Source organism: Spinacia oleracea, chromosome 5 (genome assembly GCF_020520425.1).
Source record: "Spinacia oleracea cultivar Varoflay chromosome 5, BTI_SOV_V1, whole genome shotgun sequence".
Lineage (NCBI taxonomy): Eukaryota > Viridiplantae > Streptophyta > Magnoliopsida > Caryophyllales > Amaranthaceae > Spinacia > Spinacia oleracea.
This window is the reverse complement of record NC_079491.1, coordinates 118,443,497-118,515,112: the sequence shown is the minus strand read 5'-3', so window position 1 is coordinate 118,515,112 and position 71,616 is coordinate 118,443,497. Positions and strand designations below refer to the sequence as shown.

General features: G+C 39.1%; 1 long non-coding RNA gene across 1 annotated transcript; it reads left to right on the top strand.

Annotated features, from left to right (window-relative positions):
• The first annotated feature begins 29,446 nt into the window (after positions 1 to 29,446).
• LOC130461007 (uncharacterized) lies at positions 29,447 to 47,991 on the top strand. Its single transcript, XR_008921294.1, has 2 exons — positions 29,447 to 29,812; positions 47,406 to 47,991. It is a non-coding gene; the product is annotated as an uncharacterized lncRNA (long non-coding RNA).
• The last annotated feature ends 23,625 nt before the right edge of the window (positions 47,992 to 71,616 follow it).

Genomic DNA, 71,616 nt, shown 5'->3' with positions numbered 1-71,616 from the left:
CCCTCCTATAAAAAACATCTCTGATGATGAATGCCGAGAAATCGTGAGCGCCGACTGCTACTTGGACCCCATGGCAGAAAAGAGTGTTCAAGTCATGACTAGGTCTGGTCGAATTCAAGAGCCAGCCAACAGAACGGCACCGGCAACTAATGTTCCTCTACCCACCGAGGAGAACCCTCTAATCAAGCAATTGAAGCGCACTAAGGCAGAGGTTAATATTTGGAAACTCATGGCTTCCTCTGTGGAGCACCGCACTGCTCTTATCAATGCTCTGGTCAAACTGAATGTCACCCCAGAAGTCACTCTTGACGAATTGATCGGGTTGGTTACAAATCTGGAAGAAGGAATCACCTTTACTAATGAAGACCTCCCACCCGAGGGGGCAGGCCATCACAAGGCTCTCTATCTGACTGCCGAATACAAAGACAAGATCATCCCCATGACTCTAGTGGACAATGGATCGGCCATCAATGTGTGTCCTCTCCGCACTGCTGAAAATCCGGGTTTCACCCCTAGTGACTTTTCTAGTTCCTCCCAAGGAGTTCATGCCTATGACAACACTCGCCGGGAAGCAATGGGAACTCTCACTCTACTACTCCGCACAGGGCCGATCTAGCGAAAAGCGAGCTTTCAAGTGCTTAACATCAATGCAAGTTTCAATCTCCTATTGGGAAGACCTTGGATCCATGACCTCAAGGCAGTGCCATCCTCACTCCACCAGAAAGTTCGAATGGAGGTCCAAAGAAACATCATTACCCTGCATGCGTCCCATCCAAGGACCAAGGTAGCCGACAAGGCTCTGATATTAATCGAGCATGATGACACCGACGAAGACCTTTGGGGATTCAGGGCTGAAGTTAGAGCCATCGAATCCAGAATGAATCCCATGACAAAGCGCATGATGATCAAGCGTGGGCGCTTCTTGGGCACTACTCTGCCACCGCCCACCGAATCTCCTTTCAAGGCCCAAGGGCAGACTAACTGTTGCGGACTGGGATACAAGCCGACTAAGTTCGATGACAAGCAGCAAAAGGCTAAGCTAAAGGCCCGTCGAGCTAGCAATGATCAATTCAAAATACCTCCTCATCAACTCACACTCAATGGGAAATTCGTGAAAGAAGGAGAGGATGACTTATACTTTGACTTCCCAGAACCTTTCTATGACTCTTCAAAAGGGATCATTTACCCTGGATTCGAGATCTTTCAAGACTGTCACTTTCTAGAGGATGCTCCTCCAATACAAGAAAAGGCTTCCCCTGAGTGCCTTGACTCATCAGCTTTTGGTCTGCTATTTGGCCAGGAAATAACCCCAATCATTTCCGAAGACGCCACGGTTCAAATGATCACTCAAATCGAAGATTTCGACCCATCTAAGCTAATTACTCCAAGCGAGAAGATGGTCAGTGGCTGGAGAAAGTCTCTCAAGATAACTGCTCCAAATGGCAAAATGTTCAAGATTACTGTGGGTGAAGGATCTATGATGAGCGAGTCCGAGTCTGAGGATGAGTCTGGATCTGAGTCTAGAAATGAGTCTAAGAACTAGAGTCTTGCATCAATCAAGAGCCTCTAAAGGCCGAGCTTCAAGTCAAAACAATCGATGTAATGATTGCTGATTTCAATAACACTTCAATTTCTACTTACTCTTCGAGTCCTAATTCAAAACACAATCCTAATCCAAACAACTTTGCTTTACAAGAAACTGACTTTGAATTTCTAAAAGCTATCGAAAATCATGAAAAAAGGACACCCATAATTGAGGAAACATAAAAAATCAACCTTTCTAACAACGGTGACTCAAAACTAGTTCAGATTGGTTTAACTCTTTCTCAAGCAGAGCGGGGCGATCTTATCAAGCTACTTTCAGAGTACGTAGACGTCTTCGCATGGTCCTATCGTGATATGCCAAGGGGTGATCCAAGCATCGGTCAGCATACAATTCCCCTTATTCCAGGTTCAAAACCCATCAAGCAGAAATTCCGTCGCATGAAACCTGATGTTTCCCTCAAAATTCAAGAAGAGGTCTCCAAGCAGCTAGAGGCCGGGTTTATTCGAGAAGCAAAATATCCAGAATGGATCGCAAATGTTGTCCCAGTTCCAAAGAAAGATGGCAAAGTACGAATGTGTGTGGACTACAGGGATCTTAACAGGGCCATCCCTAAAGACGGTTTTCCATTGCCTCACATCGACATCTTGGTCGAGAACACCGCAAATCACACCTTACTCTCTTTTATGGACGGGTACGCAGGCTACAATCAGATTCCCATGGCAGAGGAAGACATGGAGAAGACAACCTTCATCACTCAGTGGGGTACATATTGCTATACAGTTATGCCGTTCGGATTAAAGAACGCAGGAGCAACTTATCAAAGAACAGCCACAGCCATCATGAGCGATATGATTCACAGGGAAATTGAGGTATATGTCGACGACATGATTGTCAAATCCAAAGAACGGCACGAGCATACCTCGGTACTTCGAAAGTTTTTCAACAGGCTCAGACAATACAACATGAGGCTCAATCCTCAAAAGTGCGCATTCGGGGTAACGTCAGGCAAGTTACTCGGATATGTTATCAGCTCTCGAGGCATAGAGGCTGACCTTTCAAAAATCAAAGCAATTCTCGAGATGCAACCACCAACGAATGAAAAGGATATTCGGGGTTTTCTCGGCAGACTACAATATATCAGCAGGTTCATTTCAAGACTCACAATGATCTGTGAACCAGTATTTCGAAAGCTCTGAAAAAGCGAGCCCAAGGTGTGGGATGACGACTGTCAGCATGCATTCGAAACAATCAAGAGCTACCTTTCCAACCCACCAGTACTAAAGCCAGCCATGCCAGGGATTCCCCTCAGGCTCTACCTCACAACAACCGATTCAGCAGTGGGGGCTATGCTTGCCCAGGAAATTGAAGGCAAGGAGAACGCCGTATACTACATAAGCAAAAAGCTGATAGAGTACGAGACCAAATACACTCAGCTCGAGAAACTCAGCATCGCCTTGGTTTGGGCCACAAAGAAACTACGGCACTACATGCTATCCCATACAATACATGTGATCAGCAAAGCGGATCCTCTCAAGTATCTATTCGAAAAACCAGCACTCAACAGGCGGTTGTCCAGATGGTTGGTCATGCTAGCAGAATTCGACCTCAAATACATTCCACAGAAGTCTATCAAGGGTTCAGCAGTCTCAGATTTCCTAGCCGACTGTCCTGTCGAGGCAAAAGAGGAAGATTACGACATACCCGACGAGCAAATCCTAATGACCAGTGTTGACAGTTGGCCAATGCATTTTGACGGTGCTTCCAACCAGAACGGATGTGGTGTTGGAGTAATCCTAGTAGCTCTAGACGGCACGCACATTCCGATATCAGCAAAACTACAATTCAACGTCACAAACAATGTGGCAGAATATGAAGCATGCATCATGGGCCTGGAAGCCGCCTTAGCACTGAGCGTCCAGAAACTTCGAGTGTACGGGGATTCCTCCCTAATCATCAATCAAATTTCCGGCAAATGGAAAGTAAGAAGCGAGAGCATAGCTCCATACCAGTCCTATCTCGAACAGCTGTCTGAACAAATAGAAGAGCTTCGCTATACATACCTCCCGAGAGAGGAGAATCAATTCGCCGATGCACTGGCAAAACTGGCTTCAATGATCAACATTCCAAGCAGCATGGCTGAAATGCCACTTACAATTGAAACACTTCAAGAAGAAGCATATTTCCATGCTATTGACAACGTCGAGCAAGACGAAGATGAGCCTTGGTTTATAGAAATTCAAAGGTATCTACAAAATTCAGAGTATCCCCCACACTTTTCAAGCAAGAATCAAAGGGCTCTATGATTACAATCAGCCAATTTCGTCATGGAAAACGGCATTCTATACAAAAGGTCCCCTGGCGCTCCTAACCTCCGATGTGTTGACAAGCACGAAGCTCAAAGGGTCATGGACGACATACATGCTGGAGTCTATGGCACCCACATGAATGGGAAAATGCTAGCCCTCAAGATCGTTAGGGCACTATACTACTGGACTACCCTCGAACGGGACTGCTACTTCTTTGTCAAGAAATGTCTTACATGTGTGCGAATCTGAAGCACATTCCTCCGTCACTACTATACTCTCAATAATCACCGTGGCCATTCTCAACCTGGGGTATCGACGTCATCGGCAAAGTCACTCCAACAGGCACCGGGGGTCATGAGTTCATACTGATCGCCATCGACTATTTCACCAAATGGGTCGAGGACAGGTCATTCAAAGTATTGGGTTCCAAGCAAGTGGCCCAATTCATACAAGAAAATATCATATGCAGATACGATGTTCCTCACGAGTTCATCAGTGACAAAGGAACCCATTTTCAAGGAGAGTGTGAAGACCTATTCACCGAGTACAAAATTCAATATCAACGCTCTTCACCTTATCGCCCACAAACCAATGGGGCAGTCGAAGCAGCCAACAAGAATGTCAAGACCATCATCATGAAAATGACTACCAATTACAAGGACTGGCCCCAAAAGCTGCATTTTGCATTGTGGGGATATCGACCTTCGATTCGCACTTCAACTGGTGCAACTCCGTTCTCATTGGTCTTTGGAATGGAAGCAGTACAACCTATCGAGCTAGAGATACCCTCTCTAAGGATAGTCCTCGAAAGCGAAATCCCAGAAGCTGCATGGGTACAAGCCAGATATGACGAACTAGTCATGCTCGATGAGCGTCGGCTTCAAGCCGCTCACCATGTACAAGTCTATCAGCGCCGAGTGGCCAGACATTTCAACAAAAGGGTCAGAACCCGAAACATCAAGGAAGGCGAGCTTGCCCTGAAAGCTCTTCGCAAAAGCACCATGGACCCAAGGGGAAAATTCAAACCCAACTGGGAAGGCCCATACATTGTCAAGAAAATCCTCTCCGGGGGAGCAGTCGAACTAACAGACATCGACGGAACAGAATTTAGATCTCTGACCAACCTCGATCAACTCAAGAAGTTCTATGTCTAAGTTCCATGTTCAAAATCCAAGAATCCAAATTCAAGTCCTGTAAGGTAGTCAGAACTACGTCCGGCCTGATTCCCTAACGGGACACATAGGCAACCTCATTTCGAGGCCCGACCACTTTAATACAAAAAAAATTCAAATTTCCTCAATGAAGGGCATCCTAAAAATAAAATCAAATCAAAATTCAAAATTCAAATGTGCCATTTCAAAGCAAAGCATGTTCCAGCGGAATTTAACACAATAACTCTTTATTTGGCCCTAAGGCCTTCAAAGCTAATTCAAATACAAAGTCAGGATCAAGTGAAGCAAAGTTCAAAAGCCTTTTCACTTCCTAAACACATCTTCCAAACACATTCCAAACACAATTCATTCCAAACACATTTAGCCTACAAAGATCTAGGGTCGGGCGACTATGCTCTCGAGTCTTGGCACCTTGAGTACTATCCCCTGGCTCCTCCCGCAATCAATCATCAATCTTCCCTTTGCCCAAGCGGCGGGTGAAGGGACTTGCGAGCCTTTCAAGACGGGAGGACGACGAACCTCCTTTGGATTCCGAACGGTCAAGCACCAGATGGGCCACACTCCCGTCACCTTCCTCATAGTCAGTTGATGCAGGACGTCTAGCTCTAGAACCTCGGACTCTAGCTGGTCCGGAGAAAGAAATGTCCCTCTGGCTTAGGCCTCTCATCCATACAATATACCCCGCAGACAGAGTAACTGACTCAGGTGGGAACTGGATACTCAAGAACGGTTTGGCAACCCAATACCGCCTCCAAACTTCAAGTCGATTCGCATTCAGCACAACAGGTTTCGGGTTCTCTTCAGTACAGTCTGGGATCTCCTGTTTCAAGCCATATTGTCTCATCACTCGAGCAGGCGAGTAGAAGACCAGCATTGTGAGGCTTGGCACCCTCAAAGCAGTAGAACCAGGGGCATGTCTCATAGCAGCAATTCCCCACCAAGGAACTACCCACCTTATACAAGATTCAATCCCAGAGAGTGCGCACCGCCACTCATCCAATGAAAGACGGCCATACAACGTGGGTCGCACAGTGAATCCCTTTCTATTATAGCTCGCCATGTTCTCCGGTGGTGCCACCAACATGAGCCTCTCTATAAGCCAAACCTTGGGGAGTATACAAGAAGCACATTTCAAAATTCAACATTCAAAATTCAAATACAAGTACAAATTCAACATACAAGAAAGCTCCAGATCCTTACTTGGAGTAACACCGGACTTCCCGATGGCAAAGAAGAGGGGTCCGACTTCAGCATATCAAGACCCGTCAATGTTTCCCTAATCACAAGAGGCATTGGGTCCCGACCATTAGCAAACTGCTCTACAATTTCTATTAGGGAGGCATCACCATTGCCAAGCCCCTGTTTCGAAAAGAGAAAGCGAGCGAATATACAAAAACTCATGGCTCTCAGGCGGAATACTTTGGGAACATCAAGCCCAACAAAGTAGGTGACAAAGAGGGACAAATCCACCCCTCTGCCATATAGAACAACACTCAAAAGTGGGGGCTTCAAGCCCAAATACCTTTCAAAACTCAAGAAAAAGTGTTCTTCAACACTGGGTATGCATGGCTCCAGCATGATGGGCCACCCCAATATAGCACTAAATTCCTCAGGGAGGGGACATACCTCATTATTTCCAAAACGGAAGACATGATGATTTGGATCCCAAGCCTCCAGAGCAGCAAGAATGAAGTGAAAATCCAATTTTACAAACCCGAAAGAGACGAGCACCCCAAGATGCATGCCATCAAGCTCCCTTTTCTCCAGTTTGCCTAGCGAACCAAGCCACGAGTTCAAGGCACTCTCAAAGGACACAGCCATATTTTCTTTTCTTTTCGAGAGGAAGCAGTATGCAATGATAGAAGGGAAGGATTGATGCAAGAAATGATCCAACAAGCTCTCTATTTATACAAGAGTCGGCTTGCACGACAGCCCACGAGCGCCAGGCGCCAAGCCTGCGCCAGGCACAGGGGCCTGCATCTAAGGACGAGGCCACCGTCCTCTCTTATGACTCCGAGTACACACTCTTTAGTGTTTCGGACAGCAGAGTACAACCTCTATTATTCAAGATTCCAAAGCCGCAAACCGCGCAACTTCAAGCAATCCGGATCAACGCTTCGGGCAGATTTCGGGTCATTTCAAAATTCAAGCATTCTAGTCCTAGATCGGCGTCCTAAGTCGAGTCTGCATATGCATAGCAAGAGTTAAATATACTTTGACTTGCGCTTTTCCTAACCAAAAAACCTCAGTCAAAGTGGGGGGGCTTATAGTGGGTATATACACCCGAAAAAAAATAGGGCAAATTTTTTCAAAACTTTTTGGCAAATTTCTCATGCATGCATCTAGCCACAAATTTCAAGGCACACACAACGCATACAGTTCCAAACATTCAAGCATACAAAAAACCAATCTTCAAATTTTGCAAACCAATTCAAAGTTCAAAAACCATACAACCATACAAAAATTCAAGTTTCAATCCATACAAATACAATACAGCCTATACAAAATCAACCCAGGCAAGCTGGAACTAGCTACCATGAAGGGTCAGTCCGAGTCGTCACCAGCAGTGATATCAACCACAGGTGCCTTGTCCCTGTTTCGCCTCCTGAGGCACTCCAGCTCCTCATCCAGCTCCGTCCCAGGGGTACTAGGATCCTGCTCCGAGATACGAAGTGTGCCACTGGAGGGATGAAGTCCCTGCTGAGGAGAGGAATACTAATACGGCGGCGACATCGGCATATACTGGTACGACCCAAACATCTGAGCCTGGCGCATCCTCTCCATCTCTGCATAGTAAGCCCAGGAATCTGCACCCCAAGGCTGAGGACCACTTCCTCCGAAATAGTAACAAGGGGAAGAAACAAAGAGCCGTGAACTGCCTGCACCTCCAAACGAATGCCTGGTGGGATCAACATGTACAAAAGGGGAAGCTTCCCGCTCAGCATCAGAATGCCTCTGATGAGCACCATCACCGGACCCCTTTCCCATATCCAAGCTCGGCCCCTCCTGCTTCAAGGACGTCTCCGCCTGGGGTTCTCTGTCAACGGATCCTCTACGGTCTCGATGACGCTCCTATACAAAATACAATTTCAAGAATCAACATCCAAGTTCAAATTTCCAGAATACAAATTTCAAGATCAAGAAAGGCACCTCTCTGTCCCGGCCAGAAAGCTTTCGGGTTAGCTTGGCTCAATGCCTCTTCCAAGAATCAAGCAAGAGCATCCAGCGATGCACTCTCGCCCGAGACGCCTGCATACAAAATCCAAGATCAATTTCCCAGTACAAGATTACAAACAATTTCAAAAAATGCAACAGTACTTACAGCGGCATAATGCTCAGGTACAGCATCATATGATTTCCGGTGCGGAGGAGAAGCAAAAGGGATGGTCTCCACCACCTCTTCCCCGTCCGAGTTCTCATAGCGGAGGATCCTATCAGCATGGGGAATGTCCTCAGGATCAACCTCCTCCTCCTATATACAATCATACAAGCATCCAATCAATACAAGAATACAAGAATACAAGAATACAAGGTTCAAAGCTCACCGGGAGTACAAAGCGTACTGGTGGAGCCAGCCTCCTCAGGAAGTCGTCATAGCTCCCATTCCTGTGTACAAAATCCCTCCAAGAGCGGCAAACAACATCACCCCTAGCCTCCCCATAGAGCCGGGCCAGCTCTTCATCCAACGCCAGCATGGACCCCGGTGGGTCCTTGGGGATAAGTCTCTCCCCCGAATTGTGCTGAGGGGACACTCTCTCCCCTAGGTACCACATATGGCGGTACACCCCTGGAAGAAAAACCCGACGCCCAGACAGGAAATGGGCACGAGCAGCCGAGGCATGTATAAGCGCGTTGGCAAAAGGACGCCATACCACCTACAAAAATAGACAACTCAGGCAACAACAAAAATACGAATACAAGGAGGGCACAATAGTATAAGAATATTACCTCGTCAGCAGGAAGGACTCTCCAAGCTTTGCGAGAGGCCGCCAGAGGCACACTCGTGCGCACCGCTCCTATCCAAGAGGCAGCATACGGGTAAGCCGCATCTCTAGTACGATCCGGCGCCAAAGTCGGAAAGTGCTCATATATCCAAATCTTTCAAGAAGCAAGCAAAACATCAGTCAAGTTCAAATACAAGCATGCAAGTACAAAGTACAAGGTACAAGGAGTCTTAAATACCTCCAGCACACTCCACAGAGCAGCCATGCTCGAGTCACTCCCCACCGTAGTCCAGGAAACCCGCTTCATCTCCTACAAAACGTGGCTATATGCCAAACCACCCCAGTTATAGCTCGAAACAACTCTCAAGTCCCTCAGAACGGACAGGAACCGGATGTGCACCCGACTGTTTCTACTCGGGACCATCACTCTGCTCACCAAGGCTAGGAGGAAGAGCCTAACCCTCTGCTCCGCGGATACACCCACACCGCAGATAGTCTCCACGATCACCGTCACAGAAGCACGGGCATCGTCATCTGACAAGTCAACAACAGGGCCAAGCAAGTCCCTGGCAGCGGAAGAGCGCCACGTCTGCTCCGGATCAAAGGTCACGTTCCTCTCAGAAAAAGGAAGACCCGTGATCATAGCAAACTCAAAGGGGGTAATGGTGATCTCCCCCCATGCCATGTGGAAAGTGTTGGTGGTATCCCACCACCGCTCCAACAAAGCCCACAGTCGGGGCTTGATCCCCGTTCTCCTCGAAGTGCCTCCCATGGTACGCCAGAAGTCGGCCAGGCCCGTCTGCGACCAAATCTCCGTGGCCTCCTCATCAGCACGAAGAGGTTTAAAAGCCCTCTGAACCTCCACCAAGGACCAGAAAGTACGAAACGGCTTTTCATCGGCCTACAGGTAAACGAGTTAACTCCAAACCTATACGAATTCCAAAACACAGTACAAGACTCACCATGCCAGCGCGAGGCCGCTGAGACAAGTGCCACTCTGGCCGAAACACCAGGTCAGAAGGGCTCCAACCAGTACCACTTAAAGTAGGCGCATCCCGGGGAACCATACCCCCGTTGGGCGCGTTTATTGCAGCCGCTTCATCATCCGAAGCGTCCTCCTCAGCAGCTCGAACTACCGACGATTCGGAGAGCTTCTTCCGAGTGTGACGAGGCATACTAAATCAAGTGGAGTACAAGGTGTCAAAATTCTAAACTGGGGGCTATCCTATACTAGCCTAAACAAAGTCAAAAAAATTCAAGACAAATCCCAAGTGGACCTCTAGTTCAAGATACAAGTTCAACACCAACGCCTAGGCTACCCATGCCAAAGCAGGTATACAAGTTCAACACCAACGCCTAGGCTACCCACGCCAAAGCAGGTATACAAGTTCAAACACCAACGCCTAGGCTATCCATGCCAAATCAGGTATACAAGTTCCACATCAACGCCTAGGCTATCCATGCCGAAGCCGATAAAAAAATATACATTCAAGAAAACTTCCAAAAAATTCAAAACTACAAGTTCCAACAGTTCAAGTTCAAGTGGCTATCAAACAGTCTTCTACGAGATTCAAAAAGCTTAAACATACAAGCCTCATTTCAAAGTACGAGAAAATCAAAACTACATACAATCCTAGAGTTATTTCATAAGCAAAACATGAAATAATTACATGGATAAGGCAAGAACAAGACCAAGGGAAGACAATTCGACCTTTGAGAGAGAAAGAGAGCAAGAAAGCAAGATGTTGCTCCTCAAAATGGCACGGCAAGGGGCACTTATATAGTGCAGCCTCGCGCCATACGCCGCCCCAGCGCCCAGCGCTGCCCCCTGCATGCGCGAATCTTCAGCACGCGCGATCTCCCGTGCTGATTGCACGTCCTTTGCTGCTACGGTGTTCCGCACCAAGCATCAAACATCGCGTCAGGCCATCCATCGAAAATACGGGTATACACCCGTATCTCTAAGTACAAACAGATGCATATTTCAAGAATACAAAGTCCAAAAATACAAGGACTCGGGCGTTCAACACCCAACGGACCCAAGCTCCGGGAAAGTAAGTCAAAATTTTAAAATTTTAAGGGCCAGTAAAAAGCTCTTATCCCCAGCAAAGCACATCCCCAACGGATTAACTCCGGGTATTAAAAAAATTCAAGATTCAAAAAATTCAAGATTCAAAATTTTCGATGCCAAGCTCCGTCCTGAACTGAAGGCGGAAAAATACAAGTACAAACCGGAGTCATCACCAACCACACCGAGGTAGACTCTATCCTTTTATTCTAATGCCTGTTTTATGCAGGTACCGGCGTACAAAGAGTGGTCTCGATTGCAGAACATCTTGATCATTCTTCGTCCCTTTCGAAATACTTTGACTTGCGCTTTCCTAACCGAACGCCCAGTCAAAGCGGGGGCTTCTGTAGACACCTAATTTGTGTCTCCCCTTTGGGATGATGACGATACCATTATCCTTACTAGGTGATTGGAATAACTCCAGGCGGAAATCCCAATTTCTAAGAATACTTCCAAAATTCAAGATCCAAAATCCAACCCCTGAGACCGTTCCCCTTTCGGTTCTCGGTACAAAATACAACTTTCCAAATCCAATTTCAAAATCCAAGTACAATCTCAACTAGTAGACCATCCCATTGGTTTTACTAGGCCTTTTCCACTCAAAATCATATAAGGCAAGTCAAATTCGGGCGCCGACCCACAAAACCTGAAGGAAATAGTGCCCTTGGTCCAAGTATGCATATAATATTAAGTCTAATAAATGCGGTTCAGTATTAATTAACAAGTTAATAATTCAGTGAGATCAAGTGAGCTGAATGCCTAGCTAGAGGCCGCTTCAGTTCAAGTGGAATTAATTATATTAATCCACAACTTCTTGACTGAACCCGTAGGGTCACACAAATAGTACGTAAACGGATCAAGTATTTAATGGCATTAAATACTCCATCTATGGATATTCGGAATCGACGGATCTTGGTTTCAGTGGGAGCTGAGATCGTCACAGGCAAGAAATGAATGCTCCGGAAACGATGATATTGCCGGAAACGGAAATATGGATCGTATCGGAAATATAAATATTATCCAAGTCGTAGATGTTGCCGGAAACGGAAACATGGTACGTATCGGAAAATATTATTGGAAATGGAAATATGCCGGAATCGGAAATATTGCCGGAAACGGAAATATTGTCAGAATCGGAAATATTATCGGAATCGGAAAATAATTCGGAAACGGAAATATTAAATATTTGTTCGAAACGGAAATTAATTCTGGAATCGGAAATATTAAATATTGTTCGTATCGGAAATAATTTCCGGAATCTGGAATTTAATCGGAAGCGTATCGTACGAATTAGCATCGGACGAGGCTCGCTAGACGAAGGCCCAACACGAAACCAGGCCATCACCCAGCAAGCCACACGCATCACCAACACACGCTAAGCCTCGACCAGGCCCATCACAAGGCCAGGCCCAACCAAGGCCTTGGGCGCGCGCGCGGACACTGGCAGCAAGCATGGGCCGAGCTCTGTGCGCTCAGCATGGGCCGCAAGGCCTGCGCGAGTGTGCGGTGCTCGTGCGATGCTCGTGTACGTGCTATACGAATCCTAAAGCTATCAGGATTCGATATATGATTATATTCCTAATCCTAAAAAGATAAATTAATTAAATAAGAGTTCTACTAGGATTCTAATTTAATTAATTCATATCCTAGTAGGATTCCAATTCTCTTTCCATACCCCTATAAATATGTGGCTTGGGTTCGCAATTTAGAACGAGTTTTGAAGAATTCAAAGTGATTTTTGAGAGAAAAAATTCAGTCACATTCTTGCCCATAATTGCCGAAAATTGTAGCACCTTAAGGGCGATTCTAGTTGGTCAATCTTAAGGCGGATCCGGACGTGCTGTGGACTATCTACGGAGGGACGACACTTGGAGTCATAAAGACTTGTTCTTGTTCGGTTCGGGCGCAGCTAGGGAGGGCACGCTACAAAGTGTATGCACCTAAATTATGCTATATGATTATGTGTAAATAATATGTTTCCTGGCTTTATGGTTTTTCCGCATGATTTATGTTTTGTCATATGTATCATAACCTAACAGTGGTATCAGAGCCTCTTATTATTTTCATAATCTAAATTGCATAAACATGGTTAAAAATTACAAATTTGCAAGGAATTAAAAAGGGGTGATTAGTTTTCGTAATTGTTAATTAATTGCAAATTGCGTTTATTTAATTATATGTACGCAGTTTTTTGGCAGTTTCTTCGTTACTCATCCAAATCGAGTGATTTTTGTGTCAATTCTGCATGTAAAAGGCATTCTAAAATGTTGACAAAAAGTTTTTTTTTTTGGCCGAATCCAGAATTCCCAAATTCGAAGCCTAACTATGACTTTTCGGAGGTTTTAGTTTTTCGAACGCAAAAGTTTGTATATTTAAAATGTTAAATTAAGTATTTGCGATTCTTGTTGATAAATCTTGAGTTTTTGATTGACCTACTGTATATGTTAAACAATTATGAATGCCTAGACTTGTTAATTATACAACCTAATTTGTAATTATGATTAATTTGTTGAAATTCGAATAATTTAGAATTGATTTGATTTTCATGATTAATTAATAATTTAATTAGGTATCCATGATTAAAATCCATCATAAAAATTGTTAATTTATGTTAAATTTTAAATTTTTATGAACTAGATTTGAATCCATGTTAATCGAAAATTAATTGATTAATAAATTTTCGCCCTAAAATTATGAAATTAATATGTTTTATTAATTTGTCATTAATTTTGAATTAAAAATTTTAAATTTTTATGAAAACGCTCATTGATGTTGCACGCACAAAGCAATGGAAGCTACGTGTTACCCTTAAGGGGTGTTGTATAGTGCGGGCACGCGACGACGAGCAAGGGAGCTCGTCGTCCGTGCGGTACGAATGCAGCGAGCAACCTAGCGCATGGCGCGCGCACGGGGCAAGGGAGCCTGTGCGTGTGTGCTGTGTGCTGTGGTGTTGGGCGAAGGCGTGGCACGAGGAGAGGCGCGGGCGCGCGCGAGGGCGAGAGCTGGTCGCTTAGCGATCGCTGCTCCGCGCACCAACACGCGTGGCCTCAAGGGCTTGCTTGCGCGAGTGAGCGAGCGCTCCCATCGTAGCTGCTGCGATGCATGCGGGCAAGCAGGCTGCGCGCAAGCGTGGCTTGGCTTGCTGCGTTTGCGTGTGGCTGCTGCTGCGATGAGCCATGGGCCAGCGATAGGTCGTGCACACGACGGGGCTTGGGCGCAAGCCCAAGTGCTCGTCATGTTACGAATATCGAGTTTTAAATTTTAATTCGAGATTTTCAGTTCATATAATTTTAATTAATTTTAAAATTAATAATTTAAATAGTTTTCTTGGATCCTAATTTTGAATATTATAATTATTATAAATTTTAATTTACTCTAATTAATTTACTAAAATTAAAAACCTTGAATTAATTTAAGTTCGACTGAAAATAAATTAAATAAGTGGATTCAATTATAAATTTATATGAGCTTTAAATTTTAATTAAATTTGTATGTTTCCGGTTAGACTAGAAATACATTTTTATGTTTAAAATTAGTAAAGCATATGAATTTATTGGTTTAAGTGGGAGCATTTTAGTCATAAACTCTTGATTAGGTCTACAAATCCTTTAAGGTTAAACTACTTGATTAGAATTAATAAGGACTGAATAATTGGTAGATTATTGGTGCCCTTTATTAATTGCTGCAAATATTTATGTGATGCATAACGTGTTTTACTAACCAGCTCTGTGGGCCATTCATGATAATGAATGGGTGAATGGTATATATTGTATATTTACTGTTTTGCAAGTTATGAAGTGACTAGTATGACCCAAATAGGATAGAAAATATGGTCTGCGTACCATTAATTTGAATGTAATTGGTCTAAAGTACCAAAATTGTTTTTCAATTCAAATATGGTCTGCGTACCATCAAATAGTTGTAAGTAGTTTAATTATAGCTTATCCTATTTGAAGAAAATGGTGCCTCCCACGGAGATTTTCAAGACGGACTTTGAAGTTGAAGCTTCAAGATGAAGTCGGGCCATACTAGATGAAATTTATCTTATGCATGTTTTAAGTTATTTATTGCTTTTAAATATGTCTTAAATATGCATGAGATCAAAGCTTGATTATGTTGCATGATTAAAGATTTTAGTTCACTTAAAATCTAACCAACATAGTAAGAGCCTTAAGTTCCAAACTTAAAAATTGAGTTAAAAGGTGCCATGCCAAAATAACACTTACTTGGATATCCTTTTTTCATCGATCTTAGTAATAGTTTTCCGCCATAGCGAGGTGTTACTTATCGATACTAAAGGGGTAAGGTACACAAATAATTGTGAGTACATGTTAGTTTTGGTGAAACTCAACGGTATAAGTAAGGAGTCCTTTTATGTCGTGGAAAAATCGATAGGTTTACCTAATAAGTTCTTAGACGTACCTATCAACCAAGAGTAGTTTCTAGACTATTAGCAAAAGGCTTTTGCTTACCTAAAAGATTTTAGAATTAAGTCTAAATACATAATGTGCTTAATTCTTCAATGATTTTAGGGTCTTGGAATCATTTTATTCACACCTGCCGGAACAATAAATTCGAATAAAATGCTAATAACTTGTTTAAATTGCATGATTGCTTTAATTTTCAAGTTATTATTCATGATAAATGTTTAGACTTTGCATGCTTCAATGAATGTTTTAATTATTGTTTATAATTAAATATCTTGCACTGCAATAAATCCTTTTAGAAAGGTAACAGTAAATTTCCTCGATTGGTAGTGAATCCAAGAACGATTCACGGAAATGAGAGATGTGAGCAATTTAAAATGTACGTTTCTTATAGTGACTTTTATGGTTGTTTTCGAGAATCAAAGTCGAATGGCAAACCAATTGGTGCTTGTGAAATCAAAATACAATGTAGTTTTGAGATCATAAAGCATTGAGTTTAAATGCTCAGCTTTACCAATGGTTAACAACCTAATATCTTTGTCCATTTAATTCTCGAATGAGTCTAGTCCCTAGACATTCGAATAGATCGATGCTTTGAGAACTTTAGAAGCTTCTGGTAAGATCATCTAGTTGAAATAGAATATTCAACATAAATTAAAATGGTAAAGAACCTTGTTGGAGTGACATTGGACATGTCTAACAAAGTATAAAAGTCAACACTAAAGAATTCAATTCTTAAGACTATAAGAAAGGTACAGGAAATAGGAAAACAAGGAACAAATGAAAGGAGTTTACGATTCCGTTTCTACCTATAAGTTTATGTTTAAAGAGAAGTGACCTAGCAATCAAACTTCCTTGGTATCACATACCGCTTGAGGTTCTTACTTCGGTAAAAACTCAAACAAAGGAAGCTAGGCTACACTAATGACCTACAAGTGGGAAATGAAGCATGGCAATGCTACATTAGTTGTAGGGTCATCTAGTTTGTTTTAAGTCCTTTCAAAGGCTGGAACTTGATGGCTATTTTGTTCCATAATCAGCATACCTAAATTTCTGCTTCAAACACAGAAAGACTCACATTCAAGGAAAACAAAAACAATGTTTGTTTGTTTATTTGAAATGGTCATTTACGGGTTGAGTCAATATGCTTGATTAAAACAAACAACTCTTTAACAATAAAAACTTTACTAGGTTCAAATCAACCCCTTGATTTGAGTTCCACTAATCTTTGACATTGTTGCTTAGACCATATCAACAAGTTAACATTCAAAAGCTCTATTTTGATGGAATTTTGAAAGTTGATTGATTTCTAGATCATTTTAAGACAACTAGTCTTACTTGTTGAAAGTAACAAAAGATATGAACTATTGTTAGAACGCCTAGACAATAGAGTTCAAAGCTAAAGAAAGATTTTATGACTTTATTATTTCACATGGATTTGAGTGAATATAGGTTTATTTACTCAAATGTGATATAAGTTGAATCTGTTTGGCTAGTTCAAAGATTCAGAAGTATAAAATCCACTTGGCAAGAAATCATAAAAGATCTAGGTTAGATCATGTTAATGATTCCTTGAGGCCAAGAATGATCACCAATGATTGTGTGTAGTAAAATTCACAATCTAGCTCCATAAGATATGGCATATCTAAGTTGGAATGATCGAAGTCGATTAGTACTTGATTCGATCAATGATGATCATAAAGACTTTTCCTATAATTTCTAAACAAAATGCTCAACTACCACCAAACTAAACCAAATTCGTCAAAGCTATTGAAAAGTAATTTCATAATATCTTTTCATAATATATCTAAAGAGTTCCTAAACTCAGTGGGAGCTTAGTGTTTGTTGTTCAACAAACTAAGGCCCAAGTCTAGATATATGTTTCATTGTGATTTATTCAAATGAGACACAAGGGTATTGTTTCTACCACGAATTTTTGAGAACATAATGTTTGTTTGCTCGAAATAATGTCCTTTTGGAGATTCGTTTCCAAAATGACAAGTGGGAGAAAATAGACCTCGAAAGTCTTCGAGGCGAACAACAAACATAAACGGACATTCCGGAGGCTTTTCGAAGTTCTTTAGAATATCCGAACACGTATTCTTTAAGGACTTTAGAAGTGGCTTTTAAAGAATAGACATCTCTTAGAAGACTTTACAAGTGCTTCAAAGAGAACAGAATATTCAAAGGACTTTCAAGTGGTTGTTGATATTCTATTGTTTGTTTGATGTTCTATACCCAAGTAGGCATAGAGTTCAAGTCACTGAAACTATGAGATTCTTCTATTAGATAGTGAAGAAACATGGAGTTCAGGTCACTGAAGCTATGCAATTCTTCTATTAGATAGTGAAGAAACCTACAACTTGCAGTCAAACTATTATATAGATTAATGAGTTTGTGACCTGTAAGAAAGCTATGACGAAACCCAGATTCCCTAAAATGGGTAGAGGCCATATATAGACTCAAATGTTTTAAATGGTTAGAGGCCATAAAACATACTCAATGTTTTGATGACAATTTGCAAGAATAGTTTCACACCTATTGGTTGCAAGTTTGTTTTAAGGATAAAAACCATCAAACATGAAATTGTGTTCACACACAAAGCTAGATTAGTTGCTAAAGGTTACAAGCAAATTCACGGTGTGGATTGTGTTGAAACCTCATGCAAAATCATAATGCTTAAGTCTATAATTCAAGCAATGATTGCATATTGGTACATATGGCAATTGGATGACAAAACATATTCCTCAATCAAATGTTGGAAGAAAACTATGTACATGGCATGTCATAGGATTTGTGGATCCAAATAATGCTTGAAATGAATGCTAGCTTATGAAATCTAAGTACAGATTTAAGCAAGCAATTGGGAATTGGAATTGTATTTTAGTGAAGCTAATAAGTATTTTAGTTTTATAAAATGTACATGATTCTTATAAATATATAAGAAGTTTAGTGGGAGTACATAAAACTTAATTGGTCCTATGTGTATCACACACATATCTCTCTATTGTGAAATAACATTCAAATTCTAATGACTTAGATTTGAAATTATTTATCAATGATGGACCATAGCGAAACTTAGTACATACTGGGTATTAAGATCTAGTTACAAAGATCTTATAATATTGTTTTGGATTAAGTAATGACATTTACTAAATCAAACACGAAAGACTCAATTGGAGACATTTGACCCATATGAATAAATCTAAGTAAAGGATGTTTGAACTATGTATAAGCATTTACTAAGTTAAACATCAAAAAACCTAAGTAAGATTCTTAACCTATATTACATGTCAAAGAATTTAGCTGGATTCAGTATCTACTGAAATTGAATGAGCTAAAGTTACATAAATAGAATTCAATTGGGAATTATTCTGCAAAAGAATTTATCATGTATGATATAATATGAGGATCGCCAAAAACGTATCGTATGAATTTAGGCATGCCGAATATATACCAATCTCTATTGATCTAAGTGAAGATCAACTAGATTGAGATCAAGAATACTTATGGTACTTGAAAAGGTACATAGGAATAATTCTTGATTCAAGGAAATAAAGATATGCTAAATATTGATGCTTCACGCATAAACACTGGCAAAGGATCAAGCAAGATTCCTTTGGAGTTAACCATTGGCAAGAACGAGCTATATGCATTGTGTTTTGAAATGGAAACATGGATTGGAGACAATGAGTTTTTGCGTGGGAAATTAAATATTAATTTCTATGTTTTAAGATACAGCTCGAAAGACTTCCACATATCTGTGAACTGCTTGGATAAGTAAATCCAAACAAAGCATCACTAGCAACCTAAACAGTTGAAGTAAAAGTACTTATTGCCTAAGAAAGCAATAAAACAAGGTTGTTTATGTTAAAGAGTTCTTCACTGAACTTGGGTGGATCATATGTCTGCTGACTTGATGGTTCTTCATTGCAAAATGCGTAGAACCACTATTGTAGCTAGAAAGACTAGATCACAAAATAAACATACTCAAAAGATCGTATCATACTATCTCAAAGAACATTCGATGAAAAGGATATTAAGATTGGCAAAGCATGATAACTAAACCTATGCAACAAGTGAGAAACAACACTCACATTGTGGCACTGGAAATCAATCATAGCTTTGAATTCCATGAACTATTTTAAAGATGGGTTTAAGGCCCATGGTTGTAAAACATTAGGATTGAACATTTATCATATATGAAATGTATTTTCATATTCCATTTAATCTTGGTTTAGTATTAAATGATGAGTCCCTTCAAATTTGACGATATATATTCAAGATAGACTGTCAGGACCAGTCCTGTGACTAAGAAATGTCTATCAAGTGAACTTGAATGTCAAAAGTTGAAAATGGTCCCTGGTCGGAGTTTTCTATAAAGATGGACGCATAGAAAACGTTAGGCGACTAGAATGCAAGATGACTAGTAGTTCTGTTTCTTGAACTATGTGGACATGGCAATGTCATAATCATTTGCATAGATACTTACTTTGGGAAGACTAGTATCGGACAGACCTATGAAACTTTACTGTAAGAGATGAAAATCTGTCATAAGTAAATTTCATTAAAATTATTAGACACTAAATCCTCAATACCTGAGTGATTTGAGATTACTTGTTTGAGAACTGGTTACTTTGACGTTGACCAGCCGTCGCACCGTAAAAGGAGGCTATAAAGGCAACGCTCAGGTAATCACCTATCAAACGAAGTCTAATCTTAAGATCGCAAGATTGGGATTGTCCTCCCATAAATCGGGATGAGATGCTTAAAAGTTGTACAAGGCCACTCGGAGAGCTAGAAACTGTAAAATGCATGGCCGTGCTCGGATGAATCATAGGCTATGATTATCTGTTTATTTGATCAGTTGAACTCTGAAACCGAGAAACACTTCTGGACATAATAAGGATGACAACTCTTACCTTATGTTCAAGAGCAAGCATCGAGCGACAAAGGAATTAGGTAATGCACACTTGTCCCTAAGCACAAGTGGGAGACTGAAGGAAATAGTGCCCTTGGTCCAAGTATGCATATAATATTAACTCTAATAAATGCGGATCAGTATTAATTAACAAGTTAATAATTCAGTGAGATCAAGTGAGCTGAATGCCTAGCTAGAGGCCGCTTCAGTTCAAGTGGAATTAATTATATTAATCCACAACTTACTCTTGACTGAACCCGTAGGGTCACACAAATAGTACGTAAACGGATCAAGTATTTAATGGCATTAAATACTCCATCTATGGATATTCGGAATCGACGGATCTTGGTTTCAGTGGGAGCTGAGATCGTCACAAGCAAGAAATGAATACTCCGGAAACGATGATATTACCGGAAACGGAAATATGGATCGAATCGGAAATATAAATATTATCCATGTCGTAAATGTTGCCGGAAACGGAAACATGGTACGTATCGGAAAATATTAATGGAAATGGAAATATTGCCGGAATCGGAAATATTGTCGGGATCGGAAATATTGCCGGAAACGGAAATATTGTCAGAATCGGAAATATTATCGGAATCGGAAAATAAATCCGGAAACGGAAATATTAAATATTTGTTCGAAACGGAAATTAATTCCGGAATCGAAAATATTAAATATTGTTCGTATCGGAAATAATTTCCGGAATCGGGAATTTAATCGGAAGCGTATCGTACGAATTAGCATCGGACGAGGCTCGCTAGACGAAGGCCCAACACGAAACCAGGCCATCGCCCAGCAAGCCACACGCATCACCAACACACGCCAAGCCTCGACCAGTCCCAGCGCAAGGCCAGGCCCAGCCAAGGCCTAGGGCGCGCGCGCGGACACAGGCAGCAAGCATGGGCCGAGCGTTGTGCGCTCAGCGTGGGCCGCAAGGCCTGCGCGAGTGTGCGGTGCTCGTGCGATGCTCGTGTACGTGCTATACGAATCCTAAAGCTATCAGGATTCGATATATGATTAAATTCCTAATCCTAAAAAGATAAATTAATTAAATAAGAGTTCTACTAGGATTCTAATTTAATTAATTCATATCCTAGTAGGATTCCAATTCTCTTTCCATACCCCTATAAATATGTGGCTTGGGTTCACAATTTAGAACGAGTTTTGAAGTATTCAAAGTGATTTTTGAGAGCAAAAATTCAGTCACATTCTTGCCCATAATTGCCGAAAATTTTAAAACCTTAAGGGCGATTCTAGTTGGTTAATCTTAAGGCGGATCCGGACGTGAAGGAAATAATGCCCTTGGTCCAAGTATGCATTCTATGTTAAGTCTAATAAGTGCGGTTCAGTATTAATTAACAAGTTAATAATTCAGTGAGATCAAGTGAGCTGAATGCCTAGCTAGAGGCCGCTTCAGTTCAAGTGGAATTAATGATATTAATCCACAGCTTACTCTTGACTGAACCCGTAGGGTCACACAAATAGTACGTAAACGGATCAAGTATTTAATGGCATTAAATACTCCATCTATGGATATTCGGAATCGACGGATCTTGGTTTCAGTGGGAGCTGAGATCGTCACTGGCAAGAAATGAATGCTCCGGAAACGATGATATTGCCGGAAACGGAAATATGGATCGTATCGGAAATATAAATATTATCCAAGTCGTAGATGTTGCCGAAAACGGAAACATGGTACGTATCGGAAAATATTATCGGAAATGGAAATATTGCCGGAATCGGAAATATTGCCGGAATCGGAAATATTGCCGGAAACGGAAATATTGTCAGAATCGGAAATATTATCGGAATCGGAAAATAATTCCGGAAACGGAAATATTAAATATTTGTTCGAAACGTAAATTAATTCCGGAATCGGAAATATTAAATATTGTTCGTATCGGAAATGAATTCCGGAATCGGGAAATTAATCGGAAGCGTATCGTACGAATTAGCATCGGACGAGGCCTGCCAGACGAAGGCCCAGCACGAAGCCGGGCCATCGCCCAGCAAGCTAGCGCGCCACAACGCACCAGCCAAGGCTGCGCCAGGCCCACCGCAAGGCAGACCCAGCGCGCGCCAAGGCTGCGGCAGCGTGTGGGCCTCGCAGCAATGGGCTGCGAGCTCGCGGGCTGCGCGCGCGCGCATGGCGCCCCTCGTGGGCTGCTGTGCGTGCGTGTGTGTTGGTGTGCTATACGAATCCTAAAGCTATCAGGTTTCAACTAATGATTAAATTCCTAAACCTAAAAGGATGAATTAAATTAAATAAGAACTCTATTAGAATTCTAGTTTAATTAATTCGTATCCTAATAGGATTATGATTCCCTTTCCATACCTCTATAAATAAAGGCCTAGGGTCATTATTTTGCATAGAGATTTCAAGTATTCAAAGTGATTTTTGAGAGCAAACATTCAGTCATACAATTGCCTATATGTGCCGAAAATTCTAAGTACCTTAAGGGCGATCCTAGTTGGTCAAGCTTAAGGCGGATCCGGACGTGCTGTGGACTATCTACGGAGGGACGACACTTGGAGTCCTAAAGACTTGTTCTTGTTCGGTTCGGGCGCAGCTAGGGAAGGCACGCAACAAAGAGTATGCATCTAAACTATGCTATATGATTATGTGTAAATAATATGCTTTCCTGGCTTTATGGTTTTTCCGCATGATTTATGAATTGTCATATGTATCATAACCTAACAGGACGTGCTGTGGACTATCTACGGAGGGACGACACTTGGAGTCCTAAAGACTTGTTCTTGTTCGGTTCGGGCGCAGCTAGGGAGGGCACGCTACAAAGTGTATGCACCTTAATTATGCTATATGATTATGTGTAAATAATATGTTTCCAGGCTTTATGGTTTTTCCGCATGATTTATGTTTTGTCATATGTATCATAACCTAACAAAACCGAGCATGCCGGGCCCCGTCCCGTAAAACTAAAATCCAAAACCCGAGAAAGGCTTGTTTTTAGACGCTAAATGATGCCTTAACCTCCAAGCAAATAAAAAACTCCAAACCTAGTACTATTCGTACAACAGGTACAACACTATAAGACGAAACAAGGACGGAGCCCGCGTCCTTGCTTTGGCAGCATTCAAGCCACGTCAGCAGCGCACTGAGCTGGTCCAGCGCCCTGCGCTGGCGTGTGCTGGCGCCTTGCACCCATTCCCCCTATAAATACCACTCATTTTCAGCATAATGAGGAGGAGAACAACAATACAACGTCGTAATTTTGACATTACGCCTCAAAATACAACTCAAAAACTCCTTAAAAACACATACAAAATTCCTAAATTCAAAAGCAATTGGGAGCTCTTGCCTAACCTAACTAGGTAAATCCGAATCCCATTCTAATCAACTATGTTGCTTTAATTTCTAAATGATTAGCAAGTTGGTAATCATTAAAAAACACCACTTGCAACAAACATACATGTTTTCCAAAAATACAAACTTTTCAAAATACAAAATGCAAACTTTCAAGATTCAAGGATGTCCAAGTTGTTTACAATCACCTCTTGGACTAGAATCACCTTCAAACATGGGGTAATCAAAGATGACACCTTTTTAACATTTAAAGGTTTAGTCTTTTGAGATTTAAAACTCTATTTTTCAATATACAAGTTCAAGTTTTCAATTTTCAAGATCCCACCATGTTTAGGGTTGTTCATGGTTACTTCCCTAAACTAGGATCCTTTCAAGTTCAAATTTCAATTATTTCAAGTTCAAAACTTCAATATTCAAGCTTTCAAGTTCAAGTTTAACATGCAAAATCTAGGATATTTGGGTTGAGCAACCTCTACCAAGTTGAGATTTTTGGCTTTGAATTCGTGTCGGGCGCACTTATTTTTAAGGAGCCGCTTGGCGTTCGAATCTCATGTGCCCATGTACAAATTTCAATTATGCACCTTTCAATATTGCAATTTTAATATCGCACCTTTCAATACCGCACTTTCAATATCGCATTTTCAATACCGCAATTTCAATTCCGCACTTTCAATTCCGCATCTTTACTTGCCTAGTCCATTTCTAGGCAATGTGGACCTACTCCCTAGTCCTTTTCTAGGGGGTCTTGTATTTACTAATTCCGCACTTTATTTAGTATTGTGATGTTTCTTTATTTGCTTTATTGCTTTCATCACCGCACATGCTAAATACAACAAAGTACAAAGGTTACATCACACTTAACAAAGATAATTTTTTTGGACAAACCGACCTTAGGTTCCTTAAATCAATATTTAAAGCAAAGTGATCACCATACAATTAGAGATTCTATTTGCTCTAAATTCAAACCCACATAGTCTAATCTAGGGTATATTTTCGAAAATATGTTGTGCCAACGTACTTGAATATTTCTAAAGCTCGCGGAATAAGAATTTTTGTTCCCGTGCCCGGATCTCACCCATCCGTTTCAAGGATTCAAAGCCTTATCCAAAATAGAGTCACTTGCGGTCTTTCCAAACGAGACTTTAAACAATGTTTGGTGGCGACTCTTTCGAGGTACAAAAATTCTATGGTTTTCTAAAGAACCGCCCCTCTTGTAGAACGGGAAACAAGTTTTGCACAAAAAAAACCCCCTACAGTATCATAATGTCGTCCTTTGAACTCTGAGAGTAGGAGTTCATTACTTTATAATTCATCAAATGGGCCTCAAGCCCATCCCTTCCAATGTTTCCAAAACTAGTTTTTATTATAGGCCTTTCGTTTACGGATCCTCTTAAGCCTAAAGATCTACGCAATAGACAACATGTCTTTGACGGCCTTATGCCTCAAACGAATGTGTCTTTCTTCCATTATAGGCATGGTTGTCTGCAATTGAAGGAGCTGGCTTCCCCCACAGTGGAATATCTGCAAGCACATTCCTCAACCATTTTGCCTCATAACCTGCCAATTAATAGCAATAAATTCATATTCTATATTAGTCAAAGCAGTCAATACAAGATTGCTTGCAAGATTTCCAAGATACAGCTTCACCCCCTAGGGTGAAGACATAACCACTGATGGAGTGAACTTTATAGTTGCCAGATACCAAATATGCATCACATAATCCCTCCAACACTCCTGGAAATTTGGAGTAGTGAAAACTCCAATCCATGGTACCCTTATGGTACTTGAAGCAATCACCTTATAGCATTCCAAAAATCATTACTTGGGTTATGATTGTACCTGCTCAATCCAGTCACAGAATAATCAATGTCAAGCGTAGTGTAGTTGATATGAAACATGACACTACCAACAATCTTATCATATTCAAGTTGACAAACTATATCACTTTTATCTTTAAGTGGATGTTTGGATCAAAATAAGTCATGACTTGATCGACGTTTTAAAGGAGAAAAACGTTTTAAGCAAGTTCTTAGCTTGGTGAGACAGACTAAGACAAATGTCATTTGGAGTCCTTATAAATTTTACTCCCAATATCACATTTGCCTTATCCATGTCGATTATCATTTCAAAATTCTGAATTTAGAAATCCTTTTATATCATTTATTCGATCCAAGTTAGTATCAAAAATATCATATCATCCAAATAAAGATAAACGATCACATAACCAAGAGAATCATGCTTATGACATGAAAATAATTACCAGACATAGTCTTGTCAAACTTTCCATGTCGATATTTAGAAGCTTGCTTAAGTCCTTCAATGGCTTAACCAATTTTGCAAAGCTTGTTCTCTTTACATTTGAGATCCATTCCTATGAAATCAACTTCATAGTGTAAAGTGCAATATACTTCTTTGCATCTTCTCATAACACTACACTACCACCTATTGAGACATAAATTCACTAGTAGTGTTACGATTGTACCAACAAACGTTGTTTACTGCAAAGCAACATTAAGTCAAGAGTAAGTGATCACTACATTGTACTTACAAACACATTAGCATAATATTTTGAGGGTTCTTTCTCAAAAACTAACAATAATATGCTAGAACTACAACAAGTGTACATTAGGTTATTGACGATTACCAAACACTCTCAATGCAGTGAGAATAAGATTTAATGTACATGTACCATCTCATTTGCCTTACCAAGCCATCAAGTATCATATAATTGACCTCGAACCTTCATCTTGGCTTAAGACATTAGAAACATTAGTCTCACCAACATCATTATAGCGTGTGAGAACCAACAACATATGATTACCACAATTCATATTGGCACACTCAAAGCTAATAGTTTAGGCTACGCACATGCAATAAATTCCAAACATTCATATCACTTATGTACTTAGAAGCTTGTAATGATCCTTTCGTAGCTTTACAAACATATACGTACTCATCATAACCAAGTTTGTAACTAACTTATTGGTTATTTTCAAAAACTAGCTCACCCCCACATTCCCCAACTATTTACCAAAATGAATAATATGCATAAAAGGGGCACAAATAGAACATATATGAATAAAAAATAGTTTGACAACTATATATATTATAAAGAAATCAATCACTTCCCTACTATAGTGCCTGATGGGTATGCTACCATCACTGCACCTGATCGCCAAGTAGTATATGAGCAACCTGATTAGTATTGGCTAGTATTTCCAGCACTGCAAAAAATCGTCGTGTCAACTGTAAGCCTAATACACATGCACAATCTTACTAGCGATCAAATTGCGCATCACAACTTAGTCATTAGTTTTCAAGTTTTAACCTCAACCCCCACATTCCCTGCTAGAGTATTAAATAAAATACCTAACGTGAGACTATGAGAAGGTACATAAACTATAATATGTGAATAAGTTAAACTTGAAAATATTAAAAAATAAGGAGCTTCCCTTATATCGTCAAATTTTACAACGGGTTAGTCGAGTAACATTACCCATCTCAACTATGAAACTCAATGAGGCACGTACATATACAACCCATCAAAGCCCCCTGCGAGTACTACCACGACTCTTACAAATGTTTTCTATGTAAATACTATACAAAGAGATAACATCAATAGCACTTAAAACAAAATTTAAATACTCCAAATAAATTATGAAAATAATTAACCAACTCAGCCAAGGTATTTGTAGAAACCGCTTCTCCAACAATTATCACAGTTATGAAATGAAGCAATTAGCCAGAAATCCAGTTTACGTAACCGTTTCAATCATTATATCTTGTTTGGGTCGAAGAGGGGCCTTATATAGTTATATGCCTTTATAAAGAATATCAATAGATAGTGCCTTATAGATGTAACAGTATGACCACATCGGGAGGAAGGAGCCTGACCAGGAAGCTTTAGTTGGGTCCAACCAGGTGTTTCATTTTCTTCCTCAATGATCCCCTTTAGAGCCCAAAAATACCCTACTGCTTCCTCTGCCTTGAATCCTTGATTGTCAAACATCAGATAAATCCATCATCCTTGAAAAACAAATGTTATAACACAATGCAATACTCCATATTAATTTCTCAACAACCAGACGCAAGAAATTCATGTTAAATACGCATAAAAAATTCGTAATATTAGTACCAATTCAGAAAACTCTCCTCAATATAACAATCTGATTTGAAGGCCAAGCAAGACCAAGAATATTTTTGTCATTCCCGATTTCGTATATTTTCAGATCGTCTTAAGAGTCTGACCAATTTAAAGAAATCAACATCACTTCTTTAAGGCCGCGCACTTGTAAATGAACTTCCCCTTTAGTATCAAGTTGAGTCATTAATAAGGTGTTAAATCACTATGACACGTTTTGTTAACCATTTAAACAATTCATGATGAATGCGTATATGAGTGTGGATTTGTTTGGACTAATTGCATCACGTAGGTGAGGATGGCAACCTCCCCTGGAAATTACCTGGAAAAACATTATAAACCAACTTACAAATCATAAATTTTATAAATCCCATCAAAAGGATACACACTAATAATCAACCGTCATGTACCCAAACTTCATCCATAATCCCAAAAACAACCGTCATAGGCTCTTATTTATGCGAAATAAATAACAGCCATAACAATTGTCATAGGCTTTCATTATGCGAGATCAATAATCCCCAAAACAAAAGAAACCAAAATACTAACATGTGTAATACGTACTCCGTACTAATTCCCAATAACAAAGCATAATCAGAAACTAAACATACTAACTTAAATCACAAATACAAGAACTAATAATTCTCATAAAAGTGAAATCATAAATTAAAAGTATAGCAACATTATAAAAATAAATACACAACATGAATCAATCGTCTTTTAGATTGTTGCATATTTGCACAATATAAAATAATGTTACTATAAGAATGCAGATAGAATAAACTTATCTGGAAGATGCGATCAATCGGATGAACATGTAACGAACATTTGCTGCGCCGTGGGATACCACTGTTCTAAAAGACGATTCCGCACTACCTCCCGGTGCAGTAGAACAAAAGCGGTCGCCCTCCAGGATTAACACAGCTCCGAATTTGTGTGCACGCACAAACCCGAATGGAGTCAGAACATATGCCCAAAACCGAGAGCAATTTGAGAGAGAAAGCATGTGTTTGGTTTTTCAGGAACTGTGTATTGTGTATATGTTTTGGGAAGGTACACAGTTTGATTAAATAATCAAACTTTAGGAAAAGCAAGAGACCAAAAACGGCCAGAATAATTAAATATTGTAACGGCCGCCATTAAGGCTAATTAAACCAACGGTTACGTAATCAATACACACTACAAAAAAGCGGTGATTTTACGACTAAATTTTCCGACCAAAGGAAAAGTAGTCGGTAAAATCGAATTTTACCGACTATTTAAATGATGGTCGTTAAATATAATATTTACCGACTAAACTATATTGGTCGGTAAGTTACGACTACTCCACAAGTAACTTACGACTATTTAATAGTCGTGAAATAAATCGACTGAAGCAAATGTTTTAAAAAATTTAACGACCACTTTTAGCGACGAAAGATATTTAGCGACCACTTAATTTAGTCGCTGAATTCCGACTACAGTTTGGGCAGTCGTTGATAACAAGATTTACGACTAACTTTTAGTTGGTAAAAAAAAAGAAAAAAAATCAATATGTGGTCGTTAATTAATGGTCGCAGATTTACTATTCCGACCACTCTTTTGGTCGTAAATTGTTTTAAAAAAACAACCCCTTCTTCAATATGGTCGTTCATTTTGAATTCATTTCAACCAACCAAATAATCTCAGATCTGAAAATGAAAACCTCACAGCCCGACAACCACCGTCAACCGCGACACAGCCACCGCTAACAAACCACGACAACGACCAGCCCACCAAACCACCGTCAACCGCGACGCAGCCACCGAACGCCAACCGCTGCCACCAACCCACCAACCCACCAACCCACCAACCGGTCACGCTGAGTCAGTCCGGATCGGTGATAGACTCAGCAAGATGATTCATTTGCACTCAGTAATTTGACTCAGCTGCTCTCGCTGGTTCATCCTTTGCTAAACCCACACCCTCACTCTTCAGGTTTCTTTTACCAACTATTATTTCTTTCAATTTTGTCGATTTTTGTTTTCTTTGAACATTCATGAAACTAATATAATCTGGAATTAATTGTCTGATTCATTGTGATGCTTCAATATTTGCAATTATTTTGTTTTTCTATATTGGGTTTTCCTTAATCTGGGTACTTAGATTGAAGATTGTATGAATTAATGAGTTATTTTTCGTTAAAAGTTTATTGAATTGCTGAAAGACTGGCACTTTAAGAATCAGCGGGCTTCTTAGTTGAAATTTGATCCATGTTTTGGGTCAATTGGGGAATTAAACCCGTCTTTATGGATAATTTTCCATTTGGGTTCTTTTGATTTTTGTTTGTGTCGTCTCCTTTTATCTTGCTGTGGCAGGGAATTTGCTGTTTAATTAGACCATATTAGTTTGATTGTCTGAATTTGCAGTCTGCAACAAAGTTAAGTGAAGTTAATTTGCAGTCTGAATTTGCATCTTTTTAATCTTCTGTTTCATTTTTGTTTAAGTTATTGTATCGGTAAGTTAGCTATGCTCCAAGTATAAGGCTGTTTTGCTTCTCATTCTGAATTATCTGTAGCAATATATGGTACACTAGCAGCCAAGAATCATCAGATTAGCGCGATCTTTGGTTATTAGCCAGTCATCAACACTTGAGCTTAATTGAAGAGAATCAGTACTCCATAAACCAGAGTTCATTGACCATTAAAGTGATAAAACGTAAGACATCTTTGCACAAAAAACACATACATCTTAATCTGCAGAAAGGCAACTGCATGTGCACAAAACATACACAAGAATATTATGTACATGTACTAATCTCCCTCTCTTGTTTGATACTTTATAAGATAACAAGAATTGAATGATTGACATGTGTCATAAATTATTTAAATTTTACGTTTTTTTAGTGAGATTGATATCATACTACAGTATATTTTATATTATTATCATATGTTTTTAATGGTTGTAACAGCTTGACTAACACACATGTCAAGTCATTAACATCTTAAGAAATAGACTAAAATGAAACTTGTACATGATCAATGTGTTTGAGCAAAACCCACGAAGTTATTATTTTCGGAGATTCCCAAATGGAATAGTCCTTGTTTGAGAATCGGCCTTTATGAGAATCAAGTGTTCTTCATATTTAGGACATTAATTAAAAAAAGTTTTGTTATTGATACACTTTAAATTAGTAAATGCATGTATTATACATTTGTGTATATATAATATATATTATTCACATTAACTATTAGGTTTGTAGAATTTGATTAATTAGTAACATGATTTTTGTTGAGGGTGTAGAATTTAGTATCATGAAAAGGACGGAGCGTAAATGGATGTATGATAGACTTGATGGGCGCAATATTAAGCCCGAGTTTCTCAATGGGGTTACAGAGTTCATTGAGTTTTGCAAAGAGCATCTAAGTTGTGGTGACGGTGACAAAATAAGATGCCCATGTCCCCTTTGTGATAACAGACGGTTCTATGATGTTGAAACAGTTAGACTACATCTGTACAAGAAGGGTTTTGTTCGTAATTACTATAAATTATCATGTAAAAGGTTAGATTTTGAATATAGGATCGTTTGTTGATAGTTGGGAACGAAAATGACATTTTTAGGAATAAAATGACCCATAACAACCCAAATGACCCTTAGGCGTCCAAAACGAACTTGAAATGAGTTTTATAAACACGTAACCACTCATATAAATCATGTAAAAGGTTTAGATTTTGAATATAGGATCGTTTGTTGATAGTTGGGAACGAAAATAACATTTTTAGGCATAAATGACCCATAACGACCCAAATGACCCTTAGGCGTCCAATACGAACTTGAAATGAGTTTTATAAACACGTAACCACTCATATAAATCATGTAAAAGGTTTAGATTTTGAATATAGGATCGTTTGTTGATAGTTGGGAACGAAAATGACATTTTTAGGCATAAATGACCCATAACGACCCAAATGACCCTTAGGCGTCCAAAACGAACTTGAAATGAGTTTCAAAAACATGTAACTACAAATATGAATCATGTAAAAGGTTTAGATTTTGAATATAGGTTCGTTTGTTGATAGTTGGGAACGAAAATGACATTTTTAGGCATAAAATGACCCATAACGACCCAAATGACCCTTAGGAGTGCAAAACGAACTTGAAATGAGTTTCATAAACACGTAACCACTCATATAAATCATGAATAAGGTTTAGATTTTGAATATAGGTTCGTTTGTTGATAGTTGGGAACGAAAATAGCATTTTTAGGCATAAATGACCCATAACGACCCAAATGACCCTTAGGCGTCCAAAACGAACTTGAAATGAGTTTCATAAACATGTAACTACAAATATGAATCATGTAAAAGGTTTAGATTTTGAATATAGGTTCGTTTGTTGATTGAATGCTTATGAAGTGTTGTGCGTAATTGTTATGCATGTTTGTTAATCATTTCAATTCTTGTAGGAAACATATGAAAAGACTGTTGCTGAATGCCGTGAAAAAGGCATTGAAAAGGATCCAAATCAAATATTTTTTGAGACAGTTGGTGGGAGAAAGAAGGGAAAGGTCCATGACTACTTTTGTGGTCGGAATTTAGCGACCACAATTGTAGTCGCTAAATTACGACTACAATGGTAGTCGGAGATTTAGCGACTACTTTTGTAGTCGGAAATTTAGAAACCAATATTTAGTCGGTAAAGTAGTCGGTGAACTTTACCAACTACTTTTTAGTCGTAAATTTCTAATGTTCCGACCAGAAGTTTTCCGACCACGTCATACCGACTACTTTCAGTCGCAAACGTTTTTAGCGACTATTTTCAGCTTTTTTCCGACTACTTTTAGCGGTCGGAAAATTGGTGATTTCTTGTAGTGACAGATTCCCGTAACAATGTTTTAACCGAAACAACCCGGTAAGAAAAGAATATGAAAGGCCCACAAAACCACCCCACGCCTGCGCATCACATTCCCAAGAGCCCAAGGCCCATGGCCCGACCCAACTCGGCCAACCGGCATGCGCGCAAGTGTGTGCTATGTGTCCACCCATACCACTCTCAAACAAGAGTTACACCTTCAACCCAATATATAAACAAAGAGGAAATGATTAATTATTTCAATGTGGGACAAAAACACCATTCACATTTTTACACTCTTTTCTTTTGTATTTCCTACCAAGAACTTCCAACAATAGTAACCCCACTAACTGCCAGGACCTGTTACACTTTTATTTATCATGTTTCGTATCTTATTCATAACTCATAAAATAACATACTTATAAAAACATTCATAAACATATTTGAATATCATCATGCATAAAACACACTTTATAAATACATTTCACATCCCACAATCCAATAAAAAACATATCATTATAAACATATTTCACAATCTCATAAAACATATTTCATAAAGGGACTGTGGGTGTTAGCAATAGATGTTACCTCAACCGTAGTTAAACTCCATGTTTGATGGACCGTTCTTCCTGAGCTCCAATGACCGAATATTCTTGTAATTTATAATTTACCCAGTTACTAACTATATATATCCATAAATACATACTTTTTATAAAAAAATGTTTTTGGTTAGGAGATTAATTTCTAAATTAGTGCTTATCCTAATACGTAAATACGGAGCACTATATTATACTTTAGCTAGTAAAATTATTTGTCATAAAGATACGGTAAAAATGATGTTTAACTTACCCAAATTATTGAATTAGCTTGGTGCTTAGAAATATGTTAGACTTTTGGGAATAAGTGTACTGTCATTTTCAATTTACTTAATCTTAGTAATACACTAATACGTAGTATAGACAAAGGAAAGTGAACATTACCCAATTTAGTTTTAGTGATTAGTAATTAAAGAGAGTTGACTTTTCCTTTGAAAAAGAATATGAGCAGCATATTAATTGGGGGCAAAAATCCAACTTCCTGGTTTCACATTAGAGCACGAAACAGAGCCAAGAAAAGGGAGGTGAGTCTTACGTGAGGTGGAGGCAACACTGATAGGGTGGCCCAGGGAGGTGGTCGGTGGTCCTGGGTGGCGAAGCGGTAGAAGCACGCCGGAGGGGAACGGTGCTGGTGGTTGCGGGATGCCGCGCGGAGGAGGGGGAGAGAGGCTGTGGAGTTGGAAGGAGGGAGAACGGGGGCGGCGATGGGTTTGGGGATAATGGTGGTGTTGGAGGTGGTCAATGTCAGCGGTTTCCGGCAAGAACAGAAGGCGACAGTGGTGGTGGTGGTTCAAAGCCTTATCAAAGGGAATGAAAATGGTTAAAACTCCATTATTTTTAATGGTGATTAAAGCTTGATTGAAGGTGAATTTAACTTGATGTTTTCTGGTTCAATTGGCTGGATATTTATAGTGATGAATGGTGTTGGATGACATGGGAGATGACCTCAATTGAAGCTCCATTGATTGACAAATGTGAAGCTTAATTGATTGACAAATGTGAAGAGGAATTCAGAATTGATGACTAAGGCATAGAAATTCTGATTAGTGTCATGGAATTGATGAGTCAAATTGAGATGAACAAGGGTGGTGACAAGTGGAAAGTAAGCTTGACTTCCATGGAGAAAAAGGGAAAGTGTCTTGAGGGAGAAGAAGGAAGTAAGAGAAACTGATTTTTGGTTTCCCAATTGAAAAAGGGTACTTTGGTAATTGCAAAATGTTAGGAAAATTTCTGAATTTTACTCCTCTAATTGAACTTAAATCGAAAATATTTACAACTTTAAATCAAAAATCATGAAATCAAAATAATAATAATCTTAACATTAAAATATTTAAATTTTCAAGTCAAAATAATTTAAAATTGAAAGTTCAAAAAGTAAGATTTAAAACGATTATGCGCTAATAAAAATAATTAAGCATAATTAATCGAGTTTTAAAGTTCGGGGTATTACAAATGGAGATGGTTAATTCATTACTTTATTGAATTAAATTGAATTAAATTTGGAGGTTATAGAAGTCGAAAGGGAGGATTGAAGGCCACGTGTCTTCAAAATGTTGTTGCTTACGTGTCCGCCACATATCTTCAAAATGATGTTGCTTATGTGTCTTTGAAATGGAGATGGTTAATTCATTACTTCATTGAACTAAATTGAATTAAATTTGGAGGTTATAGAAGCTGAAAAGGAGGATTGAAGGCCACGTGTCTTCAAAATGTTGTTTCTTACGTGTCCGCCACATGTCTTCAAAATGATGTTGTTTATGTGTCCTTGAAATGGAGATGGTTATGTTTTTTAAATACTAGGTATTGATGTTAGGTTATGATACATATGACATTTACATAAATCATGCGGAAACAACCATTAACCCAGGAAACATATTATTTACACATAATCATTTAGCATAGTTTAGATGCATACTCTTTGTTGCGTGCCTTCCCTAGCTGCGCCCGAACCGAACAAGAACAAGTCTTTTAGGACTCCAAGTGTCGTCCCTCCGTAGATAGTCCACAGCACGTCCGGATCCGCCTTAAGATTGACCAACTAGAATCGCCCTTAAGGTTCTAATATTTTCGGTTGGGTAGGCAAGAATATTGGCTGATTTTTCTGCTTAAAAATCTTAGTTTTGAATACTTAAAAACTTGTATATAAATTATGACCCCTAGGCCTTTATTTATAGAGTTATGGAAAAGGAATCGTAATCCTAGTAGGATGCGAATTAATTGGAATTAGAATTCTACATGAATTCTACTTAATCAATTTATCCAATAGGAATAGACATTTAATCATACACTGACTCTTGCAGATTCAGGAATCTCGCATGAGCTCAAACTCACACACACACGGCAGCCACAAGGGCTGCCCACGCATGCGAGCAGCAGCCCACGCAGCGCGGCCCACGCATGCGCGGCCTTGTGCGCGCTGGGCTGTGGCGTGCGTGCTTGCTGGGCGATGGCCTGGCTTCGTGCTGGGCCTTCGTCCGGCAGGCCTCGTCCGATGCTAATTCGTACGATACGCTTCCGATTAAATTTCCATTTCCGGAATCTATTTCCGATACGAACAATATTTAATATTTCCGATTCCGGAATTAATTTCCGTTTCGAACAAATATTTAATATTTCCGTTTCCGGAATTATTTTCCGATTCCGGTAATATTTCCGATTCTGACAATATTTCCGTTTCCGGCAATATTTCCGATTCTGGTAATATTTCCATTTCCAACAATATTTTCCGATACGTACCATGTTTCCGTTTCCGGCAACATCTACGACTTGGATAATATTCATATTTCCGATACGATCCATATTTCCGTTTCCGGCAATATCATCGTTTCCGGAGTATTCATTTCTTGCCTGTGACGATGTTAGCTCCCACTGAAACCAAGATCCGTCGGTTCCGAATATTCATAGATGGAGTATTTAATGCCATTAAATACTTGATCCGTTTACGTACTATTTGTGTGACCCTACGGGTTCAGTCAAGAGTAAGCTGTGGATTAATATCATTAATTCCACTTGAACTGAAGCGGCCTCTAGCTAGGCATTCAGCTCACTTGATCTCACTGAATTATTAACTTGTTAATTAATACTGAACCGCATTTATTAGACTTAACATAGAATGCATACTTGGACCAAGGGCATTATTTCCTTCAGTCTCCCACTTGTCCTTAGGGACAAGTGTGCATTTCCTAATTCCTTTGTCGCTCGATGCTTGCTCTTGAACATAAGGTAAGAGTTGTCATCCTTATTATGTCCAGAGGTGTTCCTCGGTTTCAGAGTTCAACTGATCAAATAAACAGATAATCATAGCCTATGATTCATCCGAGCACGGCCATGCATTTCACAGTTTCTAGCTCTCCGAGTGGCCTTGTACAACTTTTAAGCATCTCATCCCGATTTATGGGAGGACAATCCCAATCTTGCGATCTTGAGATTAGACTTCGTTTGATAGGTGATTACCTGAGCGTTGCCTTTATAGCCTCCTTTTACGGTGCGACGGTTGGTCAACGTCAAAGCAACCAGTTCTCAAACAAGTAATCTCAAATCACTCAGGTATTGAGGATTTAGTGTCTAATAATTTAATGAAATTTACTTATGACAGACTTTCATCTCTTACAGTAAAGTTTCATAGGTCTTGTCCGATACTAGTCTTCCCAAAGTAAGTATCTATGCAAATGATTATAACATTGCCATGTCCACATAGTTCAAGAAACAGAACTACTAGTCATCTTGCATTCTAATCGTCTAACGTTTTCTATGCGTCCAATTTTATAGAAAACTCCGACTAGGGACCATTTTCAACCTTTGACATTCAAGTTCACTTGATAGACATTTCTTAGTCACAGGACTGGTCCTGACAGTCTATCTTGAATATATCGTCAAGTTGAAGGGACTCATCATTTAATAAACCACAAATTAAATGGAAAAATGAATTCCTTTCATTTATTGTGAATGATTAACCAATAATGTTTTACAAAGATTTAAACTCTAAAACTTTAAAACATTAAACAGAGACATCAAAGCCATTCTCCAATATGCTTGATTCCCATAGCTGCAGTGTGCGAGTTGTGCTTCGCTTGCGGCAGAGGTTTAGTTAATGGATCTGATATGTTGTCATCAGTTCCAATTTTGCTTATCTCGACTTCTTTTCTTTCAACGAACTCTCGTAGAAGGTGAAATCTACGAAGTACATGCTTGACTCTCTGGTGGTGTCTAGGCTCTTTTGCCTGTGCAATAGCTCCGTTATTATCACAATACAGGGCTATTGGTCCTTTAATGGAGGGGACTACACCAAGTTCTCCTATGAACTTCCTTAGCCATATAGCTTCCTTTGCTGCTTCATGTGCAGCAATGTACTCCGCTTCAGTTGTAGAATCCGCAATGGTGCTTTGCTTAGCACTTTTCCAGCTTACTGCTCCTCCGTTGAGGCAGAAGACAAACCCAGACTGTGATCTGAAATCATCTTTGTCGGTTTGGAAACTTGCGTCCGTATAGCCTTTAACAATTAATTCATCATCTCCACCATAGACCAGGAAGTCATCTTTGTGCCTTTTCAGGTACTTCAGAATATTCTTGGCAGCAGTCCAATGCGCCTCTCCTAGGTCTGACTGGTATCTGCTCGTAGCACTGAGTGCGTACGCAACATCCGGGCGTGTACATATCATAGCATACATTATTGAACCAATCAATGATGCATATGGAATCCCATTCATTCGTCTACGCTCATCAAGTGTTTTTGGGCACTGAGTCTTGCTTAGAGTCATTCCATGAGACATGGGTAGGTAGCCTCGCTTGGAGTCCGCCATCTTGAACCTATCAAGCACCTTATTGATATAAGTGCTTTGACTAAGTCCAATCATCTTTTTAGATCTATCTCTGTAAATCTTGATGCCCAATATGTACTGTGCTTCTCCTAGATCCTTCATCGAAAAACATTTCCCAAGCCAAATCTTGACAGAGTTCAACATAGGAATGTCATTTCCGATAAGCAATATGTCGTCGACATATAATACTAGGAAAGCAATTTTGCTCCCACTGACCTTCTTGTATACACAAGATTCGTCCGCGTTCTTGATGAAACCAAAGTCACTGACTGCTTCATCAAAACGTATATTCCAGCTCCTGGATGCCTGCTTCAATCCGTAGATTGACTTCTTTAGCTTGCATACCTTTTTAGCATTCTTTGGATCCTCAAAACCTTCAGGCTGTGTCATAAACACAGTTTCTGTTAAAACGCCGTTTAAGAAAGCAGTTTTGACATCCATCTGCCATATTTCGTAATCGTAATATGCAGCGATTGCTAATATTATTCGAATAGACTTTAGCATTGCAACTGGTGAAAAGGTTTCATCGTAATCCACACCGTGGACTTGCCTGTAACCTTTCGCAACCAATCTAGCTTTGAAAACTTCAAGTTTCCCATCCTTGTCCTTTTTCAGTTTGAAAACCCATTTGCTTCCAATGGCTTGGTAGCCATCTGGCAAATCGACCAAATCCCATACTTGGTTTTCAGACATGGAGTCTAATTCAGATCGCATGGCTTCTTGCCACTGCTTGGAGCTAGGGCTCGTCATAGCTTGCTTGTAAGTCGCAGGTTCATCACTTTCAAGTAATAGAACGTCATAGCTCTCGTTCGTCAAAATACCTAAGTACCTTTCCGGTTGAGATCTATATCTTTGCGATCTACGCGGGGTAACATTTCTAGATTGACCATGATTCTCACCAGATTCTTCTAAAGATCTCTGAGTTTCATCCTGAATGTCATCTTGAGCATTCTCTAGAGTTTGTTGTTCGACTCGAATTTCTTCGAGGTCTACTTTTCTCCCACTTGTCATTTTGGAAATGTGATCTTTCTCCAAAAAGACACCATCTCGAGCAACAAACACTTTGTTCTCAGATGTATTGTAGAAGTAATACCCCTTTGTTTCCTTTGGATAGCCCACAAGGATACATTTGTCAGATTTTGGATGAAGTTTGTCTGAAATTAATCGTTTGACGTATACTTCACATCCCCAAATCTTAAGAAAAGACACATTTGGAGGCTTTCCAAACCATAATTCGTATGGAGTCTTTTCGACAGCTTTAGACGGAGCTCTATTTATAGTGAGTGCAGCTGTATTTAGTGCATGTCCCCAAAATTCTAATGGAAGTTCGGCCTGACCCATCATTGACCTGACCATGTCTAGCAAGGTTCTGTTCCTCCGTTCTGACACACCGTTCCATTGTGGTGTTCCAGGAGGAGTCAATTCTGATAGAATTCCACATTCTTTCAGATGGTCATCAAATTCATAGCTCAGATATTCACCGCCTCTATCAGACCGCAGTGCCTTGATCTTCTTGCCTAATTGATTCTCTACTTCACTCTGAAATTCCTTGAATTTGTCAAAGGATTCAGACTTATGCTTCATTAGGTAGACATAACCATACCTACTGAAGTCATCAGTGAAAGTGATAAAGTAGCTGAAACCACCTCTAGCATTTGTACTCATTGGTCCACATACATCTGTATGGATTAAACCCAATAGTTCATTTGCTCTTTCTCCAACTTTAGAGAAAGGTTGCTTTGTCATTTTGCCAAGTAAACATGATTCGCATTTACCATAATCCTCTAAGTCAAATGGTTCTAGAATTCCTTCCCTTTGAAGTCTTTCTAAGCGTTTCAAGTTTATATGGCCTAATCGACAATGCCACAGATAGGTGAGATCTGAATCATCCTTTTTGGCCTTTTTGGTATTTATGTTATATACTTGTTTGTCGTGATCTAATAAATAAAGTCCATTGACTAATCTAGCAGATCCATAAAACATCTCTTTAAAATAAAACGAACAACTATTGTCTTTTATTATAAAGGAAAATCCCTTAGCATCTAAGCAAGAAACTGAAATGATGTTTTTAGTAAGACTTGGAACATGGAAACATTCTTCCAGTTCCAAAACTAGCCCGGAGGGCAACGACAAATAGTAAGTTCCTACGGCTAATGCAGCAATCCGTGCTCCATTTCCCACTCGTAGGTCGACTTCTCCCTTGCTTAACTTTCTACTTCTTCTTAGTCCCTGTGGATTGGAACATAAGTGTGAGCCACAACCTGTATCTAATACCCAAGAAGTTGAATTAGCAAGTATACAGTCTATAACGAAAATACCTGAAGATGGAACGACTGTTCCGTTCTTCTGATCTTCCTTTAGCTTCAAGCAATCTCTCTTCCAATGCCCCTTCTTCTTGCAGTAGAAGCATTCGGATTCAGAAGTGGGTTGACTGACCTTCCTCTTTGCAGATTTGGCGCCAGTATGCTTAGTTGGGCTGGCCTTGTTGCCACCTTTCTTAGCATTCCTCTTCTTTCCAGATTTCTTGAACTTGCCCCCACGCACCATAAGCACATCCTGCTTATCACTTTTGAGCGTCTTTTCAGCGGTCTTCAGCATACCGTGAAGCTCAGTGAGCGTTTTGTCCAGACTATTCATACTGTAGTTCAGTTTGAACTGATCATACCCGCTATGAAGAGAATGGAGGATGGTGTCTATAGCCATTTCCTGAGAAAATTGCTGATCCAGCCGACTCATATTCTCAATGAGTCCAATCATTTTGAGAACATGTGGACTTACGGGCTCGCCTTTCTTAAGCTTGGTCTCAAGAATTTGCCTATGAGTCTCGAATCTTTCGACTCGAGCCAGATCTTGGAACATGTTCTTCAACTCACTGATGATTGTGAAAGCATCTGAGTTGATGAACGTTTTCTGCAGATCCGCACTCATGGTGGCGAGCATTAGACATTTCACATCCTTGTTGGCATCAATCCAACGATTGAGGGCTGCCTGAGTGATCCCGTCGCCTGGAGCTTCGGGCATCGCCTCATCTAGGACATACTCCTTTTCTTCCTGCATAAGAACTATTTGCAAGTTCCTTTGCCAGTCAAGGAAGTTTTTCCCGTTCAACTTCTCCTTTTCGAGAATTGATCGAATGTTGAATGAATTGTTGTTTGCCATATTAAAAACTACAATTGAAAAGAATAAACAAATAAATAACCATTCACAGTTTCTCTTAATAAACTTAAATTCTAGCATTCATGCATATTTCAATGTTTATTAAGCATTTTATTCAAGTTATGTGTTCCGGCAGGTGTGAATAAAATGATTCCAAGATCCTAAAATCATTGAAGAACTAAGCACAGTTTGTCGACTTAATCCTAGAACATCTTAGGTAAGCAAAAGCCTTTTGCTAATAGTCTAGAAACTATTCTTGGTTGATAGGTACGTCTAAGAACTTATTAGGTAAACCTATCGAATTTGCCACGACATAAAAGGACTCCTTACTTATATCGTTGAGTTTCACCAAAACTAACATGTACTCACAATTATTTGTGTACCTTGCCCCTTTAGGACCAATAAGTAACACCTCGCTGAGCGAAAACTATTACTAGATTGATGTAAAGGATATCCAAGCAAGTGTATATTTTGGCATGGCACCTTTTAACTCAATTTTTAAGTTTGGAACTTAAGGCTCTTACTATGTTGGTTAGATTTTAAGTGAACTAAAATCCTTAATCATGCAACATAATCAAGCTTTTGATCTCATGCATTTTAAGACATATTTAAAGCAATAAATAACTTAGAACATGCATAAGATATTTGTGATCTAGTATGGCCCGACTTCATCTTGAAGCTTTGACTTCAAAGTCCGTCTTGAAAATCTCCGTGGGAGGCACCATTTTCTTCAAATAGGATAAGTTATAACTAATTACAACTATTTGATGGTACGCAGACCATATTTGAATTGAAAAATAACTTTGGTGCTTTAGACCAATTACATTCAAATTAATGGTACGCAGACCATATTTTCTATCCTATTTGGGCCATACTAGTCACTTCATAACCTGCAAAACAGTACATATACAATATATACCATTCACCCATTCATTATCATGAATGGCCCACATAGCTGGTTAGTAAAACACATTATGCATCACGTAAACATTTGCAGCAATTAATCAAGGTCACCAATAATCTACCAATTATTCAGTCCTTATTAATTCTAATCGAGTTGTTTTAACCTTAAGGATTTGTAGACCTAATCAAGAGTTTATGACTAAAAGCACTCCCACTCAAACCAATAAATTCATATGCTTTACTAATTTTAAACATAAAATTGTATTTCTAGTCTAACCGGAAACATACAAATTTAATTAAAATTTAAAGCTCATATAAATTTATAATTGAATCCAATAATTTAGTAAAATAATTAGAATAAATGCCATTTATTATAATTATAATATTCAAAATTAAAATCCAAGAAATTAATTCAAATTATTAATTTTAAAATCAATTAAAATTACGTGAACTGAAATTTTCAAATTAAACATTCAAAAACGATCTAATCGAAACGCAAACATCCTACGCGTTGCACGCCCATGGGCTGTACGCACACAGCCATTGCTGGCCATGTGCGCGCAGCCCATGCGCTCGTTGCATAGCTGCTGCTGTCCCATACGCAAGCCTCCGCACAGCGCCCACCGCACGCGAGCTATCGCTCGCAGCGCGCGCGCGTTACCGCGCTCGCTGGTGCGCGAGATCGCTCGCTGGTGCGCGCGAGCCATCGCTCGCTGGGGCGCTGCATCGCTCGCTGGTGCGCGCGAGCCATCGCTCGCTGGCGCGCGAGATCGCTCGCTGCGCGCGCGCGAGCCATCGCTCGCTGGTGCGCGACATCGCTCGCTGGGCGGGCGACGTCGCGCGCTGTGCGCGCGAGTGATGCTGTGCGCAGCGCTCGTGGCACGCGAGCTTGCGCTCGCTGCGCACGAGGTTGCGCGCTGTTGTGCGAGGCAGCGCGCGCTGTGGCGCAGCTCGCTTGCTGCCCACACGCGACTGCCTTGGCTCGCCCCTCGCCCATGCCCATCCGTTCATTGCTCGTGGCACACGACACAAGGCAGGGCTGCTGCCTTGCGCTCGTGCACTACGCCCTTGCTCATTGCATTCGTGCCGCACGGGCGACGAGCTCCCTTGCTCGTCGTCGCATGCCCGCATTATACAACACCCCTTAAGGGTAACACGAAGCGTCCATTGCTTCGTGCGTGCAAGTTATTTGAACGAATCGCATAAAAAATTTAAAATTTATATTTAAAATTAATGACAAATTAATAAATAGTATTAATTTCATAATTTTAGGGCGAAAAAATCGAAAATTTATTATCCAATTGATTTCCGATTGATATGGATTCAAGTCTAGGTCATAAAAATTTAAAATTTATCGTAAATTTACAATTTTTATGGTGGTTTTTAATCATAGGTTTCTAATTAAATTACAATTAATTATGAAAATCAAATTAATTCTAAATTATTCTAATTTTCAACAAATTAATCATAATTACAAATTAGATTGCATAATTAACAAGACTAGGCATTCAAACTTGTTAAACATATGCAGTAGGTCAATCAAAAATTCAAGATTTATCAACAAGAATCGCAAATATTTAATTTAACATCTTAAATTTACGAAATTTTGCATCCGAAAAACTAAAACCTTCGAAAAGTCATAGTTAGGCTTCGAATTTGAGAATTCTGGGTTCGGCAGAAAAATACTATTTTTGTCAAAATTTTAGAATGCCTTTTACATGCGGAATTGACACAAAAATCACTCAATTCGGATGAGTAATGAAGAAACTGCCGAAAAACTGCGTACATATAATTAAATAAACGCAATTTGCAATTAATTAACAATTACGAAAATTAATCACCCCTTTTAATTCTTGCAAATTTGTAATATTTAACCATGTTCATGCAATTTAGATTATGAAAATAATAAGGGGCTCGTGATACCACTGTTAGGTTATGATACATATGACATTTACATAAATCATGCGGAAACAACCATTAACCCAGGAAACATATTATTTACACATAATCATTTAGCATAGTTTAGATGCATACTCTTTGTTGCGTGCCTTCCCTAGCTGCGCCCGAACCGAACAAGAACAAGTCTTTTAGGACTCCAAGTGTCGTCCCTCCGTAGATAGTCCACAGCACGTCCGGATCCGCCTTAAGATTGACCAACTAGAATCGCCCTTAAGGTTCTAATATTTTCGGTTGGGTAGGCAAGAATATTGGCTGATTTTTCTGCTTAAAAATCTTAGTTTTGAATACTTAAAAACTTGTATATAAATTATGACCCCTAGGCCTTTATTTATAGAGTTATGGAAAAGGAATCGTAATCCTAGTAGGATGCGAATTAATTGGAATTAGAATTCTACATGAATTCTACTTAATCAATTTATCCAATAGGAATAGACATTTAATCATACACTGACTCTTGCAGATTCAGGAATCTCGCATGAGCTCAAACTCACACACACACGGCAGCCACAAGGGCTGCCCACGCATGCGAGCAGCAGCCCACGCAGCGCGGCCCACGCATGCGCGGCCTTGTGCGCGCTGGGCTGTGGCGTGCGTGCTTGCTGGGCGATGGCCTGGCTTCGTGCTGGGCCTTCGTCCGGCAGGCCTCGTCCGATGCTAATTCGTACGATACGCTTCCGATTAAATTTCCATTTCCGGAATCTATTTCCGATACGAACAATATTTAATATTTCCGATTCCGGAATTAATTTCCGTTTCGAACAAATATTTAATATTTCCGTTTCCGGAATTATTTTCCGATTCCGGTAATATTTCCGATTCTGACAATATTTCCGTTTCCGGCAATATTTCCGATTCTGGTAATATTTCCATTTCCAACAATATTTTCCGATACGTACCATGTTTCCGTTTCCGGCAACATCTACGACTTGGATAATATTCATATTTCCGATACGATCCATATTTCCGTTTCCGGCAATATCATCGTTTCCGGAGTATTCATTTCTTGCCTGTGACGATCTTAGCTCCCACTGAAACCAAGATCCGTCGGTTCCGAATATTCATAGATGGAGTATTTAATGCCATTAAATACTTGATCCGTTTACGTACTATTTGTGTGACCCTACGGGTTCAGTCAAGAGTAAGCTGTGGATTAATATCATTAATTCCACTTGAACTGAAGCGGCCTCTAGCTAGGCATTCAGCTCACTTGATCTCACTGAATTATTAACTTGTTAATTAATACTGAACCGCATTTATTAGACTTAACATAGAATGCATACTTGGACCAAGGGCATTATTTCCTTCAATTGATTACTAAAAGTCATTCATGTTCGTCTACACATGTTTGCAATATCATGTGCCCTTGTAACCTTGTCACGTTTGACCTTTAGGATCGTGCATCTTCTGAAGGAGGAAGCGATTCTCCGAATTTCATTTATGCTCCAAGTTACATCAACTGTCGCCTTCTCCGGTGTCTCAAGATAATTAATTGCATTAGAACAATCAGAATCGATTCTAATATCTTGTATATTCTTGTCCCTAGCCCATAGAAGTGCCGATCTAACAACTACTAACTCCGAATGTAACGCAGTTCCACAAATCCCAAAGTTTCCTCCACCATCCTTTACATGATGTTCGCCCACTTCCTTGAAAGCCCATCCTCTTCCAGCTCTTCTCGTCTTTTTATCTCACGGACCATCAACCTGCAAAACTAAGTTATTACAAAAGCTCTTTTCAATTCCCAAGTGGATGAACTGAAACCCCGGTGGTTAGTTTGGCCCATCATGGTTTTCCTTTGGCCAAACTCCTTTAAAAGTAGCTTGTTTCGTGTGACTCAATTCAGCATTCCACAAAACTTCTCTCGCATGTCCTCCAGTACCCCGGAATTCCCTTTCATTTCGAGTAGTCCAAACACCCCAAAGCATCACAATAAACATTTCAATTATTTAGGTTTCTCCTCCATCCTCGCTATTAAAAAGCAGGTCATAGCTGCGTACCCATTTTTGTAACAGATACGTTTCATTCTGTGTTGAGCAAATTACTAACGGGATGTGATGCCACGCCAGCCTAGTAATCGAGCAAAATCAAAAGAGATGTTGTATAGTCTCTTCTTCACAACCACAGTCATTGCAAGAGGCATCCACATCAATCCCTCTATATGCCAGGTTGTCCTTAACAGCTAAACTATTGTAACTTAATTTCCACAGGAACATTTTCCATTTCGGTAATATTTTCAGTTTCCAAAGAAGTTTGAAGTATTCCGAATCATTAAGATCAGATGATTGATCATCCATCTCTTGATTTTGTTTTAGGAAATCATACCTTGATTTGATAGAGAATCTTCTCGAAGGGGTATGTTTCCAGTATATGAAATCCTGCTTGTCTTCCTTGGGAGGCTCCATCTCAATGATTTCCATTGCATCCTTCCATTCAAACCTTTGTCTAATGAGGCCTGCTTTCCATTCTAACGTACTATGGTTAATGGATTCTTCAACTTTCCAGGACAAAGAAGGACCAAGCATCTGATTAGACTTAACCTCAAGCACTCTCCCATTCACCCAAGCCATACTCGAGGCCATTATGTTGGAACCATTCCCTACTTTCCATGCCATCCCATTCTTGAAAAGCTTACTTGCCATGTTTAGACCCCTCGATCCCCAAGAAGCCTCATCTCTTATCCTATTAAGAGGTTTACAAACCAAACAACTTGTAGCATTGAAAATCTTCTTTATGCTAGAAGCATGGGGTTATGGTGAAGACGATGGGCCTATTTGAATAGCATAGTAATATTTAGTGTCCCCAAAGCACGCACACCCAGTCCTCCCATCCCCTTTGGTTGTAGAATCGTGCTTCTTTTTACCCAATGTATTCCCTTTGTTCCATTTGAAGCCCAGAAAAATCGAATCACCATTGATTTTATTTTATTGGAAATCGAGAGCGGAAGCTTCAGGCACTTCATCACATGGTAAGAAGTACTATGAAAAATAACCTGAATTAAAATAAGTTTTGTAGGTTAAGACAAATTCAAACTAGCCCAAGCTAAAATTTCCCCCGCTATTGATTAGTCATATTTGTATAGGGTATTTTAGGAACATTTAGGTTGCATTGTTAGGCATTTATATCATTTTATTTGCATTTAGGATCGCATTTGCATAAGTCATCGTTGTCGTACTCTATTACGCCCCGTTTGTGTTTTCTTTAATGTTTTAGGTAGTTTTACGGTCATTTCGATGCTTTCGGAGTGTTATGAGTTGATTTGGATGATGAAAGGATAGGATGTTGACTCGAGGATCATTACATGTCTCTAGGAATAATTTTGAGTCAACAACGAAGCTAAACACTATTTTTCTAAGCATCAAAACGGACAAGCGTTCACTCTTTTGATGATATCTCAATTTCTACATGTCGGAATGCGACAATTTTGATTTGGCTAGAAAGTAGGCTTCAAGAGCTTTCCAACGACAGGTCACACGTCCCTATAGGCATTGTAGAACAAGAGTTATGATATAAACAAGGTGGCTCGACTATCCGATTCGCCCACGGCGCACAACGCTGGCCCGACATACTCTTCCCCTTGGGCGCGAAAATCAGCGACCCACCAGCGGGCCCGCTGGTTTCTGCGCCTATCTGATTTCCGGGTGGATTCGTTGCATTCGTTCTCGTGATCGTTCAATTAAATGATAATTTATGTAATTATTATTATTTCCTATTTTGTTTAGAATTTAGGAAGCATATAAATACTTCAAGGGAATTAATTTATTTCCCTTATGCTTTATTTCCTTTATGTTTTAATTCCCTTAGAGTTCTATTTCATGTTCTTTTTCTTTCTTCTCCTTTCATGAACCCTAGTTTTTCTGCATACTCCATTAATGTAACTCTTTGAGTTATTATTGATTTCTCTCTTTATTTTATTTCTCGCTTTTAATTATGTTTTCATTCCTAGACTTAAGTTTCATAATTTATTTCATGATTGAGTAGTTTTCTTTCTAGGGTTTGGTAATCCATGTTTATATTATGAATCTTTATTATTATTGTTGATGGTTTGATTATTCATTGATATTTCTAGTTGATTAGGTTTATATTGTTAACCTTTGCAATCTGATCAATTGTTTGATTAAATCATGCTAATAGGGTTTAGAATCGAAAGATCGAAATTTAGAGGCTTACCTACAACTAGCAATTCTGATTATGTTAGCGATCGTAGTGCATATGTTGAATTGAGAGTGTTAAGACCCGACCGTAGGATTAATTTGTGCTCTAAATAATTTGAATATTTGAATTGTTGATGATGTTTTGATTGATTTTAAACAATGAACATGGTGAACCATTGCCCTAGATCTTTTAGTTTATTTTCATTTATTTTAGTTTAAACATTCAATCCTAAATTTCGTGACATTGTTAGTTTTGCCGGCCATACCTTGAAAGCTATATTTAAATAGCCATCACTCTGTGGATTCGACCCTGCTTACCCTACTACATTGTTAGGAAGTTTCGTTAGGATTTTATTTTTGACGGGTGTACGACAGCTTATCAAATTTTGGCGCCGTTGCCGGGGAGACGGTTTTATTTTCCTTTTTAGCTTTTATTTTTGGTGAGGCTACATTGTATATAATTTTTCGGTTTGTGTATAAAATTCATTTAAAAAAAATATATAAAATGGCTTCTATTTGTTTTCCTCAAATTGAGAATGAAGTATTTTGGAGGTATTATAGGCTCGGAGATTTTCTTGGTCCAAATCATCTTTTTGAACAATGGGAACTATGTATGGTGATTTATGAGGGATTGAATGAAGATACAAGATTGGTGTTGGATTCCATGAGTAGTTATATATTTGTGGAGAAGACTCCAGAAGAGTGTTGGGATTTGATTGAGAAATTAGCTAGAGATACATATGACTGGGAGATGACAATGTTTGTTGAACCTACTCTGCAAAATTTCTCTTTTCCTATTCCTCAAACTCACACCCCTCCCCCGTATTATTGTTCTTGTTGTCATTGTCATGACAATGATACTTCTCTTTGTCCTATAACGAGTCATATGTTAGTACTGTCAACCCTTTCCTTCGATTTGATATGCTAATTTTTCAACTCGAACCATCTTATTGTGACATGAAAATACTTTATAATGATGATGATGTGGATTTGTTGAGAATGTTAGTTCATTAGAGGAAGATTATCATTTGACTTTTGGTACTGATGAGGAAAAGTTGGATATAACGAAGACTTTGGAGGATGAAGAATCACTAATGGTTGTAGAATCATTGGCTGAGAAACCATTGGTTGAAGATTTTAGTGACAAGTTTATTCACGAGGTGGAATTGTAGGTAAAAACATTAATGTTGAGCCTATATCTCCTCCCGCCTATGTCCCGTTCTCGCGGAGGCTTGATCTTGTTCCTTCACCCCCCATGTTAAGTCTTTCGTACTTTATCAATAGGTCTCCGTTCCATGATATATACATTTGACCTTACCGACCTTGATGCTCATTCTAAACCGTTTACATTGCCCGAGGAGCAATTAGAGGAAAGTTGTAAATATTCTCCTTTTTCTTTTTCTTTTGATTTTTCTTCTATTTCTGATTCTTTTTCTTTTGGTTTTATTGTTTCTGCTTATTTATCTAATACCCTATTTGCGAGGATGAATGTGGTTTTACTCAAGCCATACTAGTGCTCAATGACATGTTTGCAGAGGCATTTGATAAATTACTTAAGGCGTTGGATTCTTCTGATTAACAATTGGAGTAGGGTCGAGCGGGACCTTAAAAAAAGCGCTTATCGGGAGGCAACCCGGTTTCTCATTTTCCCTCATTTCATTTTTTCATTTATTTCAATTTTCATTTATTTTTTTCGATTTTAATTTAGTATTTTATTTTAATTTGGTTAATTTATTAAAAAAAATAGAAACAACAAAAGCACAAAAATATTTTCCCTTGAAGTTTGCTTGAATTCATAATTTTATTTTATTTTTAGATTAGTTTTCGTTAATCGTATTTATTTATTTATTTATTTTGCGTTTAATTTTACTAAAGATTTTTTTTCCTTTGAGTTCACATGAATTAATAATTTTGTTTTATTTTTAGATTAGTTTTCGTTAATCGTATTTATTTATTTATTTATTTTGCGTTAAATTTTATTAACGATTTTTTTTTCCTTTGAGTTCGCTTGAATTCTTATTTTTATTTCGTTTTTAGATTAATTTTTCTTTAATCATATTTATTTATTTATTTATTTTTGTGTGTTTAATTTTTACTAACGATTCTAATTTTTGAGTTTAGTGGTGCTTGATTTTTTTTTAGGATGTGTAGGTGCACGATCATGTTAATTCCAAGAATTTTGATGCATCGACAAGCCTTAGCAACTCGCCCCAACACACGCGCTAACCAACCCCCTCTCTAGCTCAGTCGCTGCTCGTGTGCGCGTTTTCCAGCGCGTAGGCAGCGGGCCCGCTAGCTTGTTAGCACCCAAAACTTGCACTCTCTACCTTGCCCGCTGGCAAACCAGCGCCCTCGCTGGAATTGCCGCCCACTCCCATTCAATTTTTTCTCCTCCATCTTCCATCAACCACGCAGCTGCACAGCCTTCCTTCTCCCTCACCCACATACAGCCTTCCTCGCCGTCCACCACTCCCCAACAACCGGCGAAACACCACCACCCGCCACCTGCAACACGCCCAGTCTGAAGGAAATAATGCCCTTGGTCCAAGTATGCATTTAATGTTAAGTCTAATAAATGCGGTTCAGTATTAATTAAACAAGTTAATAATTCAGTGAGATCAAGTGAGCTGAATGCCTAGCTAGAGGCCGTTTCAGTTCAAGTGGACTTAATGATATTAATCCACAACTTACTCTTGACTGAACTCGTAGGGTCACACAAATAGTACGTAAACGGATCAAGTATTTAATGGCATTAAATACTCCATCTATGGATATTCGGAATCAATAGATCTTGGTTTCAGTGGGAGCTAAGATCGTCAAAGGCAAGTAAATGAATACTCCGGAAACGACGATATTGCCGGAAACGGAAATATGGATCGTATCGGAAATATAAATATTATCCAAGACGTAGATGTTGCCGGAAACGGAAACATGGTACGTATCGGAAAATTTTACAAATTCCATGATCTATAATTTCTTAAACATGGTTACATTTTACAAATTTGTAAAAAATTAAAAAGGGGTGAATAATTTTCGTAATTGTTAATTAATTGCAAATTGCGTTTATTTAATTATATGTACGCATTTTTTGGGCAGTTTCTTCGTTACTCAACCAAATCGAGTGATTTTTGTGTCAATTCCGCATGTAAAAGGCATTCTAAAATTTTGACAAAAATACTAATTTTCGGCCGAACACAGAATTCCCAAATTCGAAGCCTAATTATGACTTTTCGGAGGTTTTAGTTTTTCGAACGCAAAAGTTTGTAAATTTAAGATGTTAAATTGAATATTTGCGATTCTTGTTGATAAATCTTGAATTTTTTATTGACCTACTGTATATGTTTAACAAATTTGAATGCCTAGACTTGTTTTTAATACAACCTAATTTGTAATTATAATTAATTTCTTCAAATTCGAATAATTTAGAATTTATTTGATTTTCATAATAAATTAATGATTTAATTAGGTATCCATGATTAAAAACCACCATAAAAATTGTTAATTTGTGATAAATTTTAAATTTTTATGACCTAGATTTGAATCCATGTTAATCGGAAATTAATTAATTCATAAATTTTCGATTTTTCGCCCTAAAATTATGAAATTAATATGATTTATTAATTTGTCATTAATTTTAAATTAAACATTTTTAATTTTTATGAAAAACGCTCATAAATGTTGCACGAACAAAGCAAAGGACGCTACGTGTTACCCGTAATGGGTGTTGTATAGTGCAGGCACGCGACGACGAGCAAGCACTAGTGGAAAATGACTCATTTGCATCGCACATTTAAGGTCATTTGCGTCGCACATTGTGCGACGCAAAAGGTCGCGACGCAAATGACTAAAAGTCATTTGCGTCGCACAAAAGTGCGACGCAAATGACTTTTCAGCATGGTGCTGAAAAGTCATTTTCCACGCACATTAAGCTAATGTGCGTGGCAAATGACCTTTTGGCGCCAAAAAAAATAAGCCATTTGCGTCGCACATTAAGCTAATGTGCGACGCAAATATATATATATATATATATATATATATATATATATATATATATATATATATATATATATATATATATATATATATATATATAAATATAAATATGTATATATATATATTAAAATGAAACCTATTATATAGTAAAATGGACAACTCATATTATTAAATAGAACCACATCGAATCAGTAAGACTTACAATACAAAAGCTTGAAATATCTACAACAATATATTCCATCTAACGGTATCTCTTGACACCCAACAAAAAAAATTAAAAAAAAATTAGCTGCTGACATTTTTGCTCAATAAGGCTCCAGTTGACAACAACCTGCAAATAGCAAATAGCAAATTGCTGAACAGGCTTGGATATCCATTTTACATGTCTTCTCCTTCAACAAGGCATCAAGTATAAGAAGTCCGATGCAAATTATTGAGTAAGGAGTTTAAGATGTTCCTAAATAAACATGAATATTTGGTTCGGGACATCCAAAAGCAAATACTGCAAATATGAAGCAGGACACGTTGTATAGCAGAGACACCCAGGCTACAGAGGCTACGAGATTAACAACAAGATGTATCCGACAAAAATGTGAGTTCCGAATACGACACACCAGTACGTTTTAGAGATGGAAAAGGCTTCCAAGTAGCTGAAAGTAGCACCAAACACTTGTAACAAACACAATATATTCTTTTGGGGAACAGGCAAACCGCCACATATGGCTGTCTTAACTCATTCGATACAAGCATAACTGTATAATCACCTTGACTCATACTCTAGTGTTAAGTGTTAACAGAATAACTGATCTAGGCAAGAACCTAGAATCAAAATTAATCACTTCAACAAGAAAGCAATCATGTAACCATATGGGCAAACTGAAAATAAAAGACAAAAAGAAAAGTAGATTGTCAATTCAACCTTAGTCCTCCGACTTCCTCAGAAAGATAATGTCAAAAATCACAAAGTCCTGGAATAATCAGCTGCAGCTCCTAGAATGGAAAGAAGAGCAGCCATCCCAGCAATCTCCTTCTTGCTACGAGTCCCAACAGCAATAGCAGCTCCAACTATAGCACCTGCACCTGCAGCATTAACCTGCACAAGAAGACCTACTCAATTCGTATTGGATCAAGGGTCTCCAACTATTTTCAGTGTAGGCATATGCAGACATGCAGTACAGAATGCACAACTGATAAAATGAACAAGTAACAATAAGGAGTACTCCGTAATGTTAAGACTTAAGAGCATCTGAAATATTCTAAGGAGGCGGATCAGCAGGACAACTGATTGCCTAGCTTTCACTAATTTGTTAAAAGATGCTGCCTTGCAGTTAAACAGACAATAATTCACGGTTAAGTGTCTTGATCACCCCCATGTAGATATTCACGGTTCTTATCTTTTAATGTTACAATCAATCCATTTTGGGACTTATCACTCGAGACACGGATGTAATTACCAACAAACTCAACCTCATAAGTTAGGGAACTCTTTGGGTGGGTGGGTTGGGTTGTGGACGAAGTGATTTATCCTACGAAGAAACTCACATCTGAAAAATCGGATGTCCTAAACAGCTCTCCTAAGGCAAGCAGGTCATACATAAACGCTTCCAGAACAATAATAGTTCACAAAGAATATAAATAATGAACTTCAAAGTATAGAAATATTAAATCCATGCATATCATAAACAATTCAACAACAATTTTTTTTGACTTCAGCTGCTTGGTACAATTTCTTTCAGAAGAAACTTATTCTGGTTTAAGATCCAAAAAGAAAAATTATAGTTACTAATCACAAGATAGCAATGGCTAATTACCTGATTCAGTACATGTTTATGGGTTTCATACTCAGCTGCAACAAATGCAAACACCTGCAGCAAAAATTACAGAAGCGCTTAGTCAATAACCATGCTTTTGTGCGGAAAATTAAATACTTCTTATTTACTAACATAAATATCAACCAGCATCAATTGTAGTACCACTAAACAAAATGATATAAAACCATAATGTGAAAGAAAGGGCTTCAAACACTTGGACAGCTAAAATGCAGCCCTAAGCAAGAGGTCACGCTACAGTAACTTTCCAAACAGGATCATACGCATTAAAGGAGAACTCAGAATAATCTGTAGGGAACAAAAATACCTAATCCGATTTCAAAGACCAGCATATAAGCACACATTACTTAAAATGTAATCTAGTAACTTCACATAATCGGCATTCCTCTCCATATTCAACATTTCTAGCACCTTGAGCTTACTTAATAAGCACACCGATATTGGATTTTTGACATTGGTTCTATTGTCATTGCAGTCATCCATGATTAGATGGGTCAGGTTACGGAAGATTGAACCAACATCAACATCCAAGCAATTAAGTGCTTTGAAGAAACTAAGAGCATTTGACAATTGAAGAGACTCAACACTAGAAATCCCTTGAAGAAGTGGTGGTATTTCTCTAACTAAGCCAATCTGAGAGTAGATAAAATCCAAAATGGAAAGATCAGCCTTAACCAATCTACTTGGACACTTGACAAAGCAATAATCTCCGAGGAAACCATCTAGCGTAATGTGTTCTAGCATAGGTGCATCAATTAGCAATTGAATTAAGAGGAATTTCTCAACCCAATAATTTCCCTCTTAATTATTATTTAATTCTCTAAACATTAACCCTAAATTACATATTACCAACAAATTAACTACCCTTTATCAATCCAAACCCCCCTTTTCTCCTTTGAATCCAATTGCACAAAAATCAGCAGTTCAGAGGAACCAAATCACGAAAATGCATGAGTAATTACATGAAATAAATCAATCAGATTAATCTAATTAAAAGATGAAGAAATTACCTTGTGCCCATCTTCTAAGAGGATGCAAGGGAGGGCGAGAGGTTCTGGGTTGTCGAGCAAGGCTGCACAAGCCAGGAAAGCGCGCGGGATCGCGCAAGTGTTGCGGGGGATGCTTCGTGGTTACCCTGCTTCGTGCTGGTGGCTGGCTAGGGTGCTGGGGCCGCTGACGAACAGAGATGAAAGAGCAGGCCGGTGGTCGACGGTGAGGGTATAAGCGATTACGCCGGCGCTGCAAGGGTTGATTGGTTGGGTTTTGCGTCACCGCCCAATTGATTTGGGGGTTTTCTGGTGTTGGGTTTTGTTTTTTCAATCCCGCACTATCTCTTTTGGGGTTTTTTGGTTTTATATTTCGAGATCGAGATGAAGATAGGTTGGTTAGAGGAGATTTCAGATGAAGTCGCCGTCGAAAATGGAGTTTCTAAGAAGAGGATGAGAGAGAAAGTGAGGAGCTGAGCGGCGAATTAATGTAGGGTTCTATCATATCTGAAATAATGTTGGAGGAATATGGCAGGCCCTGCGTCGCACATTTGTTAATCTGCAAGGCAAATGACTCTGGGAGCATCCCAAAGTCATTTGCCTCGCAGATTAACAAATGTGCGACGCACTTGATTGAGTCATTTGCCTCGCAGCTTTGTTAATCTGCGACGCAAATGACTCTGGGGGGCATCCTAGAGTCGTTTGCCTCGCAGTTTAACAAAGTTGCAACGCAAATGACTAAATTTTATTCTAAAATTTGTCATTTGCGTCACATGTTCAGAATGGCGTGGCAAATGCGGGGATGCAAATAAGCGTTTTTCTACTAGTGAAGGGAGCTCGTCGCCCGTGCGGTACGAATGCAATGGGCGATGAGCGATGGGCGACAGGCAAGGCACTGCGAGCAGTCGCGTGTGGGCAGCAAGCGTGCTACGCCACAGCGCGCACTGCCTCGCGCCAGCGAGCGCTGGCTGAAGGAAATAATGCCCTTGGTCCAAGTATGCATATAATATTAAGTCTAATAAATGCGGTTCAATATTAATTAACAAGTTAATAATTCAGTGAGATCAAGTGAGCTGAATGCCTAGCTAGAGGCCGCTTCAGTTAAAGTGGAATTAATTATATTAATCCACATCTTACTCTTGACTGAACCCGTAGGGTCACACAAATAGTACGTAAACGGATCAAGTATTTAATGACATTAAATACTCCATCTATGGATATTCGGAATCGACGGATCTTGGTTCCAGTGGGAGCTGAGATCGGCAAAGGCAAGAAATGAATACTCCGGAAACGATGATATTGCCGGAAACAGAAATATGGATCGTATCGGAAATATAAATATTATCCAAGTCGTAGATGTTGCCGGAAACAGAAACATGGTACGTATCGGAAAATATTAATGGAAATGGAAATATTGCCGGAATCGGAAATATTGCCGGAACCGGAAATATTGTCAGAATCGGAAATATTATCGGAATCGGAAAATAATTCCGGAAACGAAAATATTAATTATTTGTTCGAAACGGAAAGTAATTCCGGAATCGAAAATATTAAATATTGTTCGTATAGGAAATGAATTCCTGAATTGGGAAATTAATCGGAAGCGCATCGTACGAATTAGCATCGGACGAGCTTGCTAGACGAAGGCCCAGCACGAAGCCAGACCCACGTCAGCAAGCCAGCGTGCCACACGAACAGCCAAGGCCACGCCAGGCCCAGCGCAAGGCCAGGCCCAGCAGGCCGTGGCTGCACGCGCAGCTGCGAGCCATGCTGCTGCTCGCGTGGGCTTGTAGCTCGCGTGGGCCGAGCGGCCGTGTGGGCTGTGCGCGGGCATGGCGTGCACGCTTGCGGGTCATGCTCGTGTAGAGTTTGTGTTCACATACGAAACCTAAAGTGTATAGGATTTGTTTAATGATTAAATTCCTAATCCTAAAAGATAAATTAATTAAATAAGAGTTCTACTAGGATTATGATTTAATTAATTCGTATCCTAGTAGGATTCGATTACTTATTCCATGGCCTATAAATATGAGTGAAGGGCTCATAATTTATACAGATAGTTTCAAATATTCAAACAATAAAAAGCTAAGATTCTTAAGTTGAAAAATCAGCCATATTCTTGCCCTGTTAGCCGAATATATAGTACCTTAAGGGCGATTCTAGTTGATCAATCTTAAGGCGGATCCGGATGTGCTGTGGACTATCTACGGAGGGACGACACTTGGAGTCCTAAAGACTTGTTCTTGTTCGGTTCGGGCGCAGCTAGGGAGGGCACGCTACAAAGTGTATGCATCTGAATTATGCTAAATGATTATGTGTAAATAATATGTTTCCTGGCTTTATGGTTTTTCCGCATGATTTATGTTTATTCATATGTATCATAACCTTACAGTGGTATCACGAGCCTCTTAGTATTTTCATAATCTAAATTGCATGAACATGGTTAAATTTTACAAATTTGCAAAGAATTAAAGGGGTGATTAATTTTCGTAATTAATTGCAAATTGCGTTTATTTAATTATATGTACGCAGTTTTTCGGCAGTTTCATCATTACTCATCCAAATCGAGTGATTTTTGTGTGAATTCCGCATGTAAAAGACATTCTAAAATTTGGACAAAAATATTCTTTTTCAGCCGAACCTAGATTTCCCAAATTCAAAGCCTAACTATGACTTTTCGGAGGTTTTAGTTTTTCGAACGCAAAAGTTTGTAAATTTAAGATGTTAAATTAAGTATTTGCGATTCTTGTTGATAAATCTTGAGTGTTTGATTGACCTACTGTATATGTTTAACAATTATGAATGCCTAGACTTGTTAATTATACAACCTAATTTGTAATTATGATTAATTTGTTGAAATTCGAATAATTTAGAATTGATTTGTTTTGCATAATTAATTAATAATTTAATTAGGTATCCATGATTAAAATCCACCATAAAAGTTGTTAATTTATGTGAAATTTCTAATTTTTATGACCTAGATTTGAATCCATGTTAATCGGAAATTAATTGATTAATAAATTTTTGATTTTTCGCCTTAAAATTATGAAATTAATATGTTTTATTAATTTGTCATTAATTTTAAATTAAAAATTTTAAATTAAAAATTTTAAATTTTTATGAAAACGCCCATAAATGTTGCACGCACAAAGCAATGGAAGCTACGTGTTACCCTTAAGGGGTGTTGTATAGTGCGGGCACGAGACGACGAGCAAGGGAGCTCGTCGCCCGTGCGGTACGAATGCAGCGAGCAACGAGCGTGGCATGCGCAAGGCTATGCGCCTAAGGGGTGTGTGCTACGCGTGTGGGCGATGGGGCAACAGGCGAGCAAGTGCAGCGAGCAAGGCAAGCACGCGTGGGCAGCGATGGATGCTGCGCCACACATGCGCTGCCTCGCTCAGCAGCACGCCAAGGCAGCGACCAGCGCAACACAATGTGCACGCGGGCAGCGTTGGCTGGCCTGTCCAGCAAGCGTTGCCCAGCAGCGTGCCAAGGCGTTGGGCGAGTGGGCTGCGCGTAAGCGTGGCTCGCTGGGCCTGACGCATTGGTGCGTTATTGCTTGGGCTTTGCGGTACGATCAATCGAGTGACAAGGGGTTTGTTGCTTGTTGGACTTGACGAGGTATGGGCGCTAGCCCATGGCCTTGTCTTGACCCGATTGGTTCGTTTTAAATTTTAATTTGAATTTTTCAGTTCGGAAATAATTTTAATTAACGTTAAAATTAATAATTTAAATAGTTTTCTCGGGATTTAATTTTGATTATTATAAATTTTAATTTATACTAATTATTTTTCTAAAATTAAACCTTGAATTAATTTAAATTCGTTTAATTCAACTGAAATAAATTAAATTAATGGATTCGATTTTAATTTTATATGAGCTTTAAATTTTAATTAAACTTGTATGTTTCCGGTTAGAGTAGAAATACATTTTTTATGTTTAAAATTAGTGAAGCATATAAAGTTATTGGTTTAAGTGGGAGCATTTTTAGTCATAAACTCTTGATTAGGTCTACAAATCCTTTAAGGTTTTACAACTTGATTAAAATTAATAAGGACTGAATAATTGGTAGATTATTGGTGCCCTTAATTAATTGCTGCAAATATTTATGTGATGCATACAATGTGTTTTAACTAACCAATTATGTGGGCCATTCATGATAATGAATGGGGGAATGGTATATATTGTATATGTACACTTTTGCAGGTTATGAAGTGACTAGTATGGCCCAAATAGGATAGAAAATATGGTCTGCGTACCATTAATTTGAATGTAATTGGTTTAAAGCACCAAATTTATTTTTCAATTCAAATACGGTCTGCGTACCATCAAATAGTTGTAATTAGTTTAATTATAGCTTATCCTATTTGAAGAAAATGGCGCATCCCACGGTGAAATTCAAGACGGAGTTTCCAATCCATTTTCAAGACGGAGTTTGAAGTTGAAGCTTCAAGATGAAGTCGGGCCATACTAGATCACATTTATCTTATGCATGCTTTAAGTTATTTATTGCTTTTAAATATGTCTTAAATATGCATGAGATCAAAGCTTGATTATGTTGCATGATTAAGGATTTTAGTTCACTTAAAATCTAACCAACATAGTAAGAGCCTTAAGTTCCAAACTTAAAAATTGAGTTAAAAGGTGCCATGCCAAAATAACACTTACTTGGATATCCTTTACATCGGTCTTAGTAATAGTTTTCCGCCATAGCGAGGTGTTACTTATCGATACTAAAGGGGTAAGGTACACAAATAATTGTGAGTACATCTTAGTTTTGGTGAAACTCAACGATATAAGTAAGGACTAGTTTCTAGACTATTAGCAAAAGGCTTACCTAATAAGTTCTTAGACGTACCTATCAACCAAGAGTAGTTTCTAGACTATTAGCAAAAGGCTTTTGCTTACCTAAAAGATTTTAGAATTGAGTCTAAATACTTAATGTGCTTAATTCTTCAATGGATTTTAGGATCTTGGAATCATTTTATTCACACCTGCCGGAACACATAACTTGAATAAAATGCTTAATAAACATTGAATTATGCATGTATGCTAGAATTTAAGTTTATTAAGAGAAAATGTGAATGATTATTTATTTGTTTATTCTTTTTCAATTGTAGTTTTAATTATGGCAAACAACAATTCATTCAACATTCGATCAATTCTCGAAAAGGAGAAGTTGAGCGGGAAAAACTTCCTTGACTGGCAAAGGAACTTGCAAATAGTTCTTATGCAGGAAGAAAAGGAGTATGTCTTGGAAGAGGCGATGCCCGAAGCCGCAGGCGAAGGGGTCACTCAGGCAGCCCTCAATCGTTGGATTGATGCCAAAAAGGATGTGAAATGTCTAATGCTTGCAACCATATATGAGTGCATATCTACAGAAAACGTTGATCACTCAGATGCTTTCACGATCATCAGTGAGTTAAAGAACATGTTCCAAGATCTGGCTCGGGTCGAAAGATTCGAGACTCATAGGCAAATTCTTGAGACCAAGCTTAAGAAAGGCGAGCCCGTAAGTCCACATCTTCTCAAAATGATTGGACTCATTGAGAATATGAGTCGGATGGATCAGCAATTCTCTCAGGAAATGGATGTAGACACCATCCTCCATTCTCTTCACAACGGGTATGATCAGTTCAAACTGAACTACAGTATGAATAGTCTGGACAAAATGCTCACTGAGCTTCACGGTAAGTGCGAATCATGTTTACTTGGCAAAATGACAAAGCAAACCTTCTCTAAAGTTGGAGAAAGAGCAACTGAATTATTGGGTTTAATCCATACAGATGTATGTCGACCAATGAGTACAAATGCTAGGGGTGGTTTCAGCTACTTTATCACTTTCATTAATGACTTCAGTAGATATGGTTATGTCTACCTAATGAAGCATAAGTCTGAATCCTTTGACAAATTCAAGGAATTTCAGAGTGAAGTAGAGAATCAATTAGGCAAGAAGATTAAGGCACTGCGGTCTGATAGAGGCGGTGAATATATGAGCTATGAATTTGATGACCATCTGAAAGAATCTGGAATTCTATCAGAATTGACTCCTACTGGAACACCACAATGGAACGGTGTGTCGGAACGGAGGAACAGAACCTTGCTAGACATGGTTAGATCAATGATGGGTCAGGCCGAACTTCCAATAGAATTTTTGGGACATGCACTAAATACAGCCGCACTCACTATACATAGAGCTCCGTCTAAAGCTGTTGAAAAGACTCCATATGAGTTATGGTTTGGAAGGCCTCCAAAAGTGTCTTTTCTTAAGATTTGGGGATGTGAAGTATACGTCAAACGATTAATTTCAGGCAAACTTTATCCAAAATCTGACAAATGTATCCTTGTGGGCTATCCAAAGGAAACAAAGGGGTATTACTTCTACAATACATCTGAGAACAAGGTGTTTGTTGATCGAGATGGTATCTTTTTGGAAAAGAATCACATTTCCAAAATGACAAGTGGGAGAAAAGTAGACCTCGAAGAAATTCGAGTCGAACAACAAACTTTAGAGAATGCTCAAGATGACATTCAGGATGAAACTCAGAGATCTTTAGAAGTTTCTTGTGAGAATCATGGACAATCTAGAGATGTAACCCCGCGTAGGTCGCAGAGATATAGATCTCAACTGGAAAGGTACTTAGTTATTTTGACGAACGAGAGCTATGATGTTCTATTACTTGAAAGTGATGAACCTGCGACTTACAAACAACCTATGACGCGCCCTAGCTCCAAGCAATGGCAAGAAGCCATGCAATCTGAATTAGACTCCATGTCTGAAAACCAAGTTTGGGATTTGGTCGATATGCCAGATGGCTACCAAGCCATTGGAAGCAAATGGGTTTTCAAACTGAAAAAGGACAAGGATAGGAAACTTGAAGTTTTCAAAGCTAGATTGGTTGCAAAAGGTTACAGGCAAGTCCACGGTGTGGATTATGATGAAACCTTTTCACCAGTTGCAATGCTAAAGTCTATTTGGATAATGTTAGCAATCGCTGCATATTACGATTACGAAAGATGGCAGATGGATGTCAAAACCGCTTTCTTAAACGACATTTTAACAGAAACTGTGTTTATGACACAGCCTAAGGGTTTTGAGGATCCAAAGAATGCTAAAAAGGTATGCAAGCTAAAGAAATCAATCTACGGATTGAGGCAGGCATCCAGGAGCTGGAATATACGTTTTGATGAAGCAGTCAGTGACTTTGGTTTCATCTAGAACGCAGACGAATCTTGTGTATACAAGAACGTCAGTGGGAGCAAAATTGCGTTTCTAGTATTATATGTCGACGACATATTACTTATCGAAAATGACATTTCTATGTTGAACTCTGTCAAGATTTGGCTTTGGAAATGTTTTTCGATGAAGGATCTATGAGAAGCACAGTACATATTGGGCATCAAGATTTACAGAGATAGATCTAAAAGGATGATTCGACTTAGTCAAAGCACTTATATCAATAAGGTGATTGAAAGGTTCAAAATGGCAGACTCCAAGCGAGGCTACCTACCCATGTGTCATGGAATGACTCTAAGCAAGACTCAGTGCGCAAAAACACTTGATGAGCGTAGACGAATGAATGGGATTCCATATGCATCATTGATTGGTTCAATAATGTAAGCTATGATATGTACACGCCCGGATGTTGCGTACGCACTCAGTGCTACGAGCAAATACCAGTCAGACCCAGGAGAGGCACATTGGACTGCTGCCGAGAATATTCTGAAGTACCTGAAAAGGCACAAAGATGACTTCCAGGTCCATGGTGGAGATGATGAATTAATTGTTAAATGCTATACGGACGCAAGTTTCCAAACCGGCAAAGATGATTTCAGATCACAGCCTGGGTTTGTCTTCTGCCTCAACGGAGGTGCAGTAAGCTGGAAAAGTGCTAAGCAAAGCACAATTGCGGATTCTACAACTGAAGCGGAGTACATTGCTGCACATGAAGCAGCAAAGGAAGCTATATGGCTAAGGAAGTTCATAGGTGAACTTTGTGTAGTCACCTCCATTAAAGGACCAATAACCCTTTATTGTGATAATAACGGAGCTATTGCACAGGCAAAGGAGCCTAGACACCACCAAAGAGTCAAGCATGTACTTCGTAGATTTCACCTTCTACGAGAGTTCGTTGAAAGAAAAGAAGTCGAGATAAGAAAGATTGGAACTGATGACAACATGTCAGATCCATTGACTAAACCTCTGCCGCAGGCGAAGCACAACTCGCACACTGCAGCTATGGGAATCAAGCATATTGGAGAATGGCTTTGATGTCCTTGTTTAATGTTTTAAAGTTTTAGAGTTTAATACTTTGTAAAACATTATTGGTTAATCATTCACAATAAATGAATAGAATTCGTTTTTCCATTTAATTTGTGGTTTATTAAATAATAAGTCCCTTCAATTTGACAAAATATTCAAGATAGACTGTCAGGACCAGTCCTGTGACTAAGATATGTCTATCAAGTGAACTTGAATGTCAAAAGTTGAAAATGGTCCCTGGTCGGAGTTTTCTATAAAGATGGACGCATAGAAAACGTTAGACGACTAGAATGCAAGATGACTAGTAGTTCTGTTTCTTGAACTATGTGGACATGGCAATGTCGTAATTATTTGCATAGATACTTACTTTGGGAAGACTAGTATATGACAGACCTATGAAACTTTACTGTAAGAGATGAAAATCTGTCATAAGTAAACTTCATTAAAATTATTATACACTAAATCCTCAATACCTGAGTGATTTGAGATTACTTGTTTGAGAACTGGTTACTTTGACGTTAACCAACCGTCGCACCGTAAAAGGAGGCTATAAAGGCAACGCTCAGGTAATCACCTATCAAACGAAGTCTAATCTCAAGATCGCAAGATTGGGATTGTCCTCCCATAAATCGGGATGAGATGCTTAAAAGTCGTACAAGGCCACTCGGAGAGCTAGAAACTGTAAAATGCATGGCCGTGCTCGGATGAATCATAGGCTATGATTATCTGTTTATTTGATCAGTTGAACTCTGAAACCGAGAAACACCTATGGACATAATAAGGATGACAACTCTTACCTTATGTTCAAGAGCAAGCATCGAGCGACAAAGGAATTAGGAAATGCACACTGCCCTTGGTCCAAGTATGCATATAATATTAAGTCTAATAAATGCGGTTCAGTATTAATTAACAAGTTAATAATTCAGTGAGATCAAGTGAGCTGAATGCCTAGCTAGAGGCCGCTTCAGCTCAAGTGGAATTAATTATATTAAACCACAGATTACTCTTGACTGAACCCGTAGGGTCACACAAATAGTACGTAAACGGATCAAGTATTTAATGGCATTAAATACTCCATCTATGGATATTCGGAATCGACGGATCTTGGTTCCAGTGGGAGCTGAGATCGTCAAAGGCAAGAAATGAATACTCCGGAAACGATGATATTGCCGGAAACGGAAATATGGATTGTATCGGAAATATAAATATTATCCAAGTCGTAGATGTTGCCGGACACGGAAACATGGTACGTATCGGAAAATATTATCGAAAATGGAAATATTGGTGGAATCGGAAATATTGCCGGAAACGGAAATATTGTCAGAATCGGAAATATTATCGGAATCGGAAAATAATTCTGGAAACGGAAATATTAAATATTTGTTCGAAACGGAAATTAATTCCGGAATCCAAAATATTTAATATTGTTCGTATCGGAAATGAATTCCGGAATCGGGAAATTAATCGGAAGCGCATCGTACGAATTAGGATCGGACGAGCTTGCTAGACGAAGGCCCAGCACGAAGCCAGGCCCACGTCCAGCAAGCCAGCGCGCCACACGAACAGCCAAGGCCACGCCAGGTCCAGCGCAAGGCCAGGCCCAGCAGGCCGTGGCTGCGCGCGCAGCTGCGAGCCATGCTGCTGCTCGCGTGGGCTTGTAGCTCGCGTGGGCCGAGCGGCCGTGTGGGCTGTGCGTGGGCGTGGCCTGCACGCTTGCGGGTCATGCTCGTGTAGAGTTTGTGTTCACATTCGAAACCTAAAGTGTATAGGATTTGTTTAATGATTAAATTCCTAATCCTAATAGGATTCTAATTTAATTAATTCGTATCCTAGTAGGATTGATTACTTATTCCATGGCCTATAAATATGAGTTAAGGGCCCATAATTTATACAGATAGTTTCAAATATTCAAACAATAAAGAGCTAAGATTTTTAAGTAGAAAAATCAGCCATATTCTTGCCCTGTTAGCCGAAAATATATAGTACCTTAAGGGCGATTCTAGTTGGTCAATTTTAAGGCGGATCCGGACGTGCTGTGGACTATCTATGGAGGGACGACACTTGGAGTCCTAAAGACTTGTTCTTGTTCGGTTCGGGCGCAGCTAGGGAGGGCACGCTACAAAGTGTATGCATCCGAATTATGCTAAATGATTATGTGTAAATAATATGTTTCCTGGCTTTATGGTTTTTCCGCATGATTTATGTTTATTCATATGTATCATAACCTAACACTGGCTCAGGCAGCGAGCGATGCCTCGCGAGGGGAGCTGCTGCGATGCAATGTGCTCGGGCAGGCTGCGCGCAAGCGTGGCTTGGCTTGCTGCGTTTGCGCGTGGATGCTGCTACTCATGCCTTGTGCAACGTAAGTCGAGGGGCGATGCGGCCTCGAGGCTCGATGGGGCTTGGGCCCAAGCCCAAGTGCCTCGTCTTGCGACGATTGACTCGTTTTGTTTTTAATTTTGAATTTTCAGTTCGGAAATAATTTTAATTAATTTTAAAATTAATAATTTAAATTGTTTTTTCGGGATTTAATTTTGATTATTATAATTATTATAAATTTTAATTTATACTAATTATTTTACTAAAATTAAACCATGAATTAATTTAAATTCGTTTAATTTAACTGAAAATAAATTAAATTAATAGATTCGATTATAATTTTATATGAGCTTTAAATTTTAATTAAACTTGTATGTTTCCGTTTAGACTAGAAATACATTTTTATGTTTAAAATTAGTAAAGCATATAAAGTTATTGGTTTAAGTGGGAGCATTTTTAGTCACAAACTTTTGATTAGGTCTACAAATCCTTTAAGGTTAAAACAACTTGATTAGAATTAATAAGGACTGAATAATTGGTAGATTATTGGTGCCCTTGATTAATTGCTGCAAATATTTATGTGATGCATTACAATGTGTTTTACTAACCAGCTATGTGGGCCATTCATGATAATGAATGGGTGAATGGTATATATTGTATATGTACTGTTTTGCAGGTTATTGCAAGTGACTAGTATGGCCCAAATATGATAGAAAATATGGTCTGCGTACCATTAATTTGAATGTAATTGGTCTAATGCACCAAAGTTTGTTTTTTCAATTCAAATATGGTCTGCGTACCATCAAATAGTTGTAATTAGTTTAATTATAGCTTATCCTATTTGAAGAAAATGGCGCCTCCCATGGTGAAATTCAAGACGGAGTTTCCAATCCATTTTCAAGACGGACTTTGAAGTTGAAGTTTCAAGATGAAGTGGGGCCATACTAGATCACATTTATCTTATGCATGCTTTAAGTTATTTATTGCTTTTAAATATGTCTTAATTATGCATGAGATTATGGATTGGGTATGTTGCATGATTAAGGATTTTAGTTCACTTAAAATCTAACCAACATAGTAAGAGCCTTAAGTTCCAAACTTAAAAATTGAGTTAAAAGGTGTCATGCCAAAATAACACTTACTTGGATTAGCTTTACATCAATCTAGTAATAGTTTTATGCTCAGCGAGGTGTTACTTATTGATCTTAAAGGGGTAAGGTACACATATAATTGTGAGTACATGTTAGTTTTGGTGAAACTCAACGATATAAGTAAGGAGTCCTTTTATGTCGTGGCAAAATGATAGGTTTACCTAATAAGTTCTTAGACGTACCTATTAACCAAGAGTAGTTTCTAGACTATTAGCAAAAGGCTTTTGCTTACCTAAAAGATTTTAGAATTGAGTCTAAATACATAATGTGCTTAATTCTTTAATGGTTTTAGGGTCTTGGAATCATTTTATTCACACCTGCCGGAACACATAACCTGAATAAAATGCTTAATGAACATTAAATTATGCATGCATGCTAGAATTTAAGTTTATTAAGAGAAACTGTGAATGATTATTTATTTGTTTATTCTTCTTCTATTGTAGTTTTACTATGGCAAACAACAATCAAAAGGTCATCATGGGTTCTAAGCTTATGGTCAAGCTGAACCTAACGAATTTTCTTGAATGGGAAGCTAAGCTTGTTGAAATAGTCAGACTCAATGGACTTGAGTATGTACTATTGCATCCCATGCCAAGCTACTATGCCAGAGACATGACCCCTGAAAGATTTGTCGCCTGGGATGCGGATCTCAAAAAGGTTATGAGTCTCATGCTGAACAATATCCCTGATGAATGGGCTAGAAGGTTTGTAGCTTACGAACCTTTTACGCTCATCAAGAATCTGAGGGATATCTGTCGTGGAAGCACGGAGGACAAGGACCTAAACGTCCATGAGTTGATTGAATAAATGTCTGGTCTAAAGGTTAGTTCTCCTAACAGGTGTTATAGGATGGAGGTCCAAGATACACATGTTCAGCTCCTTCGCACTAAGCAGAGGGTAGGCGTCCCACTGAGGTTCCATGTGGAGCTTATGCTTTCATATTTTGATCGCCTAAGTCTGCTAGGAACACCAATAAGCGAAAGGATGACAGTCTCTATCTTGCTCAATTCACTACACAGTGGGTTTGGTCGCTTCAAGCAACTATACCTAAGTGAACCAAGATAAGAAACAGTTGCAGAGTTTGTTCACCTTGTCAGGAAGGCTGAGATAGTACTCGACTGTGAAGTAAAAGATTTACTCAAGGGTAAAGGGAGACCCTTCAAGAAACGTGGAAAGTCCAAGGGAAATGCTAAGACAAAGCAGGAGAAGTCCATATCAAGCTGTCTTTATTGTGATGGAATAGGCCATTACAAAAGAGAATGTCAAAGCTAAAGGAAGATCAGAAGAACGGAACAGTCGTTCCATCTTCAGGTATTTTCGTTATAGACTGTATACTTGCTAATTCAACTTCTTGGGTATTAGATACAGGTTGTGGATCACACTTATGTTCCAATCCACAGGGACTAAGAAGAAGTAGAAAGTTAAGCAAGGGTGAAGTCGACCTACGAGTGGGAAATGGAGCAAGGATTGTTGCATTAGCTGTAGGAACTTATTATTTGTCGTTGCCCTCTGGGCTAGTTTTGGAACTGGAAGACTGTTTCCATGTTCCAAGTCTTACTAAAAACATTATTTCTGTTTCTTGCTTGGATGCTAAGGGATTTTCCTTTTTTTTTTGGCAAGCAAGCAAGGGGAGATATATTAAGCTCAAACAACAGTATAACAACCTAAGCAAGAGAAACCAAGGGACAAAACCCCAAGGCAACTCAGCAGCACCAACAGATTCCAAACAGGAATCAAACCTAACTAGAGTGTTACAAAGCTACTAACCACTCTCTATCAGAATCACCGAGTTTTTTGCTACTTACACTTAGGATTCTATGCTTAATATCAAACTGCAAGGAGTGCAGCAAGCTCACAATAGTAGGAACAGAAAGATCCCAAACTGCAGAGTTCCTAGCTTTCCAAATTTGATATACACCACCAGCCATGGCAGCATAAAAGACTTTCCTTTTGAACACTGACTTGAAATTGCTTCTAATCCATTGCATGATCAAAACCACAGAGGTTCTGTGGGTGCTGAGACCCAGCCAAGCCATAAGATCAACCAAGAATTTCCTGCTGTACATACAGTCAAAAAACAAGTGTGCACATGTCTCAACAGAATTTCCACAAAGAGGACATAAGTTATCAGCACACACCCCATATTGGAATAATCTGTCTCTGGTTTTGAGTCTCTCCAGTAGCAACACCCATAAAGTAAACCTATGTTTAGGAATGGTAAGCCTATTCCATACATATCTTGCCCACTGAGTCTTCCCTGTATGGTTCTTGAGCAGATTGTACACCTCCTTAATAGAGAATTTGCTTTTTGTAAGCCAAGAAGAAGAACCCAAGGTATCACTACATGCCTGCTTAGCTTTGCAAATGCATTTTATAGCCCAACTGGCTGCCTGAGGAGCCTGGTATTGCAGCCAGTTCTTGTTTTTGATGTAAACTGTATGCATCCACTTCACCCATAGATTATCCTGCTTTTGTTCTATTGCCCAAGCCAACTTTCCCACAGCTGCCTGATTCCATAGAGCCAAATTTCTGAAACCAAGACCCCCCCGATCCTTGTCCAAACACAAGTTATCCCACTTAACACTACCTGGCCTACTATCATCATACACTCCATGCCAAAGGTAAGCTCTACAGATTGCTTTAATTTTCTGGATGATTGAATGGGGAATAAGGAAGATTTTCCCCCAATACACACTAATACTCATTAGGACAGAGTTAATGAGCTGCATTCTTCCTGCAAATGACAGATGTCTTGAGCTCCACACCTTAATTTTTGCCATCATTTTTTCCACTAACAAGCTACAGTCACCAGCCTTAATCTTTCCAGTACTGATGGACACTCCAAGGTACTTGAAAGGAAGCTTACCAAAGTTAAAACCAGAAAAGGAAGCAATTTCCCCCCTAGTGTGCTGATCAAGCCCACAACTGTAGATGGAGGATTTACCAGGGTTAACCTGTAACCCAGTAGTGGTAGAGAATAAATTTAAGCCCTCAAGCAGGAGTTTCACAGAGGTAGTATCACCATTGCAGAACAATAACAGATCATCAGCAAAAACTAGGTGGTTTAGAGACATTGATCTGCATCTGGTATGGAATTTGAAAGATTCATGTGAGGCAATTAATGTCATAGTTCTAGACAGGTATTTCCATGCAGAGTGTAAATAAGAGTGGGGAAAGTGGATCACCTTGCCTCAACCCCCTCTTTGGGTGAATAATGGGAGAAGGAACCCCATTGATAAGAATAGAGTACTGAGTGGTAGATAGGCAAGTCATAACCAACTGAATAAAGTGAGCAGGAAAACCCAACTCAACCATTATCTCCTCTTTTCCTTTTTAATAAAAGACAATAGTTGCTCGTTTTATTTTAAAGAGATGTTTTATGGATCTGCTAGATTAGTCAATGGACTTTATTTATTAGATCACGACAAACAAGTTTATAACATAAATACCAAAAAGGCCAAAAGGGATGATTCAGATCTCACCTATCCGTGGCATTGTCGATTAGGCCATATTAACTTGAAACGCATAGAAAGACTTCAAAAGGAAGGAATTCTAGAACCATTTGACTTAGAGGATTATGGTAAGTGCGAATCATGTTTACTTGGCCAAATGACAAAGCAACCTTTCTCTAAAGTTGGAGAAAGAGCAACTGAACTATTGGGTTTAATCCATACAGATGTATGTGGACCAATGAGTACAAATGCTTGAGGTGGTTTCAGCTCTTTATCACTTTCACTGATGACTTCAGTAGATATGGTTATGTCTACCTAATGAAGCATAAGTCTGAATCCTTTGACAAATTCAAGGAATTTCAGAGTGAAGTAGAGAATCAATTAGGCAAGAAGATTAAGGCACTGCGGTCTGATAGAGGCGGTGAATGTCTGAGCTATGAATTTGATGACCATCTGAAAGAATGTGGAATTCTATCAGAATTGACTCCTCCTAGAACACCACAATGGAACGGTGTGTTAGAACGGAGGAACATAACCTTGCTAGACATGGTTAGAGCAATGATGGGTCAGGCCGAACTTCCAATAGAATTTTGGGGACATGCAATAAATACAGCTGCACTCACTATAAATAGAGCTCCGTCTAAAGTTGTTGAAAAGACTCCATATGAGTTATGGTTTGGAAAGCCTCCAAATGTGTCTTTTCTTAAGTTTTGGGGATGTGAAGTATACGTCAAACGATTAATTTCAGACAAACTTCATCCAAAATCTGACAAATGTATCCTTGTGGGCTATCCAAAGGAAACAAAGGGGTATTACTTCTACAATACATCTGAGAACAAGGTGTTTGTTGCTCGAGATGGTATCTTTTTGGAAAAGGATCACATTTCCAAAATGACAAGTGGGAGAATAGTAGACCTCGAAGAAATTCGAGTCGAACAACAAAATCTAGAGAATGCACAAGATGACATTCAGGATGAAACTCAGAGATCTCTAGAAGTATCTAGTGAGAATCATGGACCATCTAGAAATATAACCCCGCGTAGATCGCAAAGATATAGATCTCAACCGGAAAGATACTTAGGTATTTTGACAAACGAGAGGTATGACGTTCTATTACTTGAAAGTGATGAACCTGCAACTTACAAGCACGCTATGACGAGCCCTAGCTCCAAGAAATGGCAAGAAGCCATGCAATCTGAATTAGACTCCATGTCTGAAAACTAAGTTTGGGATTTGGTCGATTTGCCAGATGGCTACCAAGCCATTGGAAGCAAATGGGTTTTCAAACTGAAAAAAGACAAGGATGGGAAACTTGAAGTTTTCAAAGCTAGATTGGTTGCAAAAGGTTACAGGCAAGTCCACGGTGTCGATTACG